Consider the following 72,089-nt stretch of genomic DNA (forward strand, 5'->3'; position numbering starts at 1 on the left):
CTTGACTCCATTGTGTGCTCTTGCCTCCTTTGTCAAATATTTATTGAGTATAATGGCTTGGGTCATTTTTTGGGTTCTCTATTCTGTTCCATTGGTCTATATGTCTGTTCTTGTGCCAGTACCAGGCAGTTTTGAGAACCATGGCTTGATGTCTGGTATTGTGATCCCTCCAACTTTGTTCTTCTTTCTGAGGATAGCTGTGGCTATTTGGGGTCTTTTTGTTTGTTCCATATGAATTTTTGGAGAGTTTGTTCTAAATCTTTGAAATATGTCATTGGTATTTTAATAGGCATTGCATTGAATCTATATATTGCTTTAGGTAGTATGGACATTTTAAAGATGTTGATTCTACCAATCCATGAACATGGTATATTCTTCCATTTGTTTAGGTCTTCCTCTATCTCTTTTTTCAATATCCTGTAGTTTTCTGAGTACAGGTCTTTTAAGTCCTTGGTTAAATTTATTCCTAAGTATCTTAATTTTTTTGATGCAATGGTAAATGGGATTTTTTTTTTCATTTAGCTTTCTGTGAGTTCATTATTGGTGTATAAAAAGTCCATAGATTTCTGGTCATTAATTTTGTATCCTGCTACATTGCCAAATTCATTTATTAGGTCTAGTAGTTTTTTCATGGAGTCTTTGGAGTTTTCTATGTATAGTATCATGTCATCTGCGAATAAGGACAGTTTTACTTCTTCTTTTCCAAATTGTATGCCTTTTATTTCTTCTTCTTGTCTGATCACTATGGCTAGTACTTCTAATGCTATGTTGAACAGGAATGGTGAAACTGGGCATCCTTGACTTATTCCTGTTCTTATGGTAAAAGAGTTTAGTTTTTGCCCATTGAGTATGATGGTCGTTGTAGGTTTGTCATATAGGGCTTTTATTATGTTGAGGTATGATCCCTCTATTCCCACTTTGCTGAGAGTTTTTATCAGGAAATGGTGTTGGATTTTGTCAAATGCTTTTGCTGCATCAATTGATATGATTATGTGATTTTTATCTCTCAGTTTGTTTATGTGATGTATCACATTTATAGATTTGCTGATATTGTACCAGCCTTGCATCACTAGTATAAATCCGATTTGATTATGGTGTATGATCTTTCTAATGTATTGTTCAATCCAATTTGTTAGAATTTTGTTGAGGATTTTAGCATCTATGTTCTCTTTTTTGTGGTGTCTTTATCTGGTTTTGGGATTAGGATAATGCTGGCTTCATAGAAAGAGCTTGAAAGTGTGCCCTCCTCTTGAATTTTTTGGAGTAGTTTGAGGATAATAGGTTTTAGTTCTTCTTTGTTTTTTTTAATTATTTTTATTGAGGTATTATATGTGTACATATCTTATCATTACCCTCCCCCACACCACACCCATTCATGCCCTCACCCCCCAGAGTTTTGCGTCCATTGTTTATGCTTATATGCATGCATACAAGTCCTTCGTTTGATTTCATAACTCCTCCACGTCTCCCTAACTTTCCCCCTGTAATTTGAAAGTCTGTTTGATGCTTTACTGTCTCTGTATCTATCTTTTTGTTCATCACTTCATAATGTTCTTTACTATCCATAAATGAGTGAGATCATGTGGTATTTTTCTTTCATTGACTGGCTTATTTCACTTAGCATTATGTTCTCCAATTCCATCCAGGTTGCTGCAAATGATGAGAATTCCTTCTTTTTTATGGCAGCATAGTATTCCATTGTGTAGATGTACCACAGTTTTCTGATCCAGTCATCTGCTGATGGGCACCTAGGCTGTTTCCAAATCTTAGCTATTGTAAATTGTGCTGCTATGAACATAGTGATGCATATATCCTTTCTGATTGGTGTTTCTAGTTTCTTCGGATATATTCCCAGGAGTGGGATTACTGGGTCAAATGGGAGTTCCATTTTCAGTTTTTTGAGGAAACTCCATACTGTTATCCACAGTGGCTGCACCAGTCTGCATTCCCACCAGCAGTGCACGAGGGTTCCTTTTTCTCCGCATCCTCGCCAACACTTGTCGTTTATTGATTTGTTGATGATAGCCATTCTGACAGGTGTGAGATGGTACCTCATTGTTGTTTTGATTTGCATCTCTCGGATAATAAGTGACTTTGAGCATGTTTTCATGTGTCTATTGGCCTTCCTTCTGTCTTCTTTTGAAAATATTCTGTTTAGGTCTGTTGCCCATTTTTTTATTGGATCATTTATCTTCCTTTTATTAAGTTGCATAAGCTGCCTGTAGATGTTGGAGATTAAACCTTTATCAGTGATAGCATTTGCAAATATGTTCTCCCATGCAGTGGGCTTTCTTGCTGTTTTGTTGATTGTTTCTTTTGCTGTAAAAAAGCTTTTTATTTTGATGTAGTCCCATTTGTTAATTTTCTCTTTAGCTTCCATTGCCCTAGGGGCAGTGTCAGTGAAGAAGTTCTTTTGGCATATGTCTGAGATTTTGCTGCCTGTGGATTCCTCTAGTATTTTTATGGTTTCCCGTCTTATGTTTAAGTCCTGTATCCATTTTGAGTTTATTTTTGTGTATGGTGTAAGTTGGTGATCTAGTTTCATTTTTTTGCATGTATCTGTCCAATTTTCCCAACACCATTTATTGAAGAAACTGTCTTGACTCCATTGTATGTTCATGCCTCCTTTGTCAAATATTAATTGAGCATAGTGGTTTGGGTCTATATCTGGGTTCTCTATTCTGTTCCATTGATCAATATGTCTGTTCTTGTGCCAGTACCAGGCTGTTTTGAGAACAGTGGCTTTGTAATACAGCTTGAAATCTGGTATTGAGATCCCACCTACTTTATTCTTCTTTCTCAGGATTGCTGTGGCTATTCGGGGTCTTTTTTTATTCCAGATGAATTTTTGGAGAGTTCTTTCTAGGTCTGTGAAATATGCTGTTGGTATTTTGATGGGGAGTGCATTGAATCTGTAGATTGCTTTGGGTAGTATGGACATTTTAATTATGTTGATTCTACCAATCCATGATCACGGTATGTTCTTCTTTGAATGCTTGGTATAACTGCCCTTTAAATCTGTCCAGACCCAGGGCTTTTGTTTTCTAGAAGATTTTTGATTGCTGTTTCAATTTCTTCAGTAGTTACTGGCCTATTCAGTTTTTTTTTATTCTTCTTGGTTGAGATTTGGAATCTTGTATTTTTCTAGGAATATGTCCATTTCATCTAGGTTGTCTATTTTGTTGGAATAGAGTTGTTCATAGTATTTTTTCATAATCGTTTGTATTTTTGTGGGATCGGTTGTTATTTCACCTCTTTCATTTCTGAATTTGTTTATTTGGGTCCTCTCTTTTTGCTTCTCGGTGAGCCTGGCTAGAGGTTCATCAATCTTGTTTATCCTTTCAAAGAACCAGTTTTTGGGTTTTTTAATCTCATGTATTGTTTTTCTGGTCTCTATTTCATTTATCTCCACTCTGATCCTTATTATTTCCTTCTGCTTATGCTGGGCTTTTCTTGTTGCTCTCTTTCTAACTCTTTGAGTTGTAGGGTTAGGTAATTTATTACCATTTTTTTCTTTTTCTTTTTCTTTTTTTTTTTGCTGTAGGCTTGTAGAGCTATGAACTTCCCTCTCAAAAGTGCTTTCATTGTGTCCCATAGATTTTGGATTGTTGTGTTTTCATTGTTGTTTGTTGCCATGATACTTTCTATTTTATCATTGATCTCTCTGGTAACCCAGTCATTGTTTAAAAGTATGCTATTTAGTCTCCAGGTGTTTGATTTTTTAATTGTATTTATTGTAGTTTATTTCTAGTTTTATGCCATTGTGATCTGAGAAGACGCTTGATATAATTTCTATCTTCTTGAATTTGAAGAGACTTTGCCTGTGACCCAATATGTGGTCTATCTTTGAAAATGACCCATGTGCACTAAAGAAGAATGTATATTCTGTGGCTTTGGGTGAAATGTTCTAAAGATGTCAATTAATTCCATCTGATCTAGTGAGTCATTTAGGATTGATGTTTCTTTGCTGATTTTTTGTTTAGAGGATTTGTCCAACGGTGATAGTGGGGTATTAAAGTCCCCTACTATGAGTGTATTGCTGTCAATCTCTCCCTTGATATCCACCAGAAGTTTTTTTTTTTTAATGTAATTGGGTGCTCCTGTATTGGGTGCTTATATGTTTACCAGTGTTATTTCTTCTTGTTGGATTTCTCCCTTTAGTATTACGAAGTGGGCTTCCTTATCTCTTGTTGTGTCCTTCACTTTGAGGTCTAATTTGTCAGATATAAGAATTGCTACCCAAGCTTTTTTTTCATTTCAATTCGCCTGAAAAACCTTTTTCCATCCCTTCACCATCAGTCTGTGTGAGTCCTTTTTTCTGAGGTTGGTTTCCTGTAGACAGCAGATATATGGGTCATGTTTTCCTATCTACTCAGCCACCCTATGTCTTTTGATTGGGGCCTTTAATCCATTTACATTTAAAGTTATTATTAATAGGTACTTGTTTGTCACCATTTTTATTTTTTATGCCTGTATTCCTTCTTCACTTCCTATTTTTTCTTTTTTACAGCAGACCCTTTATCATTTCTTGCATTGCTTGTTTGGTGGTGATAAACTCCTATTTGTCTGTGAAGCTCCTATTTTCACTCTCAATTTTGATTGATTGCCTTGCTGGGTACAATATTCTTGGATTCAGACCCTTCCTTTCCATGAATTTGTATATTTCATTCCATTCCCTTCTTGCCTGATGTGTTTCTGCTGAGAAATCAGTTGCTAGTCTGATTGGGGATACTTTGTAGTTAACTTTCTGTCTCTCTCTGGCTGCTTTTAATATTCTTACTTTGTTGTTGGTGTTTACCAATTTAATTATAATGTGTCTTGGCATTGGTCTTTTGGTGTTCATTTTGTTTGGGACTCTGTGAGCTTCTTGGATTTGTGTGAGCTTTTTTCTTCCCTATATCAGGGTAGTTTTGTCATTATTTCTTCAAACAGGTTTTCTAGACCTTGCTCAGTTTCCTCTACTTCTGGCACCACTACAATGCAGATGTTGTTTTGTTTAGTGTTGTCCCAAAGTTCCTTTAGGCTTTCCTCCTATTTTTTAATTTTTCTTTTTTACTAGATGCTCCTCTGCTTGGGGTCTTCTAGGTCACTGATGAGGTCCTCTTCTTCTTCTAGTCTACTGTTGATGCTTTCTATTGAATTCTTTACAACAGCAAAGTCATTTTTCATTTCATCTTGGTTCTTCTTCATTTCCTCTTGGTTCTTACACATATTGTTGAATTTGTCTTTCATTCTTTTCTGTGACCTTATGGCCATTTCTCTGAATTCTTTCTCTGACAAATTGCTTGCCTCCATTTTGTTTACTTCCTTTTCTGGTGAGGCACCCTTTTCTTTCATATGTTGGCTGTTTCTTTGTCTCTCCATGATCTCTCTTCTTCGGATATCAGGTTATGTATTTCTCTCTCTCCTTTTCCCAGGCAAAATCTGACCTTTCCGTGGGAAGGTGCAGAGCTCCTCTGAGTCTGTGTATTTGTGCTGCCTGAGGTTCAATGTTCCTGGGTTCACAGCTGTTCCCTGGGTGTTTGGCCTGGCTTCTTTTTGATAAGAAAAACCCTTTTAAAATCTTATCAGAGAAACACATGGAAATGCTTTTCATCTATATGGCATTAAATGCATGTGGGCTGAATTGTATTTACACCAAAAAATAAATCAGCTTTCATTGTGAAAGCACAAGGGAAAATGTCAGAGGGAGTCTGGTGGACAAGCATATATGATGTGCAGACTACCTGAGGGAGAAGTGCAAACAAGCCTGTAGAAGTTGAGGGTGTGGTGGTGAGCAAGGCCTCCAGGGTCCTCACAAGGCCTTGAGCCATTAATGGACACAGAAAGGTTCTGTGTCCACTACTTGGACAGTGCTGTTCAGAGGCACAGGTTCAAAAGCTGCCCAGAAAATCGTGTCCATATTGAAAGTGGAAGCCAGGGTGAGAAACACAGTGTGGGCCACAGCAAAATGCAAAGCAGGTGAGAATGCACTCTGAGCTGCCATGGATAACTCACAACTTTCATATGCTGACTCTAATATCTGAACCACCCAATGAACACACTGAACTTTGATTAAGGGGTAGTAACACATGGCAGCTCATGGGGTCACAGGGAGGCTTTGAGGAGATGATCCCTGTGTCCTGCTGGGCTTACATGGTCCATGGTGAGTTGTCAACTGACATTAATTTGGATTTTGAAGACTCTGTGTGGCAATTGTTTTCTCCAGAGCATATCTCAACTTCAAAGCATCTTGGCCACCTTAGGGGAATGTCATTACCTCCTTCAATAAACCATTAATTTTATTTTTAAAAAAATATATTTTATTGATTTTTTTTACAGAGAGGAAGAGAGAGGGATAGAGAGTTAGAAACATCGATGAGAGAGAAACATCGATCAGCTGCCTCCTGCACACCCCCCACCGGGGCTGTGCCCGCAACCCATGTACATGCCCTTGACCGGAATCGAACCTGGGACCTTTCAGTCCGCAGACTGACGTTCTATCCACTGAGCCAAACCGGTCTCGGAAAACCATTAATTTTCTAGCTCCAAGGTCATGATCTACAGGTGTTTGCAGTCCCAGGCCACCGATTCAGGAGCCAGAGAGTCATCACAACTAGATACCAGATTTCTGGGATGTTTTCCTATTGACATCCAGGACACAAACCCCTTTGGAGTAGACACTGCCTTGTCCAAGCTCTGCTATCCCTCTCTTCCACCCAGTATGAAGCTGTGTCATCCTGCATGCACAGCCTATGATGCATGGGGGAGCCCTTGTTTGAAATGACCTTGCCACTCAGTGAAGACATGGGGTCATCCCTGTCATAGAACCACCAGATGTCATCAGACAGGCCTCTGTTGTGTTCTGGATCCAGTCAGTGAGGTGGGCACCTTCCTTCCTCCTGTCCTCTGCAGTGGTGCTATACTATAGACCAAGCACCTTGCCCATTCCAGGACAACCCTGCCTTGCCTTCGCTTTATCCTGGAAAAGGGTTACTGGACTTTTGCACCTGCATTCCGGCCCCACCCCACCAAGTCAAGTCAGAAACCTGGTGGTGGGACCTCGCTTCCTGTTCTCTTTCCATTCATGGGATCCATTTCTTCCAGTCTACCTCCATTTCCAGTCCATGTCCAGAGCTGTCCCATTAGCCCCTATAAAATGACCATCCCTCTGGATGATGACAGCAGATTTCCTGTGGGTCTCTTGGTCCCTCCTATGGGTTTCCCACTCTCTTCTGCACCCACTAGACAGGTAAGTGTTTTAAACATGCAAGATGAATGTGTTCTCCTAGAGTCCTCCAGGGCATATTTTTGATGCAGAAAGAGGAAGTGGGGAGCTTGTTTGGATCCTGGGCACCTACAATGAGTATGCTATTGTGGGGTGGGGAGAGGGGAAGCAACTAGGACTTGGGAGCAATTCATGTGAAGCAGTCAAGTGATTAAGGTCCCTGAGAGCAGAGTAATAGAGTGAAGATGGGAGTGCCTGACTTTGCTTGAAAGACCCTCTCGGAGGGAGATCTTTCCCTTCTTTTCCCCACCTGCCTGGGCTTCCCAGAATCCAGCAATGCCTTCCCTTACCTTACACAAAAGGTACATCCTGATCAGGAGGACAAGAGTGTCAGGGATGGTGGATGAGTCTCGCTCTTTGAGAAACTGAACCTAACCATGTAAACATAGAGTTCTAATAAGGTATTGTTTCACGTGGTTATGGAGGCTCAAGATGCTTTGAGTGAAACTCTTAAAAGGCTTGCTTGTGCCTTTTCCACACTTGACAATAGCAGTCTGAAGGTTTGATCACACTCTCCCCCCCGCCCCAATAAATAAACACCTATGACAAAGGTCAAAATCTGGTACAGTGACAACACCAAATACTGTCAAGGATGTGGAATAGGAGGAACTTACATTCATTACCTGTGGGAAAGTGAAATAGTACAGCCACATTGGAAGCTGTATGGTCAGGCAGTTTCTTATAATATTAAACATAATTGTAACATATGATGCAGCAACTCCATAAGTATTTATCCCACGTTGATGATGCAGTATCTGTGTAGGCAAACCTGTTGTTAAAAAAGTACCACTTTGGTTGGGGAATTTAATGGGGGGGGCGTTATATCTGTGAGGGAGCAGTGGCTTACTTGGATATCTCTGTACCATCAGCTTTATTTATCTCTGCCATCTAAAAGCGTTGTAAAAATTTAAGTCTTAAGGGAAACACAATAAGAACCACAGTATCTGAACAACAAAATTTGAGCAAGCCCTAAGGGAGACTGAAAATTGTGACGAGCTGGCACTTGTGTCTAGGGTGGGAGTATGGGGGAGTAGGGAAGTTGGGAGGGCCGTAGGCTGTATGACACAGATGACAGGGAAGGTAGGAAGAAAGATTTTAAATGTATGCTCTGTATCTTGGCTCAAATCTAGGGCATTCAGACGCAAATGCCAGTAACCTTGGGGGAATACCACTGCCTTGAAAATCTGGGACATTTGAGGGATGTTATTCAGAGTCTATGCTAATAATTACCTGACAACCATCGTGTTGGGTTAGTGCTGGCTAGTAAAAATTATCTTAATAGTATATAAAGTACAGACTAAATTAGAATAGCAAGTAGCAGAATAAATCATGTATGTTAAGAGTAGGTATTCTATCATAAAACATCTTGGATAGTGTATTATATAGAAACATAGGCATATGTTCTTTTTTAAAATAAATATATATTTATTGATATTTTACAGAGAGGAAGGGAGAGGGATAGAAAGCTAGAAACATCGATGAGAGAGAAACATCGACCAGCTGCCTCCTGCACATCCCCCACTGGGGACATGCCCGCAACCAATGTAAATGCCCTTGACCGGAATCGAACCTGGGACCTTTCAGTCCGAAGACCGACGCTCTATCCACTGAGCCAAACCGGTTTCAGCAATGCATATGTTCTAAGCATACACACATATACACATTTAGCTACATACATATGTGGGTATATAAGCACATGTAACCTATATTTATTTTATATGTATTTAAGGAATGTACACAAACTAGATAGAGATGTAGAATGTATTACTAAGAATGAGGATTAAAAGCGAAAACACCTGCATTGGACAAGGGACATGTAGACAGACAACCACAATGCCACACCTTCCCAAATCCCTGCTGCTGCTCAGCATCTTTAGTAGCAGCTAACTTTTAGAACCCACAGTCTCCACAGGACCATCTGAGCTGGTAAGAAACCCCATGAGAAGGGGGGCTTCTCTACTCCTCCCCCTTACCCTCCGTGCAACAGCGCCCCCTCCAGCATCAGTCCTGGTATTGCAGCATCTCTGCAAGGGTTGTGAGGCCCTCCTGAGTGAGGACTTCGGGGTCCACCGGCTTCAGAACAGAGGGGCTAAAGAGTCCATCTCCTGGTGTTCCTGTCAGCTCTACGGGACCCTGGGTGGGGCTCTCAGGCTGAGCATATGCCTCCACATGCCCAGGAAATCTGGGGGAGTTAGAGCTGAGGTCTGAGGGACACAGACTTGGGTCTGCAGAGGGCAGGGGCCCTGGTGTTGTCAGGTGCGGGAGGGGAACAGAGTCACGACTCCCAGGCCTCTAGATCCGATCTCTGCCCCTGCTCTCAGGACCTGGGGACCCCAGAAAGCCCGTCCAGAAGTTCCGCCCACTGACTTCTGCAGGGGAGATCTGAGAGAGGAGAGTGCCTTGTCTGGGAGGCCGGTTTCGGGTCGGTAGAGGGAAGGAGTCCAGGTATGATCCTGAGGGATGACTAAGGCCCCAGGACCCAGGGTGGCCCTGCCGTCAGCACTGAGAGTCTGCGGTGGGGTGTCTGAGAACTATTTCCTGCACCCCTTGCCCACCTCCTCAGGTCGGCGCGGCCCAGACTGCCTGGAATCAGGGTGTGGGGGCCCGGCCTCCCGGTTCACAGAGGGAGGGTTCCAGGACCTGCAGGCCTCATGGTGAGGACTCATTTCCCTCAATACTGAGGGTGCATCACCTGTGGGATTTCAGGGATGAAAAGGATGACAGGGGCAGACTTTATTGAGCCCCCTCTGTCTGTGGTGGGAATTCCCTCAATGAACTTAAGGTATAAAATATTACTCTTGTCAGGGCCTAGATCTATCCCTTTTCCTAACCATAGAATGCATCCTGCAGGCCAAGGCCACCCTCTGCTGACCTAAAGCCACACTTCTTAGTCCAGTGGTTTTCAACTTTCCTAATGCCATGACCCTTTAATACAGTTCCTCATGTTGTGGTGACCCCCAACCATAAAATTATTCTCGTTGCTTCTTCATAACTGTAATTTTGCTACTGTTAATGAATCGTAACGTAAATAACAGATGGACACTGTTCTGCGGTCCAGGACCCCCCAGTCTCCCTCAGGGTCCTCACACCAACTCGGGGCAGGTCCCGGACCTCCTCTGCCGACCTGAGACCCTGCCATGACATGGAGCCCCCAGAGTGTCTCATCCCTGAAGATGCGGAGTCAGTCCTCACCGCTGGTGGTCACCCCGCACCTTGGGGCTCCCAGGACTGACTGCTCTGGGGCCTGGAGTCACCTTGTCTTCCCCCACGGCCTAAAAATCTTCATTCTCAGAGCTGCCAAGGGTATGTTTCTCAGCTGAGGATACTTAGGTATCCAAAACCTGTCGCAGGTGCAGCTATTTGGGGATGAGGAGGACTTGATTGTGTCTGCCTCCTTATCTTTGTCCCTCTCTGCCTCGTTCCCACACAGCCAAGAGAAGGTGTGTGCTGCTGGGACACCAAGACTTCCCAGAGCCCTCTGGGTTCCTGACTCTGTGCCCCTGCCATGGCGGACCCTGCATGGAGCCAATCTGAAGACGAGGGCTTCAGCATCCAAAATGAACAGGAGACAAGCAGCAGAGAGGACTCTGAATATTCTGAGTCATCACTCCACAATGCCCTATATTTGAAGATGACTGAACTGGTGGAGTTTCTACTCCTGAAGTATTATGCAAAACAGCCAACTATTAAGGCAGAAATGCTGAGTAGGGTCATCAAAGAGCACTGAGATCACTTCCCTGAGATCTTCAGCCTAGCCTCTGAGTGCATGCAGCTGGTCTTTGGCATTGATGTGAAGGAAGTGGACCCCAGCAACCTCACCTATGTCCTGGTCACCACTCTGGGACTCACATATGATGGGATGGTGTCCCATGGGTAGTCCATGCCCAACACTGGCCTCCTGGTCATGCTCCTGAGATTGATCCTTGCAGAGGGCAACTGTGCCCCTGAAGAAAATGTCTGGGAAGCACTGAATGTCATGGGTTTGCATGATGGGAAGGAGCATTGGATCTATGGGGTGCCCAGGGAGCTTCTCACCAAAGTTTGGGTGCAGGAACAGTACCTGGAGTACCAGCAGGTGCCCAACAGTGATCCTGAATTATGCCAGTTCCTCTGGAGCCCCAGAGCCCACGCTGAGACCACTAAGTTGAAAGTCCTCGAGACTTTTCTCAGGGATTATAGAAGGGACCCCAATTCTGTCTCATACTTGTCTGAAGAGGCTATGAGTGATGAGGAAGAGGGGGCTTGAGCCAAGTTGCACCCAGGAACCTTTCAGGCTCCTGTCTGGCAGCTTCTCATGTTAGACATGATGTGAGGCCAATTCTTTACTCTGTGTTTGATAAGAGGATAGTCAACATTCTAGGTAGTAAGGCCCAGGGCTATTTGGGGGAATAAGCGCTGTAGCATTTTTGGGTTCCTGTGATGATTTAGAAATTTTTCCTTGTTTTCTGTAGAATTTTTCAAATATTGCTTCTTTTCATAGAAGGTTTCATATACTTCAGTTTGTGAATGACATTGACCATACATATATTTGTACTATCCAGTTCAAAAGTAAGAGTTTTGCTATTGTGTAATACAAAATGGGACACCTTTCAGCGTATTTTATGATTCTGAACTAGATAACATGGCATTAGAATGACATTTTCTTGGAAATGTGAAAGAACTTGAAGGAGAAAAGTGAGACAGCTCTCAGGGTGAAGCTGGCACAACCCAAGGTACTGAGTTTGACAGTGGTGTGGTGTGGGGTCAGGAACTGCTGGGTTTACTCTGTTCTGGGGTGGATGTTCCCCTTTCTGGTCACTCAGAGCCCTCACCTTTTCTTTGGTTGGGCTTGGGCCCCACCAACTCTTAGAATAAGACCACACATCCCTGAGACTGAATAGAAGAAAGTGAGGGGGCCTACATCTGGCCCTTATACTCCCAGTGGTTCTAGGATGGGATGACATATGGCTCCTCACCAAGACTCCTACCAGGGCTGCAGATCTTACTTTAGCTGACCTGACTTCAGACCCTCAGACCAAGGCCCTCTGGTCCCTGAGACTACCAATCTGGAAATGAGGAGGGGCTCAGCCTGACAGCCCTGCCTGGGGTTTTCAGGGCTGACAATAGGGACTGGCCAGATTTCCTTGGAATCCCCTCTTTGTTCTCAGGGTTGGACTACACTCACTCTTTCTTTGGGGGCACTCACTTTGACTCTTAGCAGGACCTGGGACTCTGCTGTTAGCAGAAGTGCTTCCTCAGTTGACTTGAGTTGTCATCTCAGACCAAGATCCACCCTCCCTGAGAGCTCCGAGAGAAGAGCTCCAAGGTCAAAAAAGACTGGAAGCAGGGACTGGGCCTTCTATCCTGGGGTGGGGTTCTAATTATTCCTGTAAGTTACTCATCTTTACTCATGCCAAGGTCTGCCTTTCCTCCTAACAACCAACATAGGATAGTTGACTTCTCCCCCTTGGACCAAGACTTCACCTCCCTGAGGACTCCCTATCTTCCCACCCATAACAGAAAAGATTGTGCCACTTAGAGTCACTAGTAACTATTCCTTTCAGGGCTGAGGACAGATGGCAACTGGACTCTGGGTCATCCTTTCTTTTCAGATAAGCAGGTGAGAAGAACATTAAGGTTTCATGAAGGGCCCGCATCTTGACATCTGGCTGATCCTGGGACACCTCCTTCTGCTGACCTCACCTTTCCCCTCAGACCAAGGTCCTCAGATCGCTGAAATCCTCCATCCCCAGCCACATGGCAGTCATGGGAGCATGCCACACCCATTCATCCTTGCCTGGATCCTCCCAGGCCTGAGAACAAGGCAAGCTGGACTCTGTAAGGTCCCTTATCTTTTGGGCTGGTGGAACCTTCATACTCTCCACTCTCCCTTTCTTGAGACCTGGCAAATCCTGGGACTCCTTTCTCTGCTGACCTAAAATTGCCCCTAAAAACAAGGCCTTACTTCCTTGAGAGACCAAGGCAGAGTTGAGGGTACATCACCTGCAGCCACTCATACCTGGGACTTCAAGAATGACAGGAGCAGGCCAATTTGAGTGGGCTCCCTATGTCTGGGGTGGAGGTCTACTAAGTTCTTCATCAGGATACTGGGACCCCACAAACTGCTGATTTGCTGTCACACTCCTCATCCCAAGGCCCCCAAGGCAGAAGTCAGGAATCATCTCATCTAATTATTCTGTTCTTGGGCCTTCAGAGACTGAAAGCAGGGTCATAGGATCCATCTCTGATTTGGTATCTTAGGTCCTCAGTTCTCCCTCAGGGTCCTCACCTAGACTCTCCGCAGGACCTGGACCTGCCCCCAATATAGTGATTTGAGGCCCTGATCCTTACATGAAGTTCCCAGTCTCTCTTAGACCTGGATGCAAAAGTAAGTCAGAAAAGACCACATGTGATTAATAGCTCCAAGGGGTCTCTCAGGGCTGACAGTAGGGGTGGGCTTCTGTTGGGTCACTTCTGTTCTGGGGTTCAGGGTATCCTCAGTCTTGCCTCAGCATCCTCCTCTTGACTCAGGAAGGAGTTGGGATCCTCCCCTCTGCTGCCTGAGGTCCTCCTGCTCCTTATACCAAACTCCCAGACTCTTTCAGACCCAGATGTGAAAGTCAGGACACACTGCCTGTGGTTATCCTGCTCTTGGAACCTCCCAAAACTGACTGTTCTGGGGTCCAGCTCCCTTTTGGCCTTCCTCAGGGTCCTATCCTTGATCCTAGCATGACCTGAGATTCTCTTCTGCTGAGTGAGGTCCTACTCCTTATACCAAACTCACAGAGTCTCCCAGACCTGGGTGCAGAAGTCAGGAAATGTCATATGTATTCATCCTCCCTTGAGGCCTGCCAGAATTGGCTCTGTTTTGTGGTGGGTGCGAGATCCTCAAGATCATAAACTTGATTCCACACTATGCCTCTGCCCTTACTTGAGACCTTATTCTTTTCACCAAGTCCCCAGTCTCTCTCAGACCCAGATGCAGAAGCCAGGAGATGCTGCACCTGGTCATCGATCATGGGGCCTCCCATGGCTGATGGCAGGGGCACACTTTGGTGGGGTCCCCTTTGTTTGGAGCCCTGGGTTCCCTTACCTTTCCTTAGTATCCTCACATTAACTCTGGCAGTTCACGGGCCTTCCCTCTGTTGCCTGAAGCCCTGCTCCTTATACCAAATCACCAGAGTCTCACAGACCCAGATGCAGAAGTCAGGAAACACCATGTGTGGTCATCCTGCCTTCTTGGCCTCCTAGACATAACTGTTCCTTTGTCATGCCTCATGGTCTTTACATTGAACCCTAGTAGGTTTTGGAACCTCTTTCTGTTGATCCAAGGCACTCAGACCAAGGCCCTCACTGTTAAGTCTGAGAACATCACATTAGGCCACTAAGCCTGGGGATTCCCAGGGCTCCCAGCAGGGCCTTAAATAGATTCCATGGGGCCCTCCCTCTGTTCCTCACCTTGATTCCAGGCAGAGTCTGGCCCCACCAGTGCTGAGCTGAGATTTGCTTCCCTCAGAACTTATCCTTGACTTCCCATTCTCCGAGGAGGTGGGTGAGGGGTGCAGTAAATAGCTCTCAGTAAGACACCCCACTGCAGACTCTCAGTGCTGACAGCAGGGCCACCTGGGTCCTGGGGCCTCAGTCCTCCCTCAGGGTCATACCTGCACTCTGCAGCACTGGGCTCCTTCCCTCTACGGACATGAAGCTGGCCTCCCAGACACGGGCTAATCTTTCTCAAACTTTTGAGGTGGAAGTCAGTGAAGGTCATATCTGGACAGCATTTTTGCCCCCACCCCAGAGCTGACAGTAAGGATGGAGATAGGTTCCATGGGCGCTGAAGTACTCCCCACTCTGGTCCTCATCTTTATCTTGTAAGACCTAAGCTCCTGCCTTCTGTTAACCTGAGTCTGTGACCAAGGCTGTGGCTCCATCATTTCCCTGAAAAAGTGGAGGGGACAGGGGTGTTCATCTGAGAGACCTCCTGGGATTCCCTAGAACTGACAGTAGTACCCAGAGTTGGATTCTGTAGTGCCTTCTCTTCTGGAGTGAGTAGATCTTTCAGTCCTCACTCAGGAGAGGGCCTCACATTCCTTGCAGAGATTGCTGCAGCACCAGGACAGATGCTGCAGGGGGCACTGCTGGGCCCAGGGTGTGGGGGAGGGTCACAGAAGTCCTCCCTCACTTTCCATAGCCTCACTTCACCAGCCTGACTGAGACTTTGGAAAACATCTGTTTTTAAGGTTTCATTTTTTTTGTTTGTTTTTATTGATTTCAGAGAGGAAAAGAGAGATAGAAACATCAATGGTGAGAAAGAATCACGGATTGGCTGCCTCCAGCACGCCCCACACTGGGGACCAAGCCTGCAACCCAGGCATGTGCCCTTGACCAGAATTGAACCCAGGACCCTTCAGTCCACAGGCTGGCATTTTATCCACTAAGGCAAACCAGATAGGGCTAAAGGTTTCATTTTTGTACTGAAGACACTGAGGAACAGAAGGAATTTGAGGAGGTCCTGTGGGTTTGTGGTTGCCTGTCTTTGCTTGTCATTGCAGGAGTTTTTGATTACTTTTTGGTCTTTATTCATAGTAAGTAATACATTTTACATCTCTACCTAAATGTATTTTTAGAATATATTTGTGTATATATAATTTCATGAAAGACTACCTACCTTTACTATCTGTAGTTCACTGGTTATTCTATTTCTATTCCATTCTTTACATTATATTAAAATAATAATTTTTTGACAGACCCATCCTCACCCACTGAGGTGATTTCAGATGGCTATTTACAGACTGCAGGGTATCTCAATCAATGGTACTTTTCTGCTAATCTGGTATTATCCCAGGGATACTAGCATGTGTAGTCTGAGGGCCTCAGATTTGTGCAATGAAGCAGGAAAGGAGTTTAAACATTTCCCCCTACCCACCCTGTTGTCTGCACCTATGCAAACTACAGCCCCTCCCTATGCCCACACTCCCCATGTCTCTATCCCAAACACAAGTCTTCAGTCTCCACAAGACAGTTCACCAGTCTTCATTCTCTCCCAGGCTTTTTCATGGCTCATTGTTTAGATTTTGTTGTTGATTTCCCCACCTGCTTCCTTCTATAATTTTCCAGGTTTGATTTGGGGAGCAGAAGCCATCAGTCTGAGAATGGTTGTGATCTTGACAGTTACAGGTAAGGCACTAAATCTGTAAATCATTTAAACAGAATCAACATATTTACAATACTCTGGTCCCCATCAATGAATATGATATACTGTTTCATTTATTTAGGTCTTCTTTTACCTAATCTCTCAGTAAACTTGCATATTTACATATACTTATACAGATATATAAAGGTATATACCCATACATACAATATGGTATACATATACACAATATTAGAGATATATCCAAAATAATATATCTTATGTGTGTCACATACGTATAATATACACTGAATGGCCAGATTATTATGACCTCTGAATGCACAATAATCTGGCCACTCAGTGTATATCCTATATAATAGAAAGCTAATACGCAAATTGTCCCCTTGACCAGGAGTTTGACCAGCAGGCAGGCCAGCCAACCGCCCATGTCCCCTCCCCCTAGCCAGGCTGGCCGGATCCCCCACCCATGCACAAATTCATGCACTGGGCCTCTAATATATATATATGTATATTGAGTGGCCAGATTATTATGCGTTCAGAGATCATAATAATCTGGCCACTCAGTGTACATTATTATCTATGAAGTAGTTATATAGTTTTACATAGTTACATAGATCTTATACAGTTTTGATAGACTTCTTCATCAGTAATTTTCAGATATTGTTGCTGTTGTGAATGGGGTATTTTATATTAAATGTTCTCATTAGTTACTGAATTAGTGGCAGAACTTTTTATTTTGCTATAGTAATCTTTCATATACTATCTGAAGTCTCATTCACTTGACTATCCCATGTGCCGACTATACCTTTGAATTTTCAAAATAGATGATCAGATTGTAATCAAACACTACCTCTTTATTTTCAATATTCATACATCTTATTTATGTGACATCCACAGCTCTGTCTTTGTCTTCCAGTACAGTTATGAATGGTAGAGGTGAGAATAAACATTTATGTGTAGTTCCTGATTTTAATAGGGTTGCTGGTAACATTTTACATTTAAGTATGCTTACTGTCTATTTTAGGAAATGAAAGTTCCTCTAATCTTAGTTTGCTAAAACTTTGAACTATGAACTCATCTTGGATTTCTTTAAAAGACTTTTTCTTTATTCATTGACCTGATCAAATGATTTTTATTTCCTCTAATTTGTTAATGTAGGGAATTACAATTTAAAGTAGTTTATAATGTTAAATCATATTTTTATTTCTCAGACACAGACTGTTCATTTAATTTTCTGCTCCACTGAATATGCTAATAGTCATCAAAAAAATTCCAAGTAGCATCCTACAATATAGCTGACCAGTACTCTTCAAAACTGTCAAAATCATAAAAAATAAGGAATGTCTGTGAAATTGTCACAGCCAATAGTATCCTAAGGAGGTTTGATGAATGAATGTAATGTGGTTTCCTACATGGGATCCTGAATCAGAAAAGGACATGAGATAAAAACTAAAGAATCTGAGTCAAGTGTGGATTTTTGTTAATAACACTGTAACAATATTAGTTCAGTAGTTGTGACAAGTGTACCATAATATAGCATGTTAATAATAGAGGAAGCTGAATGTGGAGCATATGGGAACTCTTTGTACAATCTTTGCAAAAATTTGTGTAAGTCAAAAACTATTCTAAAATAAAAAGTTTATTTGAAAATTTAAAAGGGAAAAATTTAGCCAACTAGATAAATAAATGCTAAGTATGAAAAAACCTATAGCAAAACATCAAACTTATATGAAGAAAAGTTGAAAGCTTTTAACTTTAAATTGGGAACTAGACAAGGATAACTGCTTCCACCAATTCTATTCAATATTTTTTATAAAAATACTAGCCAGTGCAGTAATGGAAACAGAAAAAATAAAAATATATACAGATCAGAAAACAAGAAACAAAGATGCCACAATAGATGCTTACATAGTGCATGAAGAAAATTAAAAAGAACTAAAGTTAAACTATTGACTCAATGAAAGTGTATATAAAGGTTGCTGACTTTAACACCGATATACAACTTCGTTTCAACAGCAATAAATAGTATGAAAATAAAAGTAAACAAAATGTAATCTGTAACTTATAATACCAAAATATCAAGTAAGACTAATTCTGGCCAAATAATACTTAAGAACTTTGATAAGAAGTTGGATAGATAATGGATAAGAAAATGGATAAATGCTACTTAGATAAATAAGTAATGTTTGACATAAATATAAAATATAATACAATCATGAATGTGAAGATTCAATATTGTAAACATGTTAGTTCTTTCTAAAATTAATCTATAGATTGACTGCAATAGCAATAAAAAGCTCAAAAGGCTTTGTGGGTAAATATGTCTGTTTATGTACATTTGTATATGAGATATAACACAATGATTCTAAAATTTAAATTGACATAAATTGGGCCAAGGCTCTCTTGAGATATTAGAAAATAAGAAAAATTATGTTACTAGATAAGAACTGTTAAAATACTATAGTAATTAAAATGGTGGTGTGAATTCAGGGGTTAACAAATAGACCAATGGAACTGCATAGAGCCCTGAAATAGACATGCTTATATATGGACCCTTGATTTATGAAAAGGTGCAATTTCAGAGCAGTGGGGAAAGGACAGTATTTTATGAATAACAGTGAAATAATTGGTGTCTATATAGAAAACAAAATGTAACTGGAACCCTCCTGTTATTATACAAATATCAACTGCAGAGGGATTAAATACTTACTTTTTAAATTGTTATAAAAATGTTCAGCCATACATATAAGTATACAGAATAGTAAAATGAACCTTCATATATTATATCATCTAGAGCAGCGATTTTCAACTATTTTTATCTCATGGCACACCTAAAGTAACTACTAAAATTCTGCGGTTGAAAATCACTGATATAGAGAGCTAGCAGCCTGGGTCAAGTAGAGTATAGATAATGCTGAAAAGGAAAGGACTATGGTAAAAGAGGCTTGGGACATTGGTCAGATTAGCAACAAAAAGGGTGAAGATTATATGAATTGAGAAGTATAGGAAATGGTAGCTCCTTCTGCCCCCTTATCTCCAATATTGATGTCTTTATTACCTGATGGGCCTTTGTTTTCAAAGAGCAGGACATTGTACTTAGCCATGGATTGGGAGAAAGCTACCTGGGCCAAGTATCTGTTCATTTTGTCTCTCACTGCACCCATCTTTCTGCTGACCTCTGGAGCTCTTGAGAGTATGTTTTGACATACCCATAGATGTATGACTTGACAGCATGATTTCAGAGACTCATGACAAGGGGATGTTTTGCTCTGATGAAGGTGTCCTGTACATCCTGCTGTCTTGCAGAAAATCCTTTATGTATACCCCCACTAATGGGTCTTGGGTTACTTAATGAAGCAACAGAGGGGTCTCTTTACTTCTTGAGGTCAGGGGTACTTTTAATGGTGAGAGGATAGGAATCACAGAATGATTCCACAGTGGTCAGGGAGCTTCCAAAGATGGCAATGGGAAGGACTCTTCCTCTAGCACATGAACTACCACCAGTCTCATCAGAACAAATGAAAATCCTGCCATAGCTGAGTTGGTCCTGGACAAAGTGAACCTGGAGATGCTCAAGCCTTCAGTGAAATCTCTGACAAAACTACAAGTAACCTTATTTTGGCATCTCAGAGTTTCCAAATTCTTCTGAGAGTCCTGTCAATAGTGTGGACAGATGAAAGTGTGTGGAAGAGATATATGGATGGGCGCAGTATTAAGACAGCAATTCCTGCCCTAACTGGTTTGGCTCAGTGGATAGAGCATTGGCCTGCGGACTGAAAGGTGCCAGGTTCGATTCCGGTCAAGGGCATGTACCTTGGTTGCAGGCACATCCCCAGTAGGAGGTGTGCGGGAGGCAGCTGATTGATGTTTCTCTCCCATCAATGTTTCTAACTCTCTATTCCTCTCCCTTCCTCTCTGTAAAAAATCAATAAAATATATTTAAAAAAAAAACAACAACAACAAAAACAGCAATTCCCAATGGGTGGATGAGATGACCAACATGGGCTCTTTCCTCTTGTAGGGCCTCCCAGCCAACCAAATTGTAGCCCTATTTATGTGTGACCCAATTCTCATTTAGAGACTGAGACTGCCAGCCTGATGCCTTTCTAATCAGGAGGTTCAAATCCCATTTTGATGGTACAGGGACTTCATTAAGACACTTCCATGACACTCAACTGCTGAGCCACATCAGTCAGGCCAGCACAGCATTTTAATGAGACTCTGTAAACTTTCAAAAACCTGAATATGATATCCTCTTTTCACCTTCACAGGGTTTTCTTGCTCTCTATTCTGCACGTCTATATCAGCAAAGGACATTTAAAATAATTTATAAAGACCACCCCCCAATGGAAATAAATGTCCATATTGTATTTTGGCACCACAATGGCTTGCTGTGTTTTAAAATACTTTTGTTTAAAATGATTAGAATAGTTTGTGTAAAAGTATAAACTAATTTTACTAGTAACTGTGACATTACCATTTCCCTTCTGCTCAAAAACCCTGGATTCAAATGTCCCAGGGTATGAGAAGGGCAATGCGCAAAGCCAGGGGAAGGTGAAGGTGAGCAATGGAAATGAGAAGTTTCCAGGGCTCAAATAAAGCTCCCTCCCAACTCAACAGAGAGGAAACACAATGACCCATAAACATATTTGCCATTATATATGTATTTATTTATTTTCTTCTTTTGGCTATTTACAAACCTTTATTTCATCATAATTTTCAGAAACATAATTTTGTTTCTTCATGGTTTAATTTTTTTAAAATTCAGAACTGGTCAAGTCTTTTTCATGCAAGAATTTACATTTAATAAGGACAAAGGGCACCAGGTCATCTTGTGGGGTCTCTGCTGCTCTGCGTCCTTTTGTGGGTCAGGCCATCCAGGGCACATGGATCTTAGTCCTCTTCCTTTCTTGGTTTTCATCGCCTGGACCCAGCACCTCTCCTGAAGAAGTACATGTGTATATGTGTAGTTTTACTTTATTTCATCTGCCTCCAGGATGACACTGCGTTGGCTGGCTTCTGAATAATTCCCTGGCACTGTGGTCAGTTGAACTATACCTGGGCACCTTCAGTTCTGATGATGACTACTGACCCCAGGGACACAATCTGACAAGATGGTGGTTGCAAAGTCTTTCACATGTTGAGTCAGCAAAGGTGACCCTGACCAACTGGAGCTTTTTCATAATTGAAGTATTTGAGGGTGACATTGTAACACCCTCCCCACTCCCTACCCTGAAAACCCAACACTGATAATAAAGATTTCATATCGATCACAGGACACGATACAACAAGCATGAACACAATGCACTTTGTAGGACAAGTCACAATTTCCTTTGATGCTCAGCACCATGATAGGGTACCATATTGTTGGATAACTTAGCAAATGCATTCATTAGTTAATAGCTCAGAGGGTTAGTTAGCTCTTTTATGTACATAATAAGGAATGGCCACAGTCTCAGCAAAACACAGCTCTAAATATACAAAGACCTTTCAGCATTGCTATTAACAAGATGACATGGATTGTAAGAATACATTTGACAAGCTCTAGTAAGACTCAACAGCTCCTCTGTTAGTTCTGCAAAAGCACCCCACAGTGGCAGATGGAACAAGTGAGAATTTGGTAGGAAACATGTCCCACATAAGCATAATAAAATGACACTTTGAAGAGACAGAGGGTGTCTTTCCCATGGTAGTGATGGAGAGGGTATTTGAGGGGGAAAATTAATATGATAGCCCATGTGAGGAAAAGAAAGGGAGAGTGGGTAGAGGATTAAGTGGGGGTTGCTCCATCCCAGACTTAGCAACACCTCTCCCTCTGCCAAAGATCAAAATTATCTATCGCCACAAGCACTCTCTGGCTGGGGCTGAGAAAGGCTCCATGTGCCAAACCCCAGGAGTACCCTACTAGGTGCTCTGCACTTCCAGAGTTACTTAGTGTGAGGTATGGAGTAGGAGGGGATATAGGCAGCCAGTTGGAGGAAGGTGTGCCTGTACCACTGGGGACAGCTAAGGATGGGGCTCAACAATGATGCTGAAGACAGAACACACATTGAACATGACAAGGGGCGATCTGGCAATTTTCACGCTAAAATGACCAAGTCCATGGCAAACTCACAAGGTTCAAGTTTCAAGTTTCTGAAAAGGTGTCATTGCCAGACCTCCACCTCACCTTGACACTTAGCCTCACACAGTGTGAGTTGCAGTACAGTTCAACACATTGCAGCACATTAGGGCAATATATTCTTTTTAAGATATACTATTATATCTAGCTATGTGGATCTATAGATATTTACAACTGGACTCTCTACTCTTCTTCTGTGCTTTGAAGTTTTCCTGTGCATTGCTGACAGATACACTTTAAACCCCATTTTTGTCCCCACTGATCTAGTCTCTTTCACTAGTATGACCTTACCCTAAATGAACTGCTTGCCTCCCATAGGGCTCAAAGGCCCTCCAGGAAACCCAAATCCAAATCAACCAACCAATGTTTAAGTCTTTCTGTAGCCATGGTGGTAGCTTCACATGTGGGGTTATTGCACCCCCTCCAGCCTGGATCTCTCTGTGAGGGGTGTCCAAAAATAAAGAAGCAATCTTAGACTTTCCAGGGGCAACTTTCTTATTTTTAATTGTCTTACAAGATATGTGTGTGTGTGTGTGTGTGTGTGTGTGTGTGTGTGTGTGCATACAAGTGTAAACATGTGATTGTGACTGTGTGTTTGTGGCTGTGTGTTTGTGTATGTCTCTGTGTGTACTAGTATATGTATATACTGCTGAGGGTGAGTGACCAATATGTGCATCGTGTGTGTGTGTGACTGTGTAGATCTCTGTGGGTGTGTATGTGTAGAAGGCTATATTTTTATGCCACATCTATAGAAAAGAAGAGGGGAGGTGACAAAATGGGTTGATTCTGGCAGGCTGTCCCTGGGACCTTTTGTACTTCTCTTCTTGGTCAGCCTTCTCAGCCCTCTAACTATCTCTTTCCCTAGAGGGGGTGGAAAGAGGAAGTTCCAAATCCAAGGCTGAAGTTCAACAACAACCATCCATCCCAGGGTGTCTACTAAAGCATTCATGCCTCTGAATGGACCCACCATCACAGTCCATGGCTGCATCCATCTCCCAGGTACCTTTGGTTCTCTGCATCCAGCTGTTAGTAGCCAATTCCCTGGGTCATTTCCTCACATCACCAAACTGCTTGGGGCTTACTCCAAGATCAGGCTTACAAGGTGGTTGAAATAAAGGGATGAGTTATCAAGGCTATATACAACCATCTCTATAGTTCTTTATATCATATTTCTGTTCTCAATGCATCTTCAAGGCATTCCAAACATGTCCTTCCAGGACAAAACAAAATGCTCTGCACTCCCAACTTATCCCATGATTGAGCAATTCCTGCCCCAAGGCACTAAATTATCACTTCCTAAGACTCTAGAACTATATTCACCTCTGTGTCTTCTATCCAGGAGATATCACAAATGTGTGGAGGGAGAAGGTGAGGAGCCACTCCCTGAAACAGGAATTGGAAAGAAGAAGTTAATCATCCTGGCCAAATAGACACCTCCCCCTTCATGTGGGAAAAGGCCAAGGGAATTCTGTTGATTCTAGAAGAGCCACCAACAAGAAATACATATGCTTTCAGGTGTATTTCCTTTCACACCCATTCAAATCAGATAAATAAGCATAAGTATGCACACATGCACTTAGACCTACACGCAAAATATACCCATGTGTGTACACACAAGCACACACATACATAAATCACAAATTTACACACTCTTTCATAGGGGTACACACACACACATATATGTATCCACATGTTGTTATATATATATATTCTTATACACACCAATAGAGATTTACACTGATATACATATAGCTATATAGCTTTTCAAATAGTTGTATGTGCACATAGAACTACCTTGATGCACACACACACACACCCTGGTATACACAAAAACAAACACAGAAACACAGTTAAAAGGGGAGGTGGCTGAGGGATTGCAGGGGAGGCTGCCTAGGAAGGAAGGAGGACCATATGCTGAGTGCTTTGCAAATCTTGTTCCTCCATGGCCTCAATCAATGAGTTGGAGTTGTTTGGCACATTGGAGCACAAACTAATTTCTACTTCCCTTAGAAGCCCCAGTAAGTGGGCATATTCCATGTGTTCACACTGGCCACCAGCCTCTTCCTGCAGAAATGCTCCAGGTGCTATAGAATGAGGTCTGGTGCCTAGCAGAACCTAATGGAGCACCTCCTTTTGTAAAGTGGAGGGGAGAAAAAGGGAGTGCCTCAGTTGAAAGAGTTAAGAGGACAAGAAGGAAGAGCAAGTGGTGTGGCTTTACCACTTACTGGCTGCATGTTCTCAAGCTCCATTTTTCCCCCTTGGAACATTGGGACAATGTGTTTTGCCTTCTCTGGCTCACAGGGCTCCTGTGAGGGTCTGACGATATGATGGTTCAGTGAGCTCATTAAGACTACACTGGACAAATAGAAAGGATTAGTATAGAGATTCACAACAGTTGTTCATCTGCTATTCTAGATCAGATGGTGAAGTAGCAGGTCAGAACTTTTCTAACCTTAATCTTCATTCACCAAGTACTTGTTCTATGACTAGTGTTCAAATCAGCATCTGACCTAGACACATGTACTAAGTCTTTATTGTCAATAATTCTGGAGCAGAGATATAGATAAAAGAAGTTCCAACCCCTCCAAAGATGCCAGTTCAATTTGGGTAATCTCCAACTTGACATTACTCAGCACCTCACAAGCTCCTGCTGGAAATATGCTCTCTCACCCTGACATCTCACTCAGTACCCCTAAGTACCCACCCACATTCCACTCTCAATCCTGTGCTACAACAACATACTCAAAATAAAACAGAAAAATAGTGCGAAAAAGGCACTTTCAAAAGTCCTCAGTTTTCCTAGAGCCAGTCTACTACTGCCATAGCTAGCCCTTCCCCTGTGCATCCTAGCCCAACCAAGCTTGACTTTCTCCCATAAAACCCTAAGCAACAGGTGAGCAAGGACCATAATCACGAGGAGAAAGAAAAGCATAAGAAAAAAAGTAATGAAAAAGAAAATTAAACACTTTAGGGGCACAGAAAAGTGCCCAGAAATGTTTGTGCACAGGGATCAGCTCCTTCCTCTGTCCCTCAAGCTTGCTCCTCTCTGTTTTCTAAACATTTTCAGGGGCTTTTCTGTACTTATTAGATATTAGAAATATTTGAAAAGGTGGCAGTCTTCCAGTAGAAAAGGAAAATCAATTAGGATTGACCTCTCTTTCTCAATCCCTTTCCTTCCAGCCAGAACACGTTATTACCAACTACTCACCACCTCATGTTTATAAAGAGAAAGGTAGAACTGATTTGACTGTCCAAATAACCAAAATTAAATGAACAAAGGAAAGAAGGCAAAATGGAACCAAAAGAAACTGTGAAAGGAGCACAACACAGTGTCCCTGCTACTCTGAGGCGCTATGGGACTAAAAGCCATGGTATGGCCAGTAAATAATGTTGAACACCACAAAGGCAAGAGGGAAGAGGATCCGGCACCACTTATCAATCTTAGGAATGTAGTCAGGGTCAAAGATCTCAGAACAAAACCTTTCCTTGCAGGAGTACCCAGGGCTTGGGGGGCAACTATCATCAGATTCTGAACTACTGTCCTCATCTTCATCAAAGCCCATGAAATTGTCATCATCATGGCTCCAGGTAGTGTCAGCATCACACTGCAGTTGGTTCTTGACGTCAAGGTCGTCTTGTTGAATGTTGATATCACCAGGCAAGTGAAGGAACTCCTCACGGCATCTGTGCATGTTATCAGGCTCACAGCTTGCTTCTTGCACACACCTCTGGCCATGGACGAGCAGATGCTTTCTATTGGGGCCATAGCCATGGTTGTCATCCAAGCTGTAGCTCTCTTCAGGGTCTGCTGGGTCACAGAAGGTCTCAGCATGGCAATGGGCCTCACCAGAATTGTAGATTTTTGTAGGAATAACACTGCCATCAGTCTCAAAACCATTAAAGTGAGAGTCACAGCGGTGCAGTGTCTGCTCTGAGGTGGAGGAGAGATCATTCAGGCTTTCTTCAGTGGCCAGCCAAGACTGGAGTGAGAGTGAAGACAGTGAGCTGAGGCTTTCTGAAGTGGCCAGTGGGACCCGCTCTGAGATGAAGGGCAAAGAGTCCAGACTTTCTGGGCTTGCTGAGTGGGCCTGCACTGGTCTAGAGAGAGGAAAGCCACTTTCGTCTTTGATGTCTAACTGGTCATCTTTTGAGGAAACAGTGGATAGACTCATAAAGTCAGCAGATTCACATCCTACATGAATAACCACTTTCGGGGAGGGAGGAGCACTTGTGATCTGTTCGACTGACAGAATCTCCTCTTCCTGGCTTCTCTGGCACACACGGGGCTGAGGAACAGGACCAAGAGGCTGTTAGCATGTAAAGGAAGTCCCTGGTGGCTGCCAAATCTGTGTAACTCTGAGGCAGCTGCTCCCTCTGGAGTGCTGTGTGGTGAACAGAGGCAAGGCCTCCTTAGGCAGTTAAGATTTGGCTCCCTGTGAAGGAAGGGGTGGTGCTAGACATTAATGTACCACCAGCAGCAAAAGCCTCAGCATGGCTTTGGGAGTCAGAAAAGCAAAAGAAGGAAGGGTAGGCCAGCCTCTCTGTTGTCTGTTTTTTCCCTTTCGGCCTCCCTATGCTCCCTTTTGCTCTGACTCCATCGCATGCCCTTGGAAGCATGCTAAGTGGACTGGATTTGAAGACCAAAGGTCTGGGGAAATCTAGCTCTGCCACTTACAAGCCTTGTGACTTTAGACAATGACTTAACCTATAAAGGAGTGATAATAAATTTTTTCTACTTCTTTGTTATCTGGTGTGTGTGTGTGTGTGTGTGTGTGTGTGTGTGTGTGTGTGTGTGTTAAAGGAATTACTAAGAAATGTGAAAGGGTCAAGTGCTAAGCTTAGGCTAAAGAGGTACTCAGGAAAAGCTTATTATCAGTCAAAATGTCAAACCTGTCGCTCTGATTCCTCCTGGTAGCGATAGTGGTCCATGATTCTTCGGGCTCTGCTGCGTTGCCTATAACGGCGCCGAGTTCCTACTCGGCTGTAGAAAAGATAGTTGATGTAGACATATTCCAGCAAGGACAGGAACACGAAGAAGAAGCAGACAACCATATAGATGTCAATAGCCTTGATACAAGAAAATTCGGGGAGTTTTTCCCGCAGGTGTGAATTGATCGTGTTCAGGATGAACATTGAAGTCAGACCTATAAACAACATGGCATAGGTGGCTGAAGTTCTTGGCAAGCCATTGGACTCACATAGTATAGGAAGAGAGCAAAGACAATTTCTGGGGTGAGGAGGGTTCTCAGCAAAAAAAAGGCCTTCAGCTCTCTAAGCCTAGGGCCTTTGCTCTTTTTTTTCCTGCTCCTCATCTTTATACTGAGCCTGTGCTTCAATGGTTCAGTGACTTCCCATTGCTCTTAGGATCAAGTAAAAATTCTCTAGCTATGATTTCACAGTGATTTACATCTCCAGACCCATTTTACCCTATAGAGTGGCCCTTATTCTTTGCCTTCTAGTCCATATGCTTTTCTTTAGTTCCTCAATAATAAATGATATCACATCCCTAGAAGGTTTTGCGAGCCATAAAATATTACAGCAATATAAAGTTTTAGGGTAGCATGTGTTCCTAAAGAAGGAGTCTAAGGAGTCTGCCTCAAACATGGTGAAGGAGAAACCAGACCTGGATCTAAGACACACTGCTTTCTTTGAGGTAAGACCAGATATACTTAGGAGTTGATTTCTTAGGTTCCTCCTTGTTACTGCTAAAAAACCTTTGATGCTCCCCATTGCTTAGCCTTGAAATTCCAACTGCTTAAACTACATTTTAAGGTCTTTCCAAGTCAAACCAAGCTTTCTTTCTGTTACTCTTTCTCAGCTGCTGCCCCAGCTGCTTCACTTTATGATTTAGCCCCCTTTTAGGGCCCCTGGGCCTTTAATCAATTTACTTCCTCTTTTTAGGGAATGGCAAGTCTTGTGTCTCTGTCTCCTACAAGTCTTGAAAACCCAGTTCATGCAACAGTTTCTTGGGGCAGTTTTAGCTAAAAAAAAAAACAAGCAAGCAAGCAAACAAACAACAACAACAACAACGAAACTGGGTAATTTCCTCCTCTGGATTCCAGTGGCATTTGTCTTGGTCTTCCACTAGATACTCATTGAGGGCAGCTCATTTAATAGTCCTCTGCTGCCTAGCAGGGCATTTTGATATGTTGCTTAATCAACGTTTATTGTATTGCATTTCTGATCTACATTTATGACTTGTCCATTCATCTACTATATATCCAGAAAATAATGAATTCTGGTACTTTGGACCCAACACATGAAGATCCCAGCCCTGATTTTTTTCACACCTGTTGGTCTCTCTGCTGGGGATTAGCTAAGTACCTGTACAAATGTTTGCTGGGTAGGACCTATCTTGTTTCCTTGCCTGTGCAGTCACACACTGTTCCTAGTACTCTTCCCTTACTCTCAGCTTTTTTCCTCTCTGGGATTGGGAGGAGAGGGAGGACAGGACTTACCGATTGTCACCCTGGCTACAGAAGATTCATAGTTCATCCAAAACGTCACCCAAGAGGCAATAGTGGTGATGATAGTAGGCCAATAGACTTGCACAAGGTAGTTGATAATTTTCCTCTGGATCAGGAATCTCAGTATAAGTCGCACATAGGAACCTGGCAAGGAGACATACTGGTATCAGGGTGGCAGGGCTAAGGGGATTTTCAGGGTGAAATACAGGATGAAGGAAGGGAAATCAATGGGCAGTTCAATTTCTAATACTATAGCCTAGGTTGTCTGCCAAACAGACCACATTTGCTGCCTTAAGGACAGTGACAATGGCATGTGTCTGCAGGCCCATATGGCATAGCAAATCTGCTTTCTCCTTCTTTCTTTCTCCCTTCCTCCATTTCAACTGAAGTTTAAAAATTGGAGAGACATGACATGTTTTAAAGCTGCAAACAGATGGAGGGTGAGGGGATGGCCCTGAGAGGAGGCCTGCTTTTAGCAACATAAGCATGAATCCTTTATACCTGTCGAGTGAGTGTTAAACTTGGCCAAGTGCTTTCACACCCATTTCCTTATTTGCAGAGAGTAAGCCACAGGGACTTTATGAAGGGTGTTTTTGGAAAGTTCCAGAATCAGAAAAAAATAGTAAAGGAGGCCGTGCAGAGTGTAGAGGTCCAAGGCAGAGGTCCCCAGGAGTTTACCAGGGTACCAAAGAAACAAGAGATAGGAGACAAGGAAGCAGTCAGACCCACCTGTGTAGAAAATCTCCTCTTTTCTAGTTATTATCTTTCCCAGGAGGGTGAACTGAGGTATCTGTAGCTTTTCAGTCCCCTGGATGGCATTCTCATCACCTTCCCAGTATAACATGATGTCTTCAACTGTATAACCATCTGGGAAACAGAGAGTAACAGTAACAGAGTTATTCAATCTCAGAAAGCAGGGAAAGGCAGATTTCACACTAGCACATTCTGTGGAATCAAAGGATGGTTGGAACCTGCACTTAGGGGGTTCCTTTGTGTTTTGCTGAGTCTGAGTTTTGGGGAAGGGGCACTTGGAAAGGGGACTCTCAGTTTGGAGGGTTTTGTTTTTTTTGTTTTTGCCAGGAAGGAAAGCACATCAATGTGTTCCCACCCACTAGCTGGTGCATAATTTCTCAATAGCACGGTACAATTTTCCCATGGGACTATTTACACCCTAAACTGCACCTTCTCCCAGATGCCATACCTGTCTATCTATCTATCTATCTATCTATCTATCTATCTATCTATCTATCTATGAGAACAGAGACAGGGAGGGAGGGACTAGGGGAGATATGCCATTCCTCTCACTATGGAGTCTGTCTTTAGTTTCCTGATGGCCACAACCACAGGTAGGGAAGAAGGGGCCATGGGAGATAGACGTACAGCTCTCCACCTCCAGCTTGCAGATCTGCTTGTCCAAAGGGTATTTCTGAAGATTCATAGAACAAGCTGCTGTGGTAGTGAGTCTGCAAAGGAAAAGCAAAAGGAAAGGAAAAGTGAGTCTAGCCCAGGCAAGCTGAGAACATAGAAGGGGTGGGGAAGGAGAGGTATCCCAAGGACTGACCTGTCCAACACCTTCCTGTACTTCCTACACTAGAGCTGAGCCCTCCCTCCCTCTCTACTTTTTTCCTTCCTTCCTTCCTTCCTTCCTTCCTTCCTTCCTTCCTTCCTTCCTTCCTTCCTTCCTTCCTTCCTTCCTTCCTTCCTAAAGGTAACAAGAGGTACAATTATGTAAGGAGGAGAGAGAGACATTGTATATGACAAAGAAACCAAGAGATATGGTGGGACTTGAACTAATAATACATGCGTGGCATGTCAGGGCACCTCAGGATGTCAGAAGAAGGGCCCTTGAGGAAACTGAATGCAGAGACAGAAAAAGAACTTTCTTGCTGAAGAAACAGCAAGACTACCAAGAGGAAACTGCTGCACTGAAGCAGCTAAAGCTCCACATCTGCTGTGCAGTACTCACATGAAGTCCTCAGGTATAGATGTTAACAGTGGCCCAGACTCATCTTTGGCCATGGAAGCTGTTCCCACCCCACCGTTCTCTCATCTTAGTGTATCTGACTTTGAGGGTACTGTGAACTAGCAAAATGTCAGTGGATATAAATGGGTAGGAGGGATTAACATATCTGAGGTGGGCCATAAAGTGTTGAGCAGAGGCTTCAAGTAGCCCTGTGTTGGGTCCGTGAGAGGAATCTGAGGAGGAATCTTGGAGAAGCTAGGGAAATGAGAGAAGTGACCAGTGTGAACAGGATAGTTTTAAAAGCTCTGTGCTATCTCAGCTGAGGGGCTCTGCTCCAGCCCTTATCCTACCATTCCCAGCTGCTAACCCCAGCCTAGTTCCTTTCAACTTTTGAAGTGATTTCTATTTTGCACAGTGGGTAGGTTTTGTGTGTGTGTGTGTGTGTGTGTGTGTGTGTGTGTGTGTGTGCGTCCCTTCTATGAATCTTCCATGCAGTACTAATCAGCTGAAGTCCCCTTTAAATGAAACAAATGTGATCAGTGTCTTGTTCCATGCAAACTTTGTTATTCTCTGACTCCAGCACCTTGTTCCATGGGACAGTGGATGGGCAAATAAGAGGGAAACAAGTGACAGAGCAGGAGTACCCTAGAGAAAGAGAGACCCAGAGATAGAGCTGAACCCTGGCAGCTACCTCTTGGGGAAATTTTCTGAGCTAAATTTCTCTCTTATGCTTAAGTGATGGTTTGTAAGAGATGACACTGTGAGGAGAGCTTTGGTGGCTGTCTGCAATGGTATATATGGACCAGTGAGGAGTTCTAGCATGCACACATTCTGTGCATGCAAAGCCACAGACAACAAAGCCATACTGCATACCTCTGGGTTTCTATATGATACAAATATGATCAATGGCACAGCTCAGGCCCCTCCCTTACTGCATAGTCTTCAGAATTTATATGATCTCCCTCCCTCACTGCATGGGAGAGAAAATACACAAAGATAAATAACAGAATGTCTACAATGCTAAGGCAGAGGGATAGATCTTCCAGTGAGAATCAAGGAGGATTTATTGACAAAGAAGGCATTTGAGTTAGCAAATGAATGATGACCAAGATTTGAACTCATGGAAAGGGCCACTCCAGACAGAAGCAACAGCAGAAGCCAAGGTGTGGAGACAGGACAGCCAAGATGTCTGTGGAAAATTGGGTAGGATGAATGAGGGGGCAGTGCAAGACAGGTTTGAAGAGCAACGGGATCCTCTGTGTGTCCCTTAGAGTGCATTCATGGGATACTCAGTGGGAATTATGAAGCCTGCCAGGAGGCTCCCCTGACCCCTGGGCAACTCACCGGATGCCATAATGCACCGTTCCATCTGGGTGAAGCTGAAACATACGATTTTCCACACTCATGTCATGCACGAAGGTATCCTTGCTATTTAGAAAGTAACAGTCGGGAACCCACAACTTGTCAGCCATCCGATAGTCCAGAGTCAGGTTTAAGTTGGTCTCACAGTATGCTAGACGTGGATCTTTCCAGGTTTGATGAAAAAACATCGTGATCTTAGAGTCCTGGGGAAAGAAAGGTAAATCTCAACTTTTCATTCTCAGAGAGTGTGTGTATGTATGCAGGTATAAGAAATACATTATAACTATTGATGAGTAATGAAACATATGTAAGAATGTTAAATGTTAAGAATAATAAAATGAACCCTGGGGAATTAAAATCCAGGTTAAGAAATAGAACATTATCAATAATTTTCAAGTTTCAATGTATCCCTTCCAGAACATATTTCCTACATGTCTCAGCAGTAACCATTTAAATCTTAGATTTAAATGACAAGAATTCCCTTGTTTTATGTTAAAGTTTTATTATCTATGTATGTATTTCTAGAGAACATATTGCTTAGCTGGGCCTATTTGAAGATTTTTTTCCAAATGGAATCAAACTGAATGAATTCATAATATTCTTCTTTCACTCAACATTATATTTGTGATATTTATTCATATTGCTGTGTGTAATTAAAATTTGCTCACTTGCATCTCTTACATATTAGATGTTTCTTTATATGAATATACTATGTATATTATTGTGTGAACACACCATTCATGCCAAAATCACAATGAAATAAGAATTATAAAGTGAAAGTTCTATGTCAGACCCCCTCTAAGAACAGATGAGAGTTTCTAATGCTCCTGCCTTGCCAACATTGGTATTGTCTGACTTGATTTTTGTAAATCTGGTAGATATGTAATAAGGTCTCATTGTGGTCTTATTTTGCATTTCACTGATTAACAATAAATTTCTTCACTTTTGTGAAGAAAACTAAATAGCAAATAAGTGAAGTTCCTGTTCAAATTTTCTGATCATTTTTTTTTGTTCTTAGTATTCTTTTTATTAGTCCACAGGAATTATGTATATTTTTGTATCAGTCCTTCGTGTTGCCAATATCTTAGTCCACTCTAATTCATCATTTCACACTTTTTAAACTGGTTTTGTTTTTGTGGGTTTTTTTTTCAAAACAGAAATTCCAAAAGTTTTGGCTAAGCATAATTTTTATATAATTGAAGTTAACAGTGTTTATTTTTATGGTTTGTGTTTTATGTGTTGTTTTTTTAAGTTCTTATCTACCATAAAGGTGTAAACACAGTATCTTATATTATCTTTTAGAAACTTCATAAGCCTTTTAGGTCTAGAATTCATCTGGATTTATTTTTTTTTATTCCAAGTGGTTGTAGTTTCTAAAACCTACTGTTTCTCCATATAAGCTATGTTGCGGGTCAGAACAACTGGAGTTGGCTTATGATCTTGCCCATTGTTCGATATACTTTGTCCCCAGTCTTATGGCTGGAGTTGACATACTTACCATAGTTATTTCTGAGATGTGTTCAATATTGGAGACATACATAGATATTCCCACAGGTACAGGGTCACCTGCAATATAGGAAGACAATATTACATGTAGGGTAAGATAAAGGGTAAGAGTCTGAACTCAGGAGCCAGACTGCCTGGCTTTGAACCCCATTTTGACACTTACTAGCTGTGAGACCTTGAATAAGTTACCTAACCTCTTTGAGCCTTAGTTTCCTCATGGGTAAAATGAAGATCATTTAAGCACCGATCTCATAGTTAATGCAGGCCAAGAACTTAGAGCAAGGGCTGGCCCCTGTTACACTAAAAAAGAAGAAATTAGGGCAAAATAAAGAGAAAATAAGTTGGTGAAGCACTCTTCTTTTAAATGTTTTCCTGATAAAAACTAAGGAGCAGTAAGCCCAAAACCAAGAGCTAAGACTTTTGGTGTGTATGATATTTGTATGAGTGCATGTGGGTGTGTCCATATGTGAGGGAATGTGTGTCTTTGTGTGAATGAATGTGTGAGCTGTGCACATGAGTTTATGTGAGCACACTCACAGGGATGAGTAAATATGTGATTATGTTCATGTGCAGGTGAATGTGTCAGTGTGTACATAAGTGTATGTGAGCATGCCTGTGTGTGAGAAAATGCAGGAGCATGATTGCGTGCTTCAGTGTGTGGTGTGAGCACATATACATGTATGTAGGCATGTTGTATGGGAGTGAATCTATGAGTGGGTTCATGTGCAAATGAATATTTGTGTGTGAATGAGTGAATGTGTGACTATGTGTGAGTATTATGTGAGTTTGTTAACATGTAAAGAAATGTGTGAGCATGGGTGTATTTGGGAACTTATCTGTGTGTGTGTGTGTGAATGTGTATGTGAGTATATCCATGTATATGAGTGAATCTGTGTGTATTCATATGCGTGAATGCATGAACATATTTGTGTTTGCATACACTGTATGTGAGCGAATATGTAAGTACATGCAATCATGTAGGCATGTTGATGTGTGGAAGTGAATATGTGAATGTGTTCATGTGCAAGTGAATACATGAACATCTTTGCATTTGTGAGTTTGTCTGTACATGAATTTGTATTTTCATGTATGTGAGCATCTTTGTATGTGAGTGACTGTGTGACCATGTACATATGTGAGTAAATGTGAACATGTTTACATGTATGAATATTTCAGTATTATTTAAATGTTTTTGAGGGAGTGAATGTGTGAGCATTTCCATAAGTATGAGTGTATTCATGTGAGTGTATTAATGTGGATGTGTGAGTGAAGCTATGCAAGCCAATAAATGTAAGAGCACATTTCTGAGTGAATGAATGTGTGACCATTTGCATTTAATTGAGTGTACTGTGTGGGAGTGAATATGGGGTTGTCTGTGTGAGACTGTTCACATATTAGTATATTTGTCAGCATGTCCATGTGTGAGTGAATACATGGTCATGTTTGTGTGTGTAAAGTTGTCTTTACATGAGTGTATGTGGATATGTTTGTGTGTTGAGTCAATGTGTCTGTTCACATGCATGAGTATGTTCATGCATGAGTCTGTGTTAGTATGTTAAGTGCATATAGGAGGGAATGTATAAATGTATGCTTTTATGAGCATTTTTGCATGAGTGACTCTATGTATGTGAGTGAATATTTGGTGATGTAAGTGAACTTATGAGTGTGTGATTGTATGTGTCTGTGTGAGGGAATATGTGAACGTGTGTGTGACCTTGTTCAGATGCAAGAAATAACTGCAATAAGTTATCATACTTATATACTCACATTCACCATATACACTGAGTGGCCAGATTATTATGATCTTTGAACACATAATAATCTGGCCACTCAGTATATATATATATATATATATATATATATATATATATATATATATATGATCAGCCAGCCTGGCCAGGGGGAGGGGACATGGGCAGTTGGCCGGCCTGCCTGCTGGTCGAACTCCTGGTTAAGGGGACAATTTGCATATTAGCCTTTTATTATATAGTATATACATAGCCTTTTATTATATAGTATATACACTGAGTGGCCAGATAGTTATGCGTTCAGAGATCATTATAATCTGGCCACTCAGTGTATATGTGAGTATATAAGTGTGAGTGTATGTAAGCATATTTATGTATTGAGTGAATGTGTGAGCATGTCTGTGAGTGTAATTAAGTGTGAGTCTACGTGAGTGTGGTTGTGTGTGAGTAAACATGTGGTCATGCTGATGTGCAAGTGAGCTCATGAGCAAATTTATATGTGTTAATGTATCACTGTGCAGGTGTCAGTGAATTGTGAGCATGTTAATATGTGCATTTGTGCATGCTGATGTCTATATATATTAATGAGAGATGTCTATAATGTATTAATGAGTGAGGTCTATAATGCTGATGTCTATATGTATTAATGTGTAAGGATGTTTGTGTGAGTTGGTAAATATGTAGACATGTTTGTGTGTGTGAATGAGTGTGCTCATGTGTGAGTGAATACATGAGTCTGTTTGTTTGTATGTGTGTTAATGTGGGAGTATGTGTATGTGAGTGAAAGCGTCATTTCATGTGTGTGAATGTTTAAGTATGTATGTGAGTGAATTTGTGAGTGTGGATGTGAGCATGTTTGTGTGTGCATATTTAGCTGTGTTCATGCACATATGTGAATGTCTGATCTTGTGCATGTGAGTGTATGTCAATATGTATATACATGTGAGTAAATTCATCAGTGTATTGAAGAGTGTGTATGTTAATGTGTGTGTGTGTGTGTATGTGTGTGTGTGTGTGTGTGTGTGTGTGTGTGTGTGTGTGTGTGATTGAATGTGTGAGTGTGTTTCTGCCTCTTGGCTTTCTTTTTCAGACCTAGGTCTGAGTGCTGCCCACTCAAATGTGATCAGGAATGTGAAAATATATACTAAATTATAAGGTATTGTGAAAAAATGCATTTTTATTGTTTCCTTGTTGGCTCAAAGCTGCCTTCACCAAGTCTCACAGCTAAGTCATTATTCTATGTTTATTAAAGCTGCCTTCACCAAGTCTCACAGCTAAGTCATTATTCTATGTGTATTACATCACAATGCTGCTATGGAAACATGTATGACACCTGCAATTCAGCCTGTTGGTTTCATTGCAGGCTGATTACCCAGAAGCTCAGCTGCTAAGTGGGAAATGTGTTATTCCTATCCCAGTTCTTCAAAAAGCAAAGTGCTACTGGAAATCAGCATATGAATGTCAGCTGAGAAGTAAATGGGCCTCTGTGTGAGGTCATAGCCCAGACTCTAGCATTCAGGTTTATTGTGAATAATCCCCAGCAAAGTGCTCTGTAGTGACAGGGGTTTCTAGAAATGAAGTTCTTTATGACAGGCTTTCAGGTTCCCCACATTCCTCCAGAGGATGGATGCTGTGTTGGATAAGTATTAAGCCCCAGAGAGGCCAGGCAGCCATCCCCTCACCACCTCACTGCACTGTCAGACTTCTTATCCTAGACCAGTCAGTGCCACTCAGGCAACTCTATCTCCTATCGAGCATAACCATGTTCAAGAGCTCCCAGTTAAAGGGGCAAGTGAGAGCTGAAATATAGTCACCAGGTCATGTGTTCTGGCTCAGGGATATAGCCTGGAGGAAGGGGACCTGAGACGTATTTATATTTTATCCACCTAGAGGGGACACCTTATGTGCTAGCAGTGGTCAAGATGAGAGCTAATGTATCCCACATCCCTAAAAGCATAAGAAAATGGGAATAAGAAGCTTCCAGATAAGGTGTCTAAGTGTTCTCTCTGGGGTGATGGCCTCAGCCCCATATCCCATTGCTGTCACTCCTGATGGGCTCAGGAAAGCAGGAAAAGTGGAAGGGGTAACCACTTCCTTCCCTCTGGGAAACTGTTACCTCACCTCTTCTTCCTCTCTAGAATCCATCAGATACCAGAGGAAGACAAATAAATAAAGGAATGATGATGATGCCCCATTCATTCCTTCACTCCACACCTATGTCATACCAGGTGATGGGCTAGACAAAGTCCTCAGGGGTTTGCCTTTGGAAACACTGTGGAGTCCACTTCTCTTGCCCAGAAGGAAGCAGCTTTGCTAATTTTCCCTGGCTCCTCCTCCTTCTCTTCATCCCCGTCCTCTTCTTCTCAAAGATATAATAAGGCTCCCATCTGAACCTGACCCAGTTAGGTGTGGCCTCTGCATTCGGGTTGTGTATGTGTGTGCCTGGAGGTGGGTGGGGCTTGAAATTCCACTTCACTTCAGACACAAAGGGGAATCTGACTCTGTCTAGTGGGAGGCTTTACAGAGAGTCCTGGTTCTCTCAACCTTGAATCCCCTAGCTCATATATCCCATTGATTGCTTTCCCTCACAATACAACAGCCCCAGACTTAAAGCCTATACTGTCTCTTGTCTAAATGTTAGAAGGTCCAGTGTTGTTCTAGCCCTCCTACCTTCATATACTGTTTGGCCAAATAAGGAACCCATCTTTCTCATATGCCCCAGTCTGCATATTCATAAAGCTTATGAGGAGTTTGTCAAGATGCTAGGCATCAGGTGTAAACAAATGCAAATTAGCTCAAAATATGGATATATTGTGAACCAGCCACATCTGACAATCCCCAGAGGTTGGCCCTTGCCCTACTCCTTACCCCTAGCCCTGGGTGCCTACAGAGATGGTATCTTGAAACATTTCCATATACTGAAATGGATGTTGGTCAGCCTTTGCTAAGAAACAAGAGAATGAGGAAAAGAGAAAACATAATAGCTACTTCCTTGACACCCACCCACTGGCGCTTGGTGCAACTGATCAAAAACCTGTATCATGAAATGGGATGCTGGCTGTGCCCTAACACCTGAATTCCTATATTGAAAAGAGCTTGCCTTCTGCCCTCTTCACTCCTTCTTCCCAGTCCCAGTGCACACTCACCTTGGATCCTGGGGCTGCACATTCTGCCTTCATGGAAGGAGCACACAGCAAAGGGGACACAAGTGAAATGTCCCACCTCCAAGCTTAGCCCAGGGAGACCACCTTGGTTTTCAATGTGCCTCCGCAGGTAAATCACAGCCTTCCACCCATCTCCCCAAAAAGGTCTACTACAAAGGAAATTCCCCACAGTTGTAAGCCCTTTAGGGTGGAGGCATTGTGTATTCAGAGGACCTTTCTCTATTCATATGTACAAATGTTAACCATTAGCACTCATTAACCCTTTAGAATGGGGGGGTCTACTACCACCTGCAGGAAGTGGAGTGCTTTCTCTGACTTAGTCATTCACTCTTTTTTTTTTTTTTTGCTTCTTTTCTGTTCCTTTGAGCAGAAATGTGACTATTTAATGCACAGTTCCTTTTGTTTGTCCTTGGTCTAGGTTTCCTGGGTGTTCCTTGGGCTAGAGGATGCTACTCCTATTCTGTGGGTTGCCTGTCCCTTATAAATTCTGTGACCCAGACCATTTGCCTTTTATAAGGGGGGGGCAGTTATGTAGCGATATAAAGATAAACTGATATATTTGCTTCCTGGAGGTTCAAGCATCAGTTTATTTACCATTTCTCATCTCTGTGCTTGAGGTCTGAGTGCTGAAGTACAGACTTTGGATTTTATTTGTCAGTTAAATAAAGCCATCAAAAGTTCCTGAGGTGATCAGGTTGGATTTATAAAGATCACACTGCCTGGAGTGTGTTGAATAAAATGAACTTGGTGGGAACTAAAGGTTTACGGAAGACCAGGTGGGTAGGTGAAGTAGACAACACAGAGGAGACCATGCCCTTAATTTTGAACTAGCTGAATAGGGTGAGTGTCCAGGGTGCCCAGAATGTATATTCAAGTAGAAGAATATGTTACTCTGCATAGATGGGACAGAAAATTCTAGCCTGAGAAGCATGACACTTGTGTTGTTTGGCATACCCATTTCTGGGGTTAGCACTTTTCCAAGCACACCAGGGAGTGCTCTTCAGGCTTTCTCTGTGTAAAGGAGTATGGAGGTAGGGCAGAAGGTTTCTTGCAGAGAAGTGGGGGAAATTCCAGGGGTAGAGCCAAAAGGCCTGGAGGTTGGAGGCCTGGTGGTGTTCACTGCAGGTCTCTGAAGGGGAGAGGCAGAAGTATTGAGCCAGGGGAGTGCCACTGGTCTGCTTATTGACTAGGGGTGGCTTGTATCTCAGCTCTGTTCCACTTAACATACGTCTGTGTCTGGACGTATCTTACCTCCAAAATGTGGTCTCAGACGGGCATCATATCCTGACAGCACCCTGTCCAAAATCTTGTGAACCACAGCTTCATTTGCACAATTTTTGCTAAAACAGAGAAGTCATTATTAAATGATACATTGCTTCTCAGAGAACAAACCCCAAAGAGCACGCCAGGTGTCAGCTTTCCAGGGTCTTCCCTTCTCCTGCACACACGCAGACATGTACAGTCATACATGTATGCGTCTCTTCCTGCTCCCCTCCCTCCCTACAGTGAGTCAGCCAGAAGTGCAGCAGTGACGCAGACTCCTCTTTCCTCCTCCCCCTCCAAAGCTTTTATCCAGAGGGTGGGGCACACAAATTGGATCCTGGTTACTAGGCAGGTTTAGGGGTGGGAAGGGGGAGGCTATAGGGGATGTGGAGAGGGAATGGAGCGGACAGGTGGGAGCCTCAGAAAAATGCATTGCTTCAACCCCTAAGGAGCCTCACCTTACCATTAGCCTGAATACAGCTTTCCGTGTTGGTGGGAACATTTACAGAGACACCTAATTGCCCCAGGAAAGTCATCTTCTACTCTCAGTGCCCTCCTGAGCTGATCCAACCAGTTTACATTTTCCAGCCCAGTCACATTGCCCCTACCTGGGCTAGGGCTAGGCATTTTGTTGTCATGTCTATGTGAACCTTCTTTTTTGTACACCTGTTCTTAACACTTGGCATATGGCATATGACACAGAGAGAGCCTGGCTCATATAGCAGAGATTTATGACCCTCACCCAACCAAAACATTTCCTATCCTCGAGGCTCAAGGCTGTCCTAAAAAAGCAATAACTTGTATTCTGGGAGCAGGCATCTCTCTGGCTAAGTATGTGCTTCCAGCTTAGATGTTCTTGGGTGAGTATATATAAGTAGACCCAGCTCAGCCCCGCAAAGCCGATCTTTCCAGAAATCTCTGATGCGCTCACCCAATTTATCTAGATCTTCAGTGGGTCTCTCTCTTTCTCCCAAAAGGAGCTTGTGAATTAAGACAGGCTCTGGCTATCACTATGACTCTTAGAATCTTTGACGCAATGACCAGGGAATGTCAGCCCCTGTACATTTCAATGTGTGTGTGTGTGTGTGTGTGTGTGTGTGTGTGTGTGTGTGTTGGGTTGAGGTTTAGACCATTGCAGAGCTGTCTGCTGGAACCTTGCTCAACTACCCTCCCCCCCTTTTTTGATGACATGTTCATTTCTAGTTTGCCATTAAAATTATTTCCAATCATCTTTAATGACAAAATTTCATTACACATCATTCCAAAGTGTGCACATAAATTACTCCTAAATTACAGTAATGCATTCCCACCTGTTTAGGACTGGACATTACCCATATGCCAGCACTCAGGTTCCCTGGCCAACACAAATACACATTTCTATGTGATCTACACATAAAGGTTGACTGTTTAATATCTCTTCAGAAATTTGCAGACCCAAACAAACTTAAAATCAAACACAGAAAAAAAAACCTGAATCTTCAAATATTTTCATAGGAGTACGTACAAAAGTACACCTCTCTTAAACCACCTGGTTATAGGGTTACATAGTCACCGATCACACTATCTGGGCTCCTGTGAAGTTGAATCATTAATTTCTACCTGCGGCATCAGAAAAGGTCTTCACCGCTCAACATGCACACGCAAGAACACACACGCATGCGCCTCAGAGAACAGACTAAAATGCACACTCAAACAGGTGTCTCCACTGCGTATGCTTTGAGAATTGCCCATCACCCTGTACCACCACCTCCACACCAATCCCACAGCAAAAAGATGTGACTGGGGAAAACTGCCCATGGTCTTAGTCCCTGGGGATGGCTGGCAGACCCTGGGGTGAGGGCATCCTCTCCCCACCTTCGGAGATGCAATTTGGGCATACAGGGCTCTGTCAGGCGCCATAGTAACAGGTGGGTTCCAGCACAGGACTTTTTTTTTTTCAACAGGTCGCCTCCACTCCCACTCAACTTCCCTCAGGGAACCCGCAGGCAGGGCCTGAGTGCCAGGGCTCCGTGACCCCGGGTCTAAGCCTCCCACAGCTCACTCTGTCCAAATGGCATGAGGTTCCCCGCCCTACTCTGTGGCTGCCCTGCCCGCCCTGGTGGTAATTGGCTTACCAATTGAAGACGTTCTGGACGACTTCAGGCATGGTCGAAGAGAGCTCGAAGTAGAATTTCGGGAGGGAAGTGGTGTTGTTGCCCTCTGAGAGCCATGTCCTGATGAGTAGCAGGAGCACAGCGGCTCGCAGCATCCCTCTGATGCCCATGGCCGCAGCGCTCTGGGGGCCAGAGAGCGCTTGAGAGAGCCCACTGCCACTGGGACAGGGACTGGGTAGGGACAGTGCAGAGCGGGAGGGTGCTCGGGGGTCTCTAGGAGACAGTAGCTAATGTAAGGGAAGCAGAGAGGGCTGGAGGAGCAGCCCCCGCAGCTCTGCGGCATGCATCACCCCTTGGATGCTCCTGGCAGCTGTGACGGTGCGCTCCTGCAGCCGCTTCAGGCTGCGACTGGGCACCCAGCTGGAAGCTTGACTGGCTCCACCCACTGCTACCATGGCAGCACCGGCTGAACCAATCCTGCAAGTACCAGTTGCCGCACAAAAAGGCGGGAGCTCTTGTCTCCACCCAGAATCTGCGCTCTATTGGGTATCTCCCCCCCCCCTCCTTCCGCCTTCCTTTTCAGGCCTCTGCAGAGGTTCCCAAGCAAGCCTGAGACAGACTGGGGCGGGGCCTGGCGGGGAAGGGAGAGGGGAGCCACCTGCTAGAGGGGTAGGCGCTGATCTGTTGCTAGGGAGATTGGCTTGGTCCTGCTTTTCCTCTTTTCAAAATGTAAAATACGTGTTTCTCTTGAAAAAGCGTGTGCTCAAGAGGTTGTGTGTGTGTGTGTGTGTGTGTGTGTGTGTGTGTGTGTGTGTGTTTGTGTGCGTGTGTGGTGATCAGGAGGTATCTGACTGCTGCCCATTACCAAACCCGTGGCTCTCCAGTAACCCCACGTGCCTTGCCTCTGGGTTTTATGGCACCGCTGTGGCCATAGCAGGAGTGCCTCTTCATAAGTATGGAAATTGGGCTCCGGGGGACTGAGAGTTTCTTGAAGGCTTTAGTTTCCCAGAGTATCCTTGACTCCAAGTTTGGGTCCCTGGGACAAAACTCAGGGAATTGGAAGGGTTTACCAACTGGGATCATCCTGAGTTGTGACTCTGTCCCCTAGCCAGGGCATGCAGAGTTGAAGTGAGGGTCTAAGGCTGACACCATTGAAGGGGAGTGTTTCAGATGTTCAAGGGAATTAGACCCTGGAGAGCAGTCCATGCCAACACTCCTAAATTCTGGCCCTATTATGTGGAAAAGCCTGGAACTTTGACTAGAGGGCTCTTATTTTTTCCACTACCTCAAATATTGTCCTATGAAACGGAAGGATCTCAAAGAATGAGGAAAATTCTCCACCCAATCCCCTCTGTTCTTCCCATCTCAAATCCAGGACAAAACAAGTTCAAAAAGAGGTTCCTCACAGCCCATGGGCCAGAAGGACAATCAAGAAATAGACCTCAGTCATGCTCAGCAGTGTTGAACCTCCTAAGGCATGCCATTGGGAAGTATCGCAATGAAAATAAATTTCAAGTCCACTCTTGGTTAATTAGAACATTCACACAGAAATGCAGCCCGCTTCCCCTTTCTGTCAGCATTTGAAGACGTGAATTGGGATTGCTTGTGCCCAGCAGAGCTTCAGTTGCCTAGTTGGCTGAGGTTCCCTGAGGTAAGGGTTTAACTCTATTTCTGCTTTCTTAACCATTTTAGAATCAAACTTTAAAAGTCTTGCAGTTCTCTGCCTTCTTTTCAAGAACAAACCAGCCTCATATCTTCCTTTCCCTCACTTTCCCCTGCTATTGCAGCAAATTTTCTCCTTCCCAGTGGTGCAGAAATAAAAAAAAAGGATGGTGGGATCTATCTGTCACTTACTGTCATATACAGGAGTGGATCAATAGAACCTACTCCTACTGCTATTCTGTCCCCATTGTCCCTGGTCACACAAACATTGTTGTAGAGAGAATCCTACGCCATTCCAGGTCATTTTGTCCAAATATCTGGATTGTAATATGAGAAACTGAGGCCCAGATAAGAAAAAGGGATTAAACATATACAAAATGGTCACAGAAGCATAGAGGCCCAAACTAGAATCCTGTTTGCAGGTTTGCCTATTTCCAGAAGGTTGTTTCTGGTGATTGAGCTTTGACTGGAAGTTCAGGCAACCGCCAGCAGGTGGGAGTAGATTTATTTAGATGTAGGATATTCCCAGCAACCTGGAATTAAATTCCAAGGGCAGTGGGTCCCTCATTTGTCAGGGTAAACAAGCCTGAAGCTTTAAGTTATAATTTTTAGGTGACCTTGTGACTATGGAGAGTGTAAAAAAGTTGATGATGATAATGAATTCACTTCCAGACCTCACATCCCAGAAGGCCCTCACACGAAAAAGAGTCTGAAAAGCAATAAAAAATTTATCAAAATGTACTTGTTGAACTTTTGTCTGGTTAATCTATTAGAAGATCCATAAATATACAAATTGAATGGACTCAAGCCTGAATATGGGATCATGTTATAGGAGAAAGAACATTGACCTGAAGTTAGTCTATTTGTGTTCTGCACCAAGGTCTACCACATGACAGTGAATGTTCCAGTTTGACTGGAGTGTAGGGTAAATTTAGAGTTAGACAAGAGGCAAGAGATTAGGCAGAATCTGGCCTAGTGAGCACCACACACAAAATACTCAATAAATAAATAAAGCAAGGAAGATAGTTTTGTAGTTAATTGTCCAAACTAAGGAATTTTATCCTTATTTTAGAGTCACCAAAAGCTTTGAAGTGTTTGTGCAGGGGAATGACTTAATCAGAGTGGTGCCTTGTAAAAATCCCTGGTTACTTTGGAAAGGAGGAACTGGAAGTGAGATTGAGGACAATGAGAGCAGTTAGGAGGTATCTTATACCTCTGCTTCTGGTAATGGCAACCTAGGTGATTTGTACTGACTGTCCCAGTGAGTTCAGGTAAATAAACTGGATGAAATATAGGAAGAAGTTATCTTCATAAAAAGCTAAAACTAATGAGTCTAATCTATAGATTCAACGAAGTCCCTATAAAAATTCCAAAGGTGTCTTTTTTAAACTAGAACAAATAATCCTAAAATTCATACAGAACCACAAAAGGTCCCCCAAATAGCCAAAGCAATCATGAGAAGAAAGGACAAAGCTGGAGGCATCACAATTCTGGATTTTAAACTTTTTAATAAAGTTATAATAATTAAAATAGTACGGTGCTGACATAAAATGAGACACACAGACACATGGAACAGAATTGAGAGCATAGGATAAAGGCCAAGCATATACAGTCAACTAATATTTGAGAAGGGAGCCAAGAAGACTCAGTGGGGAAAGGATCATTTCTTCAATAAATGGCGTTGGGACCCTGGCAAGTGTGGCTTGGTTGGTTGGAACATCGCCCAATACACCAAGAGGTGGCAAGTTCAATTCCTAATAAGGTCACGTGCGGGAGGCAGCCAAATTGATGTTGCACTCTCACATTAATCTCTCTCTCTCTCTCTCTCTCTCTCTCCCTTTCTCCCTTCCTCTCTCTCAAGGTCAATAAGGAAGGAAGGAAGGAAGGAAGGAAGGAAGGAAGGAAGGAAGGAAGGAAGGAAGGAAGGGAAAGAAAATTTAAAAACAAAAATACAGTAAATGGTGTTGGGAAAACAGGATAACCACATGCAGAAAATGAAATTGGACCCCATCATAGAATACATAGAGAAAAAGCTTCTTGACATTGGTCTTGGCAACTATTTTTTATATGACACCAAAATTATTAGTAACAAAATAAAAATGGGACTATATCAAACTAAAAAGCTTCTGCACAGCAAAAGAAACAATCAGAAAAATGAAAAGGCAACCACAGAATGGGAGAAAATATTTGCAAACCACACATCTCATAAGGGGTTAAGATCTAAAATATATAAGGAACCCATACAATTCAATAGTGAAAACACCAACAATCTGATTTTAAAATGGGCAGAGGCACTGAATAGATATTTTACCAAAGAAGACATACAAATGGACAACAGGTACATCACTAATCATTAGGAAAATGCTAATTAGAACCATGAGATATCACCTCATACCTGTTAGAACGGCTATGGTAAAAAATACAAGAGACAACAAATGCTGGTGAGGCTGTGGAGAAAAGCGTAGTGTACATTGGTACAGCCACAATTGAGAACAGTATGTAGGTTCCTCAAAATGTTAAAAATAGAACTACTGATCCAGAAATCCCACTTTTGGGTATATAGGTGAAGGAAATAAAATCAGGACCTCAAAGAGATATCTGTACTTCTATGTTAATTGCAGCATAATATACAAAGTCAAGACATAGAAACAACCTAAGTATTTTCATCAATGGATGAATGCATAAAGATAACATTATATACAAGGTGGGGCAAAAGTAGGTTTACAGTTTGTGAGTATGTAAAACAAAATTTATTCTTGTATTACTATTTATTAATTATTGTATTATTTTCCATATGAACAACTCTAAACGTACTTATGCTCCACCCTGTATATTTTGTATATACATATATATATATATATATATATATATATATATATATATGTAACTATTATTTGGCTATAAAAAAAGAAAACCCTGCTATTTACAACAATACTTATGGATCTTGAGGGCATTCTGCTAAGTGCAATAGGTCAGACAGAGAAAGACATACTGCATGTTCTTACTTACATGTGGAATCTAAAAAAGCTGAACTCAAAGAAATAAAGAATAGAATGATGGTTGCCAGAGGCTGGGGGTGGGGGGTATAGAGGAAATTGGGAGATGTTAGTCAAAGGGTACAAACTTTCAACTTATAAGATGAATAAGTTCTGGGTATCTAATGTGCAGTATAATAACTATAATAAATAATGTATTATATAGTTGGAAGCTGTTAAGAGATATTCCTAAAAGTTATCTACACACACACACACACACACACACACACACACACACACACGGTAATTATGTGAGGGGATGGAAATGTTAACTAGAATTACTGTAATAATCGTCTCACAAAATATATATGCATGAAATCATCATGTTGTACACCTTAAACCTACATATCTTATAAGTAAAGAATATCTCAATAAAGCTAAAAAGAAAACACACCAAAAACAGGGGCTAAAATTTAGAACTTAAGAAACAGAAGTCCAGGACTTGAAACCACTTTTGCCCTGAAGGCACTTGATAAATCAAAAGAGAGTTGTGAAACTGAACTCTGTTTTCGGTGGCCTCATGAACAAAAGGGACAAAAGTTGAAACCTAAGTCCCAAATAAGTGGGAGATTTGATAAGTTTTCCTGTGCTTTAAGCAGAGACCCTGAGTAGTTACCCCTTTAGGATAATGGTGAATCAGAAGTAACCAGCCCTTGCAATGGACTTCAGCCTAGATACCCATCATCTGGGTGGTTTCAGGAACCTGAAGCCCTGAACTTGCATTAAAGTGGCCTTGGAAAGTGTCACCAGGCATTTATCAGAAGCAAATGAATGTACTCTCTACAAGAAAGTACTGTCATCTTAGGCCTGAAATAATTTTTACAAATAAATTTTCAATAATATATCAGCATATAGTAAAAAATAACTAAACATACAAGAACAATATATTGTAAGTTGCAGCCAGCAGATAAAAGACGATAGAAACAAATTCACAAAGATTTCAGATATCAGAATTATTAGACATAGACTATAATAACTATGAATTGCCATACTTCAGAAAATAAAAAAGCTTAAAAACAAATTCAGGGAACAGAGATGTGATATAGCCAATTGAAAAGGAATCAAATAGAGACCTAAAACTAAAAAATATAACAATGAAAATTGAGAATTTAATAGATGGATGGGTTTAACAAAAGGCAAAGCACAGCTGAAGACAAGATATTGTTCACATTTGGAGAAGCAAATTATATGGAAAAAACAAAAATGGGAAAAGAGTCACAAGGAATAGAGTGAGAAGATCTAACATACATTTAACGGAAGTCCCAGAAGGAGAGGTGAGAGAAATGGGAAAGAAGATGCTGGCTCAAAATTTGAATATGCAACTTTCAGAAGCCTAATGAATTTTACACAAGACAAATAACAGTAGTTACACTCCTAGAGACATCATAGTGAAAGTGTGAAACATTAGACAAAGAAAACTTTGATAATGGTCCAGGTTAGAATTAATGGGGTCCCAGTTGAGGGCATAGCAGGAAATTGAGACAAGTGGGTGGGAGTTAGACCTTGGTCTTTAGAATGCATTTTATTCAATTTCCCCATCAAATACAATTTAATAAAGATGTCATCTGTTTCATTCCCAATTAATAGAATAAAATACATTGCTTAAAAATGGAATTATTTAGAGCAATCTGACATGTAGGAGCCTTTCTCAGTTGTCATGCTTGGAAGGCCATCTTCCTGTAAGTATATTTCCCTTATCTATGGTCCATGAAAGAGGTAAGTCTTCTTCATGGTCTGAAATACTAGTTGCAGTTGAGCTCTAAGAGAAATGTGCAATATATTTTTCTTGTATTTTTAGTTAAGGCTTTCTTAAAGTAAGCAGAATAAAAGTGAATTTTTGTAGAAAGGCTTCCTTTTGCTTACTCTCCCCCCACAAAATTTTCACTCTGTTTCTAAGAAAAGTATATAAAATAAATAATTCTGTGTTTTCCAGGGTATCTTACTACACCCTTCAGGCTTAACCATATATACTCACTGGGATATATAATGCTGGACTGCATTAAATTCCTGTAAGGGGGGGGGTATATGTGTAACAAACAGAACTAAACATGCATTGAACTGTATTTTGAGAGTGTGAACTTTTGATTTGTTACTAGAGCTGTTCAGACAAAGACTGACTGACTCAATGGCCATCTGTCAGGGATGGCCATATAGGAGCACCAGAGTTCTTGTGGTCTCCTGCACCTATGCTGAAAACATGTCTATAGTGTCTTCTAAGAGGAATTTTAAATGTTTTTAAATCAAACTCCTTCATGCATTTTCTTCTATTTAAGGTACATTGTTATATATCCTCTGGACCCCCTTCCTAAAAATTATTTCTCCAAGAGAAGCTATTGTGAGGGTAGGAAAGCTTTCCCTATGCGTAACCCCAAACCAATCAGAAAGTTGTCCAGCAGTGAAGACATAAAACCACCTTCATTTGTGGCATGCAGTATTTCAACACAAATACTGACCAAATATTATTGAGAGATGTGTTACTGGGGTTCTGATTCTGGAGTTTGCATGGTTTCTCTTCACCTTTTTCTGGGAAGTTACAGTTTGTGTAGGCCACAGATTTCCTCCTACAGTCTGCAGAAATCTGCCCTCTAATATACAGCATCATCAAACAGTATCTCTCTCTCTCAGCATGGAAGGGAAGGAATAGGAAAAATTCTCCACTAACTCTAAAGTTTTTCTCCCAGGTACTGATTATAGCATAGTATGCTAAAAGGATATTTGTCTAATCTGAAGATCTAGATTGAGCATCATAACCAGCTAGCTACCTAAGCATGTGTCACTGCCTCTGAACCTTAGTTCTCTCATCTGAAATATGGAGTGATAATAATTACTACTTGTTAATGTAACAAGTGGGAAAGAGATGAATCCTTGTTCTTCCCAATTTCCCACTCTGAGGCTTCACCTCAATTATTCCCTCCACCCCATCAGTTTTAAAATACTCCTTCTGGAAAGACTGCTGTCATTATCACTGTTAGCCACCAGGTGTCCTCAGATTTTGGTCTAATTGTGAACTGACCCTTTTTATAATTGTTTATCTGAATTCAAGCAAGCCAGACTGATATTTACGGAAATAATCTTCTCCAGAAGCTCAATAAAACAGAGGGGAATAAGCACAGGGAGCAGAGATCATTCCGAGAGAGGAGGTTTTAGTGTACAAATGGATGGACCTCTGCTTCTATACTGGGGTCCTAGATGCCACTAGCTACTCTGCCCCTTAGTGAAGCTGTTGCTGGTTGGCCTTGGACATCCTGGATCCTGTTCCCAGGGGGTAAGAAGCAGGGGTCCTGTACAAATAGTGACTGGGTAGCTACTGGAGTTTTGTAGGGCACAGCCTGTGTGACCATATGAGGTGCCCCTTTCTTATGTGGCTCCCAGAGCCCTACAGGATATCAGAGAGCCTGCATTAGTCTTGCACCAGTTCTCAATTCCTTTTCAGTTCCACTCTTCTCACGTCCACATTTGGTTCCTAATTATTATATGCTTGTATCCTCAGCCATCTTCCCTCTGCTCCTTTCTCAGGTTAAGTTCTACCAGACTGGGGGGTGGGGTTTCTTTTAGATAGTCTTATTAATCTCTTTACATTTGTGGTAACAGCTGTAATTCATAATAAAGCTGCCAGCAACTCTTTCAGAAATCCTGGTATTTCCCCAAATTGCTCAAAACAGCCCTTACTCCATGATCTTTGAGATAGTTAGTAGTGCTCACCAACTATTCCAGGTTATGCCTACACTCCCCAGCCCCTATTCATTGACCTGGGGCTGTGTGAATAGTTCTAGATAATGTAATGAAAACATAAGTGATGCATACCATTTCCAGGATGTGGCAATTAAGATCCCATGTATGATCCATAAGCTTTCTCTTTCCTTGCCCTGGTGATGCTGAAAGCCAGATGTTAAAATGGTGTTATCAAAGATGGGAGAAACCTATATCCTGAGTCCTCAGGTGGAAGAGAGGTGATGATTGAATCTGATATTGTTTGAGCTCATGATCAAGATTTGTTATGCTAAGCTGCTGAAATTGGGGACTTATTTATTATTTCAGCAATGCCTCATCTATCTTGATGAATACCCTTTCTCCAGGATTCCTCTCAATACATGTACCATTATTATAAAGGTCCATGGACAATTCTTTTGACATATTTCATAGGTATCTTGAATCCAAAATATCCCAAGATTATTTTATTCTCCTGAAAATATGGTCTTTTTTAGTTATTCTTAATCTCAGTGAACTGATATTCGGTTGTGACCTAGAAGTCATATATGCCATATTCTTCTATCTTCCCACACTCATATCCATGCAAGCATTCACTCATTACCTATTTATTGAGTACTATCATGTGCCAGCTACTTTTCTGAGAACTGGGACATAATAGTAGAAAAAACAAACAAACAAACAAAATAAAATCAGTCAAAAATCCCTGCCATCATGGAGCTTAAATTCTAGGAGGGGCCGGCAGACAACACACAAGTGAAATGAGTAAAATATATTGTCTGTTAGAAGATGACAAGTACAACAAAGAAAATAAAGCAGGGAAGTGGGTGTAGAGAATGCTAGATAAATGGGATGGTGGTAATTGGAGGATGAGTATGTTATTTTATTTTTTTAATATATTTTTATTGATTTCAGAGAGGAAGAGATAGAGAGATAGAAACATCAATGACGAGAGAGAATCATTGATCAGTTGCCTCCTTCATGCCTCCTACCAGGGATCGAGCCCACAATCCAGCATGCACCCTTGTCCAGAATCAAACCTGGGACCTTTCAGTCTGCACGCCAATGCTCTATCAACTGAACCAAACCAGTGAGGGTGAGGATGTTATTTTAAATAAGGTGATCAGGTAAGGGCTTGTTATGAAGATGAAATTTGAACAAAAAGACCTGAAAGAGGAGAGGGTGCAAGCCATGCAGACATCTGGAAAAGGATCCCGGTAGATAGAACAGCATAGGAAAAGGCCTAAAGGTGGAAGCATGCTTTGTGTATTCAAAGAAGAACAAGACGTTCAGTGAGGCTAGAAGAGGATGAGTGATGGGGAGAGGGATAGGAGATGAGGTCAGAGTGAAAGCAGGGAGGACAGATGTAAGGCCATGATCTGTAATCTAAATATATATAAGGCTAATATACAAAGTGTCCCCTTGGGAGTTGGACCAGGAGACCAAAATTTTGAACACTCGCTATGACATGTGCTGACCACCAGGGGGTGGCACAGAACAAAGGAAGGCCTCGGCTTGCCCTGATCTCCAGCCAGGCCTAGGGACCCTACCTGTGCACGAGTTTCATGCACCAGGCCTCTAATCCATTATAAGAACTTTGACTTTTCCATGGACTGAGCTGGGAAACCAATGGCAGATTTTGGATACAGGAGTGTCATGATCATACTTGTATTTTACAGGGATCACTCTAACCACTGTGTAGGGAATAGGCTGTGGGGAGCAAGGGCAAAAGCTGGGACATCAGTTGGGAAACTACTGCAGTCACCCAGGTGGAAGATGATGGGTTCAGACTAGGACAGTAGTATTGGGTGTGGTCAGATTCTGGATATCTTTTTAGGTAGAAACAAAAGGATTCCCTAACAGAATAGATGTAGGATGTGAATAAAAAAGCTGGAATCACAAAGGACATCAAGAGTTTTGGCCTAACCAGTTGGGATAATTGATCCGCCATTTATGAAGCTGTGTGACTCTGGAAAGAATTTAAGGTACATGGGAAGCCAAAGATTTGGTTTTGAATATTAGAAGTTTGTTTTGACTATAAGGTACTTAAGTGATGATGTTCAGTAGAAATTTGAATATATGATATTCTCCCTTCTCTGCCCAGTGCATTCATATTCATACTTCAAGACTCAGTGCAGCTATTATGCACTTTTTCCCAACTGGCCAGAAAAATAGTTATACCTCCCTTCATGCTCCAAGGATGCCCTTGATAGTCCTCTAGAATAGCACTTTGATCCTGTATTTTCATTATTGTTTCTCATCTCTCTTCATGATAGACTGGGAGCTCCTGTAGTCTGGAGACTGTTTCTGACTCATCTTGTAGCTACTTGGAACCCAGTCCAGAGTCTGCCTTATAGGGAGCATTTAAGAGATGTCTGTTGAATGAAGCATCTCAGAAATGAATGGAGGAGAAAATTCCCAAAGTTGGAGTTTATGGAGAATGAGGACTTGGAAGTCACCATCATGTTTATTAGTCACAGATTTCAAAGGTGACTACTGGAAAAGCAAATGCCTAAGTGCCACATGTTGAGGAGTCAGGTTTTGCTATGGGGCCTTCTTTGGCTTTCATTTTGATGAAAGTGGTCTAGATTTGTATCTCTATCACAAGGAGGGCATCCTCTTCCTAAGAAGGAATATTATAACTCTGTCAGTGGGTGAGATGTACAGGCAGATAGATTTCTGGCTTAGACTTAGTTCTAATGAGGGAACTTAAGAGTCAGATAGGTTTAGGGATTCAAATCCCAACTCTACCACTCACCAACATGTGTATGACCTTGGACAAGTCACTTTCTCTGATTTGTTTTCTCATCTGTAAAATTTGAGAATTAAGTGGGGATTAAGTGAGATCAAGATAGTAAAGCCTTGCCGAAACCGGTTTGGCTCAGTGGATAGAGCGTTGGCCAGCGGACTCAAGGGTCCCAGGTTCGATTCCGGTCAAGGGCATGTACCTTGGTTGTGGGCACATCCCCAGTACGGGGTGTGCAAGAGGCAGCTGATCGATGTTTCTAACTCTCTATCCCTCTCTCTTCCTCTCTGTAAATCAATAAAATATATATATTTTTAAAAAGATAGTAAAGCACCTAGTGTACTTACTGACAAAGTAATTGTTAGTAAGAGTGGATAAAAGAGAAATGATGTTCAGGGAAAGCAAAAGATGGATTGAGCTTCTCATCACCGTAGATGTTCAAGGACAGACTACATGACCAATTTGTGGAAATATTATGGAAATAATATTAATTTAGATTGAGTCAGATGAACATTGAGGTCCTTCCCAGTCTTTATTTTATTTTATTCCTCATCTGAGGATATTTTTTTTCATTGATTTTAGAGAGAACGGAAGAGAGAGGGATACACAGAGAGAAATATCAATGTAATAGAAACACATCAATTGGTTGCCTCCTGCATGAGCCCTGACCAGGGCCTAGGCCAGGGAGGAGCAATTGAGGTACGTGCCCATGACCAGAATCACAGGCTGATGCTCTATTCATTGAGCAAAACTGGCTATGGCATTCCCAGTCTTTAGTTTTATAATTCTAAGAATACCAAGCAATAAAATTGCAGACACAAAGATAGTTACTGAGACTACTCAGCTAATAGAGTGTTTATGCCTAGATGGGGTCTTTCTGGAGTAATTGGCCAAAGAGTGAAACTACATGACATCCAGGGGCCTGTGAGTATGCAGCAGTTTTGTTTTGTTTGGGATGGGGGCGGAGGGCTGGTACTGTCTCAGATTTGAAAATACATTGCCTGCTGCTGCACACCTGGCATCTTGCCTCAGCACTACATTTCCTTCCAATAATCAAATAAGTCCCTGAAGTGGCTGCATGTTCATTTTACTCTTTGACTCAGTAAACTGGGACTGTCCATACTAATCTCTCATTTACTCTCTTGCAGTTTTATCACAATTGATTACAGTATGGAGGAGAATATTGCAGGAGTTGGTACAGGGAGAAAGAGTATTTCTTGATTATCTTGTCTTTTCTGTGTAGCTCACCATATCTTCTTCAATTTGCCCTCTGAGACTATCTCCATGATGCTTTTTCCCACTGTGTCCTCCTCACATCATTGCTCCCCACCCTCAGTTCTGGCTTTCATGCCTGACTTGGATTCTTGCAATAGTCTTGTAATTGCTTTTCCCTTTTGGTGTTTTCTTTCTCTTTAATCTAATCTGCATTCAAACCGTTTACTCTCTGATTTCAAACTACCCTTCTAGCCCTCTCCTCCCACTCCTTCCTATTATGCATACCCACAGAGACTACTGGCCTTTCCATATGCAACCCCCTCTTGGTGGATATTCAGTTTCCCAACTCCATCTGTCAAAATCCAATCTATCTTTTAAGCTCAAGACAAAATACTCTTGTCCTCAACGCCACCAGTGAGGGTTCTGACTGTGTGTGCAATGTGTGCGTTCTTTGTGCCTTTTATTAGAGCTCTGTGTGTACATCACTTATTCCCCTTAAAAGTATGTGAGCCTCGTTTCTCTCATCATTAGCTACATTCTTTCCATGTCTCTTCTCATTTTATAAAGAAACTCTTTTTGCACACCACGATTTATCTCCGGAATCCCTATGTCACTTAATGAATAAACAATTAAGCCAAATGAGGAGTTGTGTGGGTGGTACCGCAAAGTCATTTTAACACCAGACATACTAAAAACACAAATTACATAAGTTATTTTAGGTACTAATTGACAATGTAGAAGTCTGAATGGATAAAAAAAAACACAGGCTACTAATGATTGATTCCACTGAATGTTGCCTAAGTGTTTTTAATTAATCAAAAAGAAGCCACATTTTCTTCCCTAGCACCCCTTTCTCTATTTTGGAAATGCCAAACCTAAGGGAAAGGTTGCTTAAACTACTTATTTGATTCATTTCTTAGATTCTGAGCTTGACTATCTTAAGCCTTTGGTTTGTTCTTGGGGATTATGGGGTTTTTAAGAATTGAACCATTCTCTAGTTTGCTTTTCAGGATGTGGGCATATTGCAATCATTCAATCCCTTTAATTTACAGAGCATAGAAACTAGAAGTGAGCACAATATTTATTTTGGTGGTCTGTATTTCCATAAAACAAGATGACAGCAACCCACTGCAGTGCTTCTGACAGATATCATGTTCCTGATGTTGTTTATGGCATCATTGCCTGTTACGGTGGGTTGGTTCTTCTAGACCAGTGGTTCTCAACCTTTCTAATGCTGCGACCCTTTAATGCAGTTCCTCATGTTGTGGTGACCCCCAACCATAAAATTATTTTCGTTGCTACTTCATAACTGTAATTTTGCTACTGTTATGAATCTTAATGTAAATATCTGTGTTTTCTGATGGTCTTAGGCTCTACAGCAGCGGTTCTCAACTTGTGGGTCGTGACCCACAGGTTGAGAACCGCTAGCAGGGTCACCTAAGAACATCAGAAAACACAGATATTTACATTACCATTCATAACAGTAGCAAAATTACAGTTATGAAGTAGCAATGAATATAATTTTATGGCTGGGGGTCACCACAACATGAGGAACTGCATTAAAGGGTCGCGGCATTAGAAAGGTTGAGAACCACTGTTCTAGATGTTTCTTTCTTAGGGAGCCTATTGAATTGAGATGAAGCATGAAAGGCCAACCTACCTTAGTGGATGAACATCCACCAAGGCTATGTTTGTTAATACCAACAACATCACTAAAGTAGGACAAAAGGTTTTCACAGTAGCATATGCACATATTCAAGTACATAACCTTATTCCATGAGTTATGAGGCCTATGAAAGCTTTTCTGTGTAGTTGTAGATGCTGCTTAGGATTCAGCTTTGGAAATAAAGTCAAAGTGACTCTTCTTGTGTTCCATTAAGTATAAACATTTTAAGAGAGCTTCTTTCCAACAAAATCCATTATTATGGAACTTTGCACAACTTCACTTTGGGTTCAGTAGGTTTATTAAAATAAAAGGATATGCTTTTTCCAGACTGTATCTGGAACTTAGTCTGCAAAATGTACTTTCAATTCCAGCCTACTGGACAGAAAACAGCCACTCTACTCCAGAGAACAAATGAATAAGAATAAGAATAAGAATAAGAATAAGAATAAGAATAAGAATAAGAATAAGAATAAGAATAAGAATAAGGCCCTGACCGGTTTGGCTCAATGTATAGAGCATCAGCCTGCAGACTCAAGGGTCCCAGGTTCGATTCCGGTCAAGGGCATGTACCTTGGCTGTGGGCACATCCCCAGTGGGAGGTGTGCAGGAGGCAGCTGATCAATGTTTCTCTTTCATCAATGTTTCTAACTCTCTATTCCTTTCCATTCCTCTCTGTAAAAAAATATATATATTGAAGAAAAAAGAAGAAGAAGAAGAAGAAGAAGAAGAAGAAGAAGAAGAAGAAGAAGAAGAAGAAGGGAGGAGGAGGAGGAGGAGGAAGAAAATACAACATCCCTGTAAACTAGGTACTGTTTCTCAGCCAGGAGTGGAGAGGATAAGATGGGGGTCAGAGGTTGGACTGTGAAGTCAGACTGCGTGGGTTTGAACCTCAGTCCTAGCAGTATGAACTTCAGCAAGTTACCTAACGTATCTGTGCCTTAATTTCCTCATCTCTAAAGTGGGATATTAGTGGTTATGGTGACAGGCAAATGAATCAGTGTGTAGTGAATTTCTTTCTGGCCAATAACCATTATTGCTTGTCTCATTTTCGGTTCTTATAAAGTGTATTTCTAATAGCACATGATCTCACTCATCTAGGGGAAATAATGAACAACATAGACTGATGAACAAGAACAGACCCAGAAACAAGGAGGCATGGATCAGACTGTCGGGCCTCAGGGGGAGGGTAGGGAAGGGTGGGGATAAAAGGGGGAGATCAACCAAAGGACTTGTGTGCAAGCATATGAGCCTAACTAATGGTTAAGGACAACAGGGGGGTGGGGGCATGTATGGGGAGGGGTGTGGGATGGGAATGGGGGGGTGAGGACAAATATGTGATACCTTAATCAATAAAGAAATTTAAAAAAAAGAAAAATAAAGTGGGATAATAGGACTTCCTCACAGGGTAAAATGAAGTAATATGTGGAAAATACCTAAAAACAATTGCTGAACCCATGGTCAATGTGCAAGCAATGCAAAATCATCTTCTGGAGTCCAGTGGCCATTTTCAGGCTGGCCAGTATGTCATGTGAGTCACTGTTTCAGGATGCAGGCCAGAGGGAGCCAGAGCCTGGAATGTGTCCCAAATATGTCTGGCCCCAGCCTGAAGCTCATGGAGCTCAGGAGATAAGAAAATGTATTTTCTCTACACAGACAAGACACCAAGAAGAATTTAGAACCTCAAGTAATATACTATTAAGCTCAATGAATCACAGTTCATTTTTAAAATTTTTATTGTTCAATTACAGTTTATATTCAATATTATTTTGTATTAGTTTCAGGCGTACAACATATTGGTTGGACAATCATACACTTTACAAAGTATTCCCCCAGACATTTCCAGTACCCACCTGGCACTCTACACAATTAATAAAATATTATTGTTTATATTCCATATACCTTACTTTACATCCCTGAATCACAGTTAATTTTTAAACTACTAATTTATCTTCTCAATTTAGATGTGACAATTTACAAAACAACTGACCACTCATCATATGTTTGTTTTGTGGGGCCTGTAGCACAATTGGTTTACCCATTAGGGTTGTCAAAGATCTGAGTCACAGACTTGTCATCTTACCCTTGAATTTCTAATGTTTTATTGCCACTGTAAATTTAAATGTTTCAAATATGGTTCCCCCCCCCCAAAGTTCTCAGTCCATGTAGAACTAACTGATGCCTTACCTTTTATTTCAAGAAGCACTTTCAATAGCAGCAGCTTTAGCATTTATATCATATGTGTTAGCAGCTTCATCTCAGGTATAAAGGTAGACATGGATCTGCTTCACAATGGAGCACAAGAGCTGGTTCAAAATACAGGATTTATTCATTTTCTGGTGTGGTATAATGATGTATAGTGTATTTAAAAAGACCAAAGGCCCCTGGAAAGCTCAACATAGTGTTTCAGAACTTGAGAAATTCAGCCCAGCATATTGTTCCAAGTAAGCCTGGATCCCATGCTCCTCACTTAGAATCAAATTACAGTTTATGACTACCCAAAGGATTTCACAATGCACACTGTAAGATATAGCCCCACCCAGCAATATTGGCAATGAGTGAGTGCCAGGGCTAACCGGCAGACCCTGAACGATGGATAAATGATTACTCTAACAAAGGTTTCTGTGAAAGAGAGGGCTAAGGCACTACTTGGCTATTGCTGCCAAGTAGCCCTGTTCGCCAGCCTCCTTTGGCTTTTATTGTCATCACAGTTTGAACTAAAATTAATCTCTAGATACAATCATACAATCATGGACTGATACAGCAAGGTAAGTATCCTTGATAAAGCACATGCTTCTACAAGGTTGGGTCTTTAAAGACTAAACATAGAGATTCTAGCAAAACACCCCAGGGGATCGGACTTGTTTGGAAAAGTCAAGGTAGGGGCTGCCACCTTTGGCAAGGTCCCCTCAGAGGCCCCTGGACTTTCAGAGAATCCTTCTTACAGACATCCCAACCAAGTCCTATGCTTCACCATAAGTGAGAAGTCATAAAGGCCCCTTAACACAGAGAGATTCACCAGGCCACTGAATAGTTGGGCTCAAGGTGATATGGTCTGTCTTCCTTCCTTCCTTCCTTCCTTCCTTCCTTCCTTCCTTCCTTCCTTCCTTCCTTCCTTCCATCCTTTCTTCCTTCCTGTCTTCCTGTTTTTCTTTCTTTCTTTCTTTCTTTCTTTCTTTCTTTCTTTCTTTCTTTCTTTCTTTCTTTCTTTCTTTCTTTCTTTTTCTTAAAATAGCTATCCTACATAATAATAGAGAAATATGCAAATTGACCATACCTTCACTATGCCCACACTTGGCCAGGAGGCGCGGGGGGGGGGGGGGGCGGGACTCAGGGTGGCCGGGGTGGCTGATTGGGCCGGCAGGACGCTGAGCTCGCATCGCCAGCGGCGGCTGGAGTTCAGTGTCTGCGCCATGCCTGTGCTGCCACAGAAGGGGCCTCTGGGGCAGCGAGCTCACATCCCACCATGGACCATCAAAAGCGGGGGAGCTGGGTGCCTGTCTGCTCAGGCACCAGGCCTTTCAGAAGCCTCTGCCGCCCTGGAGGCTTCTGAAAGGCCTGGTGCACCAGCGATCAAAAGCAAAAGCGTGGGAGCTGGGTGCCTGTTCGCTCAGGCACCAGGCCTTTCAGAAGCCTCCCTGCGCTGGAGGCTTCTGAAAGACCTCGTGCACTAGCGGACAGGCACCCAGCTCCCCCTCTCCTACACGTGCATGATTCAATCATGCACTGGGCCTCTAGTAGTAAGATATAGGTGACATACTACACAACTCTTTAAAGTGTGCAATTTAATGGATTTTTGTATATTCACAATGTTTTGCATGCCTCTATCTAGTTACAAATTTTTTTATTGCTCCCAAAAGAAACCTCAAAGCCATTAAAATTCATTCCCCCTCCCCCCCACACACACACACCTGGCCCTGTCAATCACTAATCTGCTTTCTGATTCTATGTATTTGTCTATTCTGGACATTTCATATAAACAGAACCATATGTGGTCTTTTGTTACTAGCTTCTTTCATTTAGTATATTGTTTTCAAAGTTCATCCATATTGTATAATGCACCAACATTTCATTCCTTTTCAAAGCTGAATAATATTTCATTGTATAGATATATTCCATTTTGGGTGGTGTCCACTTTTTGGTTAGTGTGAAAGGTGCTGCTATGAACATTCATGTGTAAGTCTTCACCTTGTACTCACCTTGTGAAAACCTCTGTTTTCAATTCTCTTGCATATATACCTAGGAGTGGAATTGATGGGTGATATGGTAATTATATATTTACTTATTGAAGAACCACCACCCTTGAATTCCTGAAATAAATTCCATTTAGTCATGATGTATATGATGTATACTCCTTTTAATGTGCTGCTGGATTTTGTTTGCTAGTATTTTGATGAAGACTTTTGTATCTATGTTCATAAGGGATACTAAGTGGCCTGTGGTATTCTTTCCTTGTCTGGCTTTGATATCAGGGCAATGCTGACCTCAAAGAATGAATTAGAAAAAAAAAGAAAAAAAATGAATGAATTAGGAAGTACTCTATACTTTTATGTTGATTTCTTTTGGAAGAATTTGAAAAAGATTGGTATTAATTCCTTAAATGTTTGGTAGAATTCCCCAGTTAAGCTGGCTTGTCCTGGGCTTTTCTTTGTTGGCTGTTTTTGATTACTGATTCAATCTCTTTACTTGTTACAGGTATGTTCAGATTTTCTATTTATTCTTGAGTCAGTTTTGGTAGTTTGTTTCTAAGAATTAGTTCACTCATCTCTTTCACCCATTCTTAAAATAGTATTTATTGAGATAGCACAATGTGCCAGGCACTGTGATATATGCAATCAGGCAATGCTCTGCTTCTAAGGAAATGAAAACTTGGTAGAAAATAGATGACAAAACAAGTGATTCTTGTACAGTTTGATGCTCTGATATACATAAGATCATCTCCTAAACCAGGCTTATCGGCTCAGGAAAAATCATCAAAGATGGCTTGGACAGAAAGTCTTAATGTTCTCTCTCTTATATCTTTTTATCAACCCTGCCCCAATCTATAAACAAGTCAGAGTAAAATATTAAATCCAACCATTTTTCAAAACTTTTATTTTTTCACTCTAGTCCAAATCATCATCATCATCATCATCATCATCATCATCATCATCATATCTCAGGTGGACTACTATAAGAGCCTCTGACTTCCCCACTTCTGATCTTCTATCCTGTGGCAAATATCATATATTGGATCACTTGACCTCATTCCAATCCCAATCATAGCATTCCAATCTTACTAAATGATAAAGATTGAAAAGCTAAATACTGTATTTCCAGAACTCCCTCATAGCCTGGATTCCACAGGTTTCCTAGACTCTGCCAAGAAGATAAACCTGCATACAGTTTGGAAGGATGAATGGAGCAGAGTCCATGCTTCTGCTTTTATTAATTTTGACTCTTGCTAGGGAGCATTGTCCTGGAACCTTGTGCTTCTGCATGAGCAGTAACAGCTGTCCCAAGGTGCAGTTCCTAGTTTTGTGGGCATCAAAAGGCAGGTCATAGGGTATCTACTTTGTTTATGTATATGGAGAATGAGGCAGTGTGGTCATGTGGCCAAGATTTGTGATGATCTCAGCAGAAGTGGTGTGGTCCTTGAGGCAGCAAATGGGGCAGTGGCTATCTGATTTTCCAGCTTCCTCATGCCAATTATGTGATGTTATTATGGGAAACGGTCCTGGAAATTCAACCTACAGTATGTTATTTTGATTATTTTAATAACTTTGTAAGCACATAATTCTGGGGCCTTCTGCCTAAATGGGTTAAAATGGTTTGTTGTCTGTAATATAACTCTATATTCTGCTCACTACATAGAAGCTAAAGTAAATGTTTAAAAAATAGAAATCAGATTCTGTAAGTTCTTTGCTCAAAACCCTCCAATGGCTTTCTGTCCACTCATCACAAAAGTCAAACTCCTAATTTCCTTTCACTCTCTCCTGGATCACTTCACTGAAACTTCACTTGCTTTCTTGCTATATTCCTCAAATGCACCAAGCACATTCCTGCCTTAGGGTCTGGCACTTGTTCCTTCTACCTGGGATAACTTGTCTTCTGGGTAGGTGCATAGCTCAACTTTTCACTTCATGTCAATCATCTCCTTGTAATACTAGAGGCACAATGCACAAAATTCATGCAGCGCAGGGATCCCTCAGCCCGGCCTGCACCCTCTTGCAGTCTGGGAGCCCTTGGGGGATGTCTGCCTGCTGGCTTAGGCCCACTCCCCACAGGGATTGGGCATAAACTAGCAGTCAGACATCCTTCTCGCAATCCGGGACCCCTCACTCCTAACTGTTGGCCTGCTTGCTCCTTACAGCTCTGCTCACCACTCTTTAGCACTGCCATGGAGGTGGGAGAGCCCCACCTACTGCCACTGCACTCACCAGCCGTGAGCCTGGCTTCTGGCTGAATGGCGCTCTAGCTGTGGGAGCATACTGACTACCAGGGGGCAGCTTCTGCATTAAACATCTGCCCCCTGGTGGTCAGTGCACATCATAGTGATTGGTCTTTCTGGTTGTTCCACCAAAACAGTCACTGGGCTTTTATTATATAGATAAGATTAGCACAACTTTACTATCTATGACATTGCTTTCTTGATTTTCTGAAGAGCATGCTTCAGTCTTTGAGATAGTCTTGTTTATTTAATGTGTGCGTGTGTGTGTGTGTGTGTGTGTGTGTGTGTGTGTGCGCGCATGCAAGCGCATCATCTATTTCTTCAATAGATATAAGTTACATGAGGGTAGGGATTCAAGGGAAAATAAGTGACCAAAACACATTAAGAAAATATCTAGGAATTCAGAAGGGGGACGAAGAAACAGAACACACAGCACATTTCTGAGCACTGTTGGGGTGTTTAGGGAGTGTTAGAAGGCAGAGTGCCAAAGACTGAAAACTCAAATCACCTGAGAAAGGTGGCAATTTCTGAAGAATATTTTTGCAATTGTGAAATAAAAATTATATATACAAGCAGTGTGAAGAACAGCCAGAGCTGTGTTGGTAATATGTGTCATCACACCATTGGCATCCAATTAGAAGGCTTATTCAAGACTGGTTCTGTAGCTCATTTGGGATTTTCTTCCATAAAAGCATGTACATGGTCCAGTCAGGTCATCTGAGGAGAAATAAATATGGTGTTTGGGTTCATATAATTTTGAGGGGGCAAAAAATAATTTGCAGGCCTCTGCTGTCTATTCAGCCCATCACTAGGCATTCTGGGATGGAAGTAAGAAAGGAAAAAGCTACAGACCCTTCCTGCAAAGAAGGAGGGTAGACAAAGTACTGTACAATGTGAGTCATGGTCCTGACTAAGAGAGGATTGGCTTGTAGGAATAAGATAGGGTGGATGCTCTGGAGAGGGATGAAACCATGACATCAGTGAATAGGAGATAGTGAAGTACATTGAAATTAGGGAAGAATTCAATGCTCAGCCTCCTAGGCCCCACTACCAACAGCTGCCAGGCCACTGAGAGAATGGGTATCAACTAAACTACTCAGGATCACTGCCAATACCCTGTGTCCCATCTCTGTCCAAGGCTTCAGGTGGCTAGCGCTTGTTTTCTCATGGTTGTAGCCACTGTCATATTAATTATATCACTATATAAATTCATAATTAGCAGTTTCATTTGGATCTTCACCACCACTTAACATTCCTACTCTGTTTTTCTAGCCAGTTCTTTTATTCTCTCTCCACAATTATATTACCTTATTTTATACATGCTCCTTAAGCACCCTTTTTCTCAGAAGATGACCTTACCCTCTTACTTCACAGAGGAAACAGAGAACTTCAAACTCCAAATGGGATTTCCTTCAATGTTCTATCACCAAACCTCCAGTTGCCTGCATTGGTCTCCAGCTTCTTGTTTTTCTCTCTCTGGCTCAGATATGATGGCTTTCAGACAGATTTACACAGAGAGGGTACTTCTATGGCCACTAATTGGCTGTGGCTGAGTCCCTCTTACAAAGCAACATTCTAATGTCTTGGTGCTTTTGTCCATATGAGAAAATCTCATATGGGACTGAATTGATCAGATACTTTTATTCATGTAGCCAGAACTAAAGGAAATATCAGGTTCTAAAGGTTGATTGATACATAATGGGATCACCTGTATTAGAAGAATCTTCATATGTTTTTGTTCAAAATGAAGATTTCTTCCACCTGCCCCATCCTTTACTGGGACTAGCTCTAAAGATTCCTAAATTTGACAATCTTCCCATAAAATAATTTTTGTGTACACTGTTTTGAGAGCCACTGATATTGATCATAGCTAATTTGTCAAGTGGAAAGTTCTGGAATGAGATTTTCATTACAAATGAAGGTGGACCTGCCTACATTGTGATTCTCTAAAAGGTAAGGTCAATCAAAAACCAGGAGACTCCTCCTAGATCATTTTGTCATCAAATTTTAAAACGGTGTGTCACATACTATACCTCACTCCAGTATTTCCATTTTCATCAAAACATACCTCCATACTTAGATCCTGCACTAATGCATGGAGGAACATGTTGGCCTCCAACCTCAACCCAGTAAAGGGATTCAGCTGTGTGAGTACTGAACAATATTGAAGGTATTTTAGTGAAATATAACACACCTACAAAAAAAGTACACAAAACTAATTATATGGCTTAATGAATAATTATAAAGTAAGCACTAAGTAAGTCAAAGAAATAGGACCAGTCCCCCAGAATTCCCTCATATTCTTTCCCAACAACAGCCCCTGGTTTTTGTGTATTAGTTTTATCATCTATTTACAAATGTCTGCTTTTAACTTTATAAAATGTCATTATACAATACATAATCTTGTGTGTCTGGCTTATCTGACTCAATATTATATTTATACTAGAGGCCCAGTGCACGTATTCATGCACCGGTGGGGTCCCTCAGCCTGGACTGTGGGGATCTGGCCCAAACCAGCTCTCTGACATCCCCTGAGGGGTTCTGGATTGCAAGAGGGCTCAGGCCAGGCCAAAGGACCCCACTGGTGCACGAAAGGGGCCAGGAGGGACCATGAAAGGCTCCAGAGCTTGTCTGGCCCGTCTGTCTTGCCCAGTCTGATCAGGGCCAGCCAGCTGGGGAGGGATCATGGGAGGTTGGTTGGCCAGGGAGGGACCCCGGGAGGGCACCAGAGCATGTCTGGCCTGTCTTGCCCAGTCCTGATTGGCTGGACCCCAGCAGTAAGCTAACCTACCAGTTGGAGAGTCTGCCCTCTGGTGGTCAGTGCGTGTCATAGTGACTGGTTGAACAGTCAAACAAAGGATTGGTCACTTAGCATATTAGGCTTTTATTATACACTGAGTGGCTAGATTATTATGATCTCTGAACACATAATAATCTGGCCACTCAGTGTATATCCTATATAATAAAAGGCTAGTATGCAAATTTTCCTTTTGACCAGGAGTTCAACCAGCAGTGAGGCTGGCCAACCACCCATGTACCCTCCCCCTGGCCAGGCTGGCCGGACCCACCCATGCACAAATTCATGCACCGGGCCTCTAATATATATATATCCTCATATATATATATATATATATATATATATATATGTATATATATCCTCATATATATATATATATATATATATCCTCATATATATATATATATCCTCTAATATATATATATATCCATATATATATATATATATATATATCTCCTCATATATATATATATATATATCCATATATATATATATATATATATATATCTCCTCATATATATATATATATCCTCTAATATATATATATATATATATATCCATATATATATATATATCCTCATATATATATATATCCTCTAATATATATATATATATATCCATATATATATATATATATATATACATATATATATATATATATATATCCTCTAATATATATATATATAAAACCACTGGCTATGATGTGCACTGACCACCAGGGGGCAGACAGTCAATCAGTTGGCCAGTCCTTATGATGTGCACTAACCACCAGGGGGCAGATGCTCCAACTGGTAGCTTAGCCTGCTGCTGGGGTCCGGCCAATTGGGACTGGGCGAGATGGGCCAAACATGCACTGGAGCCCTCCTGCGGTCCCTCCCCAGCTGGCCAACCTCCTACATCCCTCCCTGGCCCTGATCGTGTACTGGTGGGGTTCCTGGACCTGGTCTTCACTCTCCTGCAATCTGGTTCCCCTCAGGGGATGTTGGAGAGCCGATTTTGGCCCAATCCTGTAGACCAGGCCAAGGGACCCCACTGGTGCATGAATTCGTGCACCAGGCCTCTAGTATTTTAATAACTATGTATGCTGCCAGTGAGATACTAGAAGTATTGGGGGGAACACTTTGTAAAGTATATGATTATCTATCCACTATGCTATACACATAAAATGAATGCAAAATAATATTGAATGAAAACTGTAATTGAAAAAATAAAAAAGTAAAAAAATTAAACATTAATTTCCTTCAATCCAAGGGTTTGTTAGTAATATGCTATTTTGTTTATAAACATTGTGCATTTTTAATTATATCTTTGTGTTAACTTCTTCATAAACATTATGGTCAGAGAGCCTAGTTTTTATGATATTAATCCTTTGGGTTTTATTGAGGCTTCCCTTGTCCTAATTTATATTCTATTTCAATAATGGGCAATGTGCCTCCAAAGAATTTGTATTATTTTCTTGTTGGATGTACAGTTTTATAGTATCTATTAGCTCAAGTTTATTATTGTGTCTTTGATATCACTACTTTATTTTTAAACTTTAGTTTCTGAGAGTGTTAGGTAAAAATATTCAGCTATGATTATTAACTAGACTACCAACTTAAACCATACACAAGAATAAACTCCAAATGGATAAAAGAGTTAAATGTAAGTCGTGAAAACATACAAATCTTAGAAGAAATCATAGGCAGCAAAATCTCAGACATCTCTTGTAGCAATATGTTTACCGATAAATTTCCTAGGGCAAAGGAAACTAAGGAGAATGTAAATAAATGGGACTATATAAAAATAAATAGCTTCTGCACAAGAAAATAAATGATCAACAAAATGAAAAGAGAGCCCACTGCATGGGAGAACATATCTTCCACTGATACATCCCATAAAGGATTACTTTCCAAAATATATAAGGAAATCATACAAGTTAACAGAAAGAAGACAAGCAATCCAATTAAAAAATGGGCAAAGGACCTAAATAGACACTTCTCCAAAATGGACATACAGAAGGCCAAGAGACATTTGAAAAAATACTCAAAGTCACTAATCATCTGAGAGATGCAAATTAAAATGACAATGACTTATCACCTCATACCTATCAGAATGACTATCATCAACAAATCAACAAACAATAAGTGTTGGTGAGGATGTGGAGAAAAGGGAACACTAGCTCACTGCTGGTGGGAATGCAGACTGGTGCAGCCACTGTGGAAAACATGGAGTTTTTTCAAAAAATTAAATATGGAACTTCCATTTGATCCAGTGATCCCACTTCTAGGACTATATCCTAAGAAACTAGAAACACCAGTCAGAAAGAATATATGAACCCCTATATTCATAGAAGCACAATTTACAATAGCTAAGATTTGGAAACAACCCAACTTCCCTTTAGCATATGAGTGGATAGAAAGCTGTGGTACATTTACACAGTGGAATACTATGCAACTGTAAAAAATAACTCCTACATTTTGAGACAGCATGGAGGGACCTGGTGAGTATTATGCTAAGCAAAATAAGCCAGTCAGAGAAAGGCAAGTATCACATGATCTCACCCATATGTGGGATCTAATGAACAAAATAAACTGATGAACAAAATATATCCAGAAACATAGAAGCATGGAACAGACAGATGAATATCAGAGGTAATTTGGGGGTGGGAGGATGCGTGGAGAATGGTTAACCAGGGAATTTATATGCATATATGCATAGCCCATGGACACAGACAATAGAGTGGTGAATGCCTGGGAGGGATGGGTGAGGGTGGAGGGGGTCAATGGGAAAAAAAGGTAAAAAAACAAACAAACAAAAAAAGGGGATATCTGTAATACTTTCAACAATAAAGATAAATTAAAAAAATAAAAATACAAAGGCAAAAGTGGACATAATTATTAGGAGAAAAAAATAATAGTTGGATATTTTAACACACTTCTCTCTGTGATTTATAAAACAAGCAAAACAAAAATAGGTAAGTATATAGAAGAGTTGAAAAAATGATTTACAATATCAACCTAATGAAGAAATAAATTGAATATGCATCTATATTTAGGTCTATTTCTATGCCTATACCTATATTTATACATCTAGTACATATACATCTTTGTCTATATCTTCCAAGCAACTGGTTAAGTATAGGTTTTTTTTCCCAATATATGTGTAACCTTTATAAAAATTGACCCTACTATGTCCAAAAAGTAAGTCTCAACAAATTGCAAAGGACTGAAACTATACAGAGCATGTTCTCTGACCACAGTGGAATTAAGATAGGCACCTATAACTAACACTAACTAAAAAACCCTTCACTTTTGAAAATAGTCCATTTAAAATAACTCAAATATAAAAATAAATAATAAGAAGAATTTGAAGATAATTTAACTGAAAAGCAGTGAAGATAAATAACAAACTTTGTAGGATACAGTTAAAGTAGTAGTAATCAAGTGGAAAGTCTAAAAATTAATGAGAAATGGGAAAATTAATGAGAAGAAAGTCTAAAAATTAATGAGCTAAGTATTTCTTCCAAGAAGTTAGAAAAAGGACAGCAATGTGGATTCAATAAAATGGTTAGAGCCCAGACAGTGTGGCTCAGTGGTTGACCATTGATTTATGAACCAGGAGGTTGCAGTTTGATTCTCGGTCAGGGCACATGCCTGGGTTTCGAGCTAGATCACCAGTGTGGGGCATGCAGGAGGCAGCCGATCGATGATTCTCTCTTATCATTGATGTTTCTATCTCTCCCTCTCCCTTCCTCTCTGAAATCAGTAAAAAAAAATATGTTTTAAATAGAAAATGGTTAGAAAATAAAGTTTAAAAATAAATTTAACAGTGATATTAAAAATATGAAGTACATAAGAACAACTATAATAAAACTTGGCAAGACCTTCACAGAGAATATGATAGAACTTTACTGGAAGCATGAAACAAGGCTGAAATAAATACAGATGTCATATTCATAGATTGAAAGAGTGAATATCCTATATAATAAAAGGCTAATATGCAAATTATCCCCTGGACCAGGAGTTCAACTAGGAGTTTAACCAGGGGGCGGGGCTATCCTGCCAACCACCCACCCCTGATCTCCCCCCACCCTGATTAGGGGTGGGGCCAGCTGGCCAACCTCCTGCATCCCCCCCCCCACCTGTCTGGTCTGGCCCTATTGGAGCAGGCCGGCCAGAGCCCACCCATGCACGAAATCTTGCACTGGGCCTCTAGTTGTATATATATTAACACTCCCCTAATTTACTGATAAGTCAATGCAATTTCAGTAAAAATTCTAGCTTGTTTTATTTTGTAGAATTTGTCAAACTGTAAAATTTATATAAAAAAGCAAAGATCCAAGAATAATCAAGATACTTCTAAAGAAGATGGTGGGAGGATTTGCTCTGACAAATGTCATGATAAGGCTATAATAATTAAGATAGCGAAGTTCCAACAGAGGGACATATAAATACACCAGTGGACAGAATAGGAAATCCAGGACATTTTCACTCCAACATCTTCTCTGAATGATCCCTTCATCTTCAGGCCTTAACTGCACCCTGGTTATTTGCTGAAGACATAGCTTATCCTGAAGCCCTCCCTAGTGGAGACTTTGTTCTCTCATATACCATGGACCTTTGGGCTGGAGAGATGGGTCTTCCTCACTCCCATGTTGCTTCTAGGCCAAATAATACCTGCCCTTTCGAGTTTTATGCCATTCTGATATGTTGTCTTCTATGACTATTCATGTTATGATCTACTGACCTTCTAGTTATTCCATCTTATCAAGGACGTGGGAGTCTAGCTCGTGGTCTTCATCTCTGCCCCATCCTACCATGTTCCAGGAGACTTTAACATTCACATTGATCACTCAGCAATTTGGCCTTCTCATTTCCAGTGAACTTCCCTACCCGGTACTTGCCACACTCTCCCACAGACACATTGTGGGTTTATTCTTCACCTGAAACTATTCTACCTCTGACAGAATAAATTAAAATATCCCGGATTACGAACTCTTAGCCATTCTACTCTCTACTAGTAATTCTTCTACACCTGCTTGGTCTTTTTTTTTTTTTTAACTATGAGGGAACATTTATTAAAGCTGGGGACAGTATAAGAAGAAAGCACTTAGCATAAAAGAAGCAACAGGAGAGCTTAGGCTGGGCTGCCTTTGGTCTCTGGGAAGTCTGAGAAAAGGGGGCATTGGAGACAAGGTCAGGGGATTAGCCTGTGAGGAACTTCAGCTGCCCATTGCTCCTCTGATCTTTGATCTTATTGAGACTTCCTTCCTTTCATCTATTTATTTGCTGCCCGTCTGTCTTTTCCATTTTCTCTCTCATCTCCTCACTGATTTGACGTGGTAAAATTCTTCTACTTTTTCTTCCTATTTACATGCAGACTTACTAAGCAATGAATACATCTACTATCCCTTATCCCCTTATATTAGCAACATCTGCATCCCCCACAAACAGTCACGCCTCACATGCAATCAATTGCTGATTCTAAATTCTAAATAGTTCTCAACATGTATTCTACTACTGCCTTCATCATTTCTCATGTAAATTTTGCCATAGTTTGCACTACATTGTTGCCTTTCTTTGATCCTTTCTCCACATAGCTTCCAGAGTGATACATTTAAAACACAAATCACTTTTCTAATTAAAGCCTTTCTGATGGCTTCTTGTAGCCTTTAGCATAAATACGAACTACTGGCTCTGACATCCAAATCCCCTTCCTGCCTTTTTACCCTGGCCTTCTGCCATTCTCCTTCACAAAATCCTTTGCTGTAATCACATGGTAACATTGACAGTACCTGAAATATGAAATACTCTTTCACACTTCTATGAATTTCTTTGAACATGATCTTCTCTCTGCTTGGAGATTCATCTTCCCCTCACCACTTTTCTAAGTAACTCCTCATAGTTCAAAACTTAGCTTTCTCAAACTCCTGTGTGCTCACTTTACCTTATTGTGGAACTTATCTAACTGAACTGTGATCATTCTTCTATTTGCCATTAGACATTGAGGAACTGTGAGGTCAGAGATCATATCTTGTTTTTTTTTTCTATCCCCAGTTGTGAAATCAAGGCCAGATACATAGAAGGTACTCTTTTAATAATTTTTATTAGTTGAGTGAAGAAATGAACTAGTGTCATCCTAGTGATGCCTTGGCATAAGGAATACAATATTTTTCCAGGTTTTAGAGAATCATTTTCTTATAAGACAGAGCTAAATAGAGTAAAGCCTCTTATTTTGTACCTCATATTAGATGTGAGTCAACTAGACTGCTGTAAAGACTGCCAAGAGACCTGTTATTTACACATAAGTTGGCAAGAGACCACCTAAAATGAATCCCTGAGTTTATCAATGAATCTTAAGAGAGCAAGAAACAAATTTGAATTTAACAAGCACATAACTCTTGGAAGTCTGAATAGCTGGGATATGTGAAAGATATTGACATCAGCTAGACCTGTCCAGTTTAGGGCATAGGCAGACGAACACCTCCATGGTTTAAGGTACATCCTTTCCTCAACCACACAATGAGGAACCCCAAAACCCAGCATTACTGAGAGACAAAGTTGTTAACTCTAGTGCAGCTGTGAGTAGAATGCATAAAACTAGAAACAACCTCCATGTCCATCAACAAGAGCATAAATACATTGTGAACTTTTCATATAATGGATAACTATTCAACAGTAAAAAATAATTACTATGTCTACCCACATCAACATAGATAAATCCCCCAAAGTTGGAAGGAAAAAGAAGCAAAAATATAACACATACAG

General features: G+C 41.4%; 1 protein-coding gene and 1 pseudogene across 1 annotated transcript; one reads left to right on the forward strand and one right to left on the reverse strand.

Annotated features, from left to right (window-relative positions):
- Positions 1-10,772: 10,772 nt before the first annotated feature.
- On the forward strand, positions 10,773-11,513 carry LOC103303655 (melanoma-associated antigen 10-like; annotated as a pseudogene).
- A 14,364-nt stretch (positions 11,514-25,877) lies between these two features.
- GABRQ (gamma-aminobutyric acid type A receptor subunit theta) lies at positions 25,878-42,254 on the reverse strand. Its single transcript, XM_054717272.1, has 9 exons — positions 42,106-42,254; positions 39,980-40,068; positions 33,809-33,876; positions 32,293-32,513; positions 30,366-30,448; positions 29,715-29,852; positions 28,977-29,129; positions 27,423-27,662; positions 25,878-26,683 (listed from the first exon to the last, which is right to left on the reverse strand). Exons 1-9 carry the CDS (start codon positions 42,252-42,254, stop codon positions 25,878-25,880), a joined length of 1,947 nt encoding a protein of 648 aa, XP_054573247.1.
- Between the last annotated feature and the right edge of the window lie 29,835 nt (positions 42,255-72,089).

The sequence above is a fragment of the Eptesicus fuscus genome, chromosome 1, assembly GCF_027574615.1.
Source record: "Eptesicus fuscus isolate TK198812 chromosome 1, DD_ASM_mEF_20220401, whole genome shotgun sequence".
Lineage (NCBI taxonomy): Eukaryota > Metazoa > Chordata > Mammalia > Chiroptera > Vespertilionidae > Eptesicus > Eptesicus fuscus.

Coding starts and splice junctions, on each gene's coding strand:
- GABRQ (XM_054717272.1), bottom strand. CDS start 42,254: ATGGGCATCAGAGGGATGCTGCGAGCCGCTGTGCTCCTGCTACTCATC. Junction 40,069..42,105: donor GTCCAGAACGTCTTCAATTG/GTAAGCCAATTA, acceptor TCTCTGTTTTAG/CAAAAATTGTGCAAATGAAG. Junction 29,130..29,714: donor AGAGGAGATTTTCTACACAG/GTGGGTCTGACT, acceptor TCTCCTTGCCAG/GTTCCTATGTGCGACTTATA.